Source organism: Lagopus leucura, unplaced genomic scaffold (genome assembly GCF_019238085.1).
Source record: "Lagopus leucura isolate 7727_CA_CO unplaced genomic scaffold, USGS_WTPT01 Super-Scaffold_100008, whole genome shotgun sequence".
NCBI classification, from domain to species: Eukaryota; Metazoa; Chordata; class Aves; order Galliformes; family Phasianidae; genus Lagopus; species Lagopus leucura.
The window spans coordinates 28,463,136-28,535,224 of record NW_024962265.1 but is presented as its reverse complement, the minus strand read 5'-3'; positions in this window follow the sequence as shown (position 1 = coordinate 28,535,224).

Here is a 72,089-nt window from a genome sequence, read left to right as displayed (position 1 = left end):
CAGTCCCTTTGAATACCAGCTTTACTCTCTAGCAAATGAACTGCTTCCTCAGATTTGATATCTGCAGACAATGTACCGCATCTTACTGTCCATGTTGTTAATGAAGATGTTGGACTTAACTGGCTTCCATGTTTATCCCTGAGTATGCCACTATTAACCAGACACCTGGAGGACTTTGTCCTGCTGCTCACCACACTTAGTTTGGCTGGTCGCTATCTACCTACTCAGCTCCACCTGTCTCGTAGTCCATTTCTTTTGTCCATATCTTACCAGTTTCATTGTACAGATACTGAAAATTTGCTAAAGTAAACAGTATGTCCTATTCTCTCCTTGTCTATTCAGCTAGCCTATATCACCACAAGTATACTTGAACTACTAATAAGAGAGGAAGTGGGGAACAACAGCAGTCTATGAGGAGGTTATGCAAGCAAACTTGCAGCTACAACCTCTGGGTCCCAGGGGAACAGGATAGGATGAGGAGCAACACATTTCTGCAGACCGCATATTAAAAAAAAAAAAAAAGAAAAAAAAGTTTGTCTTTCATGCATGTGCATTGCATCCTACTGAAGAAACCATTCTCTTCCTCACGAGCTGATAGTCTGGGTGTAAAATGTAGGCCACTCCCCTATGCTATGTCCTGCACCAGAACTGGGGTGGAGGCAAGGAGGCTGGAATGAGGCAGGGAAGCTGTAGTCTCTCTGACTGCCTCATCAGAGCCCTTTGGAACTCCTCTCTGCCGAAACATTTTGACAAAGGCAGAGGACCCAGCGCAGGGTAGTGGTGCTATTCCTTCTGCATATTCAGAGCTGAGCTCTGTCATTTCTTCTGCCACCTTCCTTACTACTTCTCATCCAAAGAGAAAAGGCTGTGTTCTGAAATTTCTGGTGCAGGATGTTCTCTGGAAGCTGCCTTCTGCCAATCCCATCCTCAAAACTGTAGCACTTGGGAACAGGCAAGAAGAAGAAAAGCTCAGTGCTGGATTAAATCCACTTTTGGCACGAGATAAAAGACAGTCTGTTTCTCTCTCTCTTGCACACACACATACACAGAGACGGGAGGAAAATCTCCCGGGGGCACCATCAATTACAGCTCTATCTCTTCTGGGCCGTCAGAGATAGTCACTGGCATGGGCCCTACTGGAGTATGAACCAAAAGGGATTTGCAAAAACAAATCCTCACGTGGTGTAGATACCTTGTACATCAGCATGGCCCACAGCAATTTGTAGAATGAGAAGAAGGCTAATATACGATGATACATAAACACAATGAATAGTTTTCTCTTAATTGAATTTCCTCTGGCCTTCTGTACTGAACTCACTGAAACAAAGACTTTGCTGTTTCATGCTGCTCATGAAGAGTTCAAGATTTTCAGAAATTTGACTCAGTCCCAATGGGGACAGACATAATCCTTAGACATAGCTGGATATATAAATGCAGATACGGAGCAGAAATTTTTTTAATGGTTTAACTTAGAAAGTCCAATATCCGACTGTGTATGGGCTCATTCACTTTGTTGCTGCTGGTGGCAGCTGTGAAACTAGACAGAGCATGGATAGCAGCATTGTGGAGGCATCAAACTGGAAGGTAACCTGAAAAAGTCACCAGGCCTTCCTTGGCAGAAGCAACTGCCTGCATTTTATCAGTTACAAATGGGGAACACAGCTAACACAGCTTGAGTGCAAATATTTGCAACCAATTCAGTATTCACTATTTGTTCTGTTATCAGGTAACCTGTGCTGAGTCATTGTGACAGCCACGTAGATTCAGACTAACATAGCTAACATGCACAATGAGGAGCTGTGCTGTGATCATGTAGGAAAATGCCGTATTGCTTTGTTCTGGATATAGAAAACATTGAGATAAACAGCAGGAACACGAGGGTTCAGTTTAATGTTGAAAGGCTAGGGGGAAACAAGCTGAGAGAGTCTGATGAGAGCACATTTCTTATTTGTTGTGATGTTACGCTCAGTTTATCTCACGCCTTTCTGAATTGGACTCATCTGGACTCATGCAGTGAATGAGTGAAGGGATAGTAGCAGACAAACCTGGGAGCCCAGGCCAGGGTAGCTGTCCTGGGGGATGGACCCTCACAGCCAGGAGAGCTGCTTTGGGCTGTTAGGAGCCCAGGAGGCCCCAACGTAAGCAGCAGAAGTGCAGTAATAAGTGAAAAGCTCAGATTAAATCTGCAGTGAAGACAGGTTGCGAGCATAGATTAGAAGCTTAAATTCTGCTCTACAGCTATAAAGATCTGGAGCAATCATTTGAGCCATGTCTGCCTGCAGTAATGGCGCCAATGGTTACCAAGCTCAATCTCTACCACATACAGCACCACAGCGTCTATAAGGGGCAGCTTTTGCCTGACGAATGTCAGCAGCTCTCAAGAGCAGAGGCAGCAGCGTTAGTGAAGGGAATGGGGCAGGATTGGGTCTTCCCCTTCCCAGCATAGGCCAAAGGTTTCAGCAGCTGTAGGGGAAGAGCAGCTGGGAAAACTGACAGCCTGCTTGGTGGGCTGTGGATGTGGGATGTGCTTGAGCAGCCATCTCAAACACAGGCCACACTGCACATCCTGGAGTCCTGTCACCAACCTCTGCCCTTCCTGCAGATATTAGCTAGTAATTAGCATAAATTCAAATTAAGTTTTAAGTTTAGGGTAATATGCACTTCACAACTCTCCTGGATGCAACAGCTCGGTGCATGTCTTTGTGTGTGACCACCGCAGAGTGTGGCAGAAGTTATTCAGTTCACAGGGGCTGTGGAAAAAAAAAAAGGCTAAGGTATGAGGAGAAGAACAGCAGAGGGGGGCTCTGTTCTTGTGCTGTTTGTTTTACTTCATTTTCCTAAATATTCTGGAGTATGTTGCAAAAAACTTTTCGCCATCTGTCTAACGGATATTAGTGAAGTGGGGACTGTGTTAAAAATAAAATGCCAGGTTGTCCTCTGCAGAAAGTTAATAAAAAAAAGGAAGTGAAAGACTGCTCATTATTTTTAATGACTCTGCTTTCCAGCAGAGAGCCTGTATCTCCCTGTCTTTACATTCTGCCTTATTTCAGTTCATTACAGCACATTAAACTGCTCAAGAGAATGACGGCTTTGTTCTAAAGCACGGAGTTTATCGGGAGGCCCCTGGCCCAGCCTGGCCAGGCTGTTAATCACAGCCCCCGTGCCAGGAGGAGGATGCCGAGAAGAGTCCCACAGCCTGTCTGCCTCTCAGCGAGCCCAGCCTGGTTACCTGTGCACTGCTGCTGCTCAACACCATGCACATCTCATCATCAGTGTTGATTAAGCGGTGCTTGATGACTGCCTGAACATTTTCTGAATGCATATGTCCACATTTGTCTCTCTTATGGCTCCATTTGACATGAACCTCTCATATCCTGTCAACTGATATTTGCTTTATTAACTTTAAAATATAGGATATGTTTGGCAGTCAAGAAGATGAAGATACATGAGTGTCCAATTCAGACCACAGCACCATGCAGGGCACCCGTGGCATTCAGCTGCATCTTCAGGCTCCTTGCAGGGAGCAGACAGCAGGTAGGAAAGCTAAAAGCAAAAGCTGCTTTTCCAGATTTGAGAAACGCTAGCTTTTCTCAATAGCCTTGCTTGCAAAAAATACATGCTGTGATTCTTTTAATCTGAAATTCTTCAGCTATGCTCTCTGCATAAATTGAGCTCTGTGTAACAACAGCCAGGTCTTTGCAACATCACATTTACAGTGGTTTGTACAGGAACATAAGGTATGCATTTTCTACGGCACAGAGGAATCGCTTAGAAGGGGTCCCCTACCAGACCCCAGCTCATTGCAGATTTGTTTGACAGCACATGGAGTTGTCATGCTTTGCTTTCTTTTCATGCTTACTGGTGGTTGCAGCCCTGGTACAATCAGGCACAGCCAGACTTGCATTTGGCATCTTATATATAATGCAAACCTAACAGTCCTATACGCAATGGAGGAGCATCTGTGTCGTTTGGAGCTGCAGCAGGGAATGTGGAGGCCTTGCCCAGCTGTGGTGATTGCTGGAGCAACTCCCTGCTCTTTCCGTAGGCACCCTGTGGCTGGTGCTCCGTCCTCAGCTGCTTCTCCTGGGGGCACATTTGTTCGTGGCAGTTTGTAATGACAAAGGCCTTCCAGCTCAAGTGGTTCTCCATTGGGAAAATGGCTTTCAAGAGCAGCCTGGTCAAGGGGATCGAGTTGGATGGGATGGTAAGGAGATAGTATCGATCCTTTAAATTTTAAGCATGGCAGGCTGGCTGATATTTTTAATTTGCTTACCTTTTAACACAAGAGTGATTTATACTCACAAGCCACATTTTTTTTTCTGCCTGTCTTAATCTACAAAATGAAAACCGTGACCAGAAGTGTATCCCCCTTGTCTAAACACTGGCATACTGGTGTTTAGAAGAAAGGGCTCCACCATGACTCTTCCCAACTGCCTGCAGAGTGAAAGGAGTGCTTTGGCCAGGAGGAAAAATTAGCTCATTCCTGTGTGAAAATACTGCATGGAGTGAAACAGAGCTTTTTTTTTGTTTTTTTTTGGGGGGGGGAAGAAGACAGATGAGGGGCTGTTTGTTTTCCAGCTCTATCAGACACTAAACTTGGCAGTACCCCTACAAGGCACTACAAAGCACCCTTCTGGCTTAGTCAGTAAGTTAACAACAGAAACATTTGATAGATGCCTACTGGCAAGCTAATTAGAAGAGAAGTGATTTGCTGGATTGCAGGAAAAACAAAAGGAGAGGAAAATGTTCAGGCAGATCATTTAAGGTCCTCATCCTGGGAGAGAGGGAGTAACTGGTTTCATTTCCCAGAGGCTAATCCTGCTCTAATTGACTTATTATTAGACTCCAAAGGAAAACAGTCCATGTGGCCATGACAACATGCCCAGGGAATGCATGACTGGCTGCTGGGGGGAAGACACATGGGGAGACAATAGGTTGCTGTGTAAGAAGTGGCACAGAATCACATTTGTCACATGCAGATCTGGGCGGCACGCTAGCCCTAACTGGGCACACTGGTTAACGTTACACTGTGGAAGCGGAGTATTAAGGACAACCTCATGATTCATTTTGACTCAGTGGTTTCAAACACGTTGGTCTTCCATGAGAAAAAGCACAACCTCTTCCTAAACACAGACCAGACAACCATGGATCACATTATGAGAGCAGACTACGTGGTAAGCTGTAAGTTACTTGTGAAACACAAAACACAGATTTATGTGTTTACAAACCAAACTCAATATACAAATATACTGGCATTGCTAGAGGCAGTCTTATGGACATGGTATTACAGAGCTCCAAGAAGATGCTTCAAACTACTGTACGTCTGGGAGCTGAGCAAAGTCTTAAGAGATTTGCATTTTTCTAATTGAGAAAATCTCCGATGCTTTCCATTAACACTTTGAAAATTATTTTGAGTCCCTTCTTTGCATAATTCAAATGCATAGCTATAAAATGCAGAGCTCAAATTTGGGCTAAATTGCACTGTGGAAACCATGCTCAGTTTTGATCATTTCATTTGACATGGACTTTTTTTGTTAGAAATGCACAGAAAACATACCATTAGAAAAATAAGAACTACTACAACATACCTAAAGGATACTTCATTACTCAGATAAACTTTAAAATAAGCAGACATCACTGCGTGCTAAATTGCAATAAAATGCCAATGGAATTATGTATTTCTTCCATAACAGGTTAGATGATCTCATCTCATGTGTGTTATTATTGGGAATACCAAATTTCTTCAAGGAAGTGCAGAAGAAACAGTAATGTTCAGGTATGGTTAGCTAATGTAAATATATTGTAACTTAAAGAAATCAAGCACAAAGATAAAAATTCAGCAAAAAATACAACTATTTCAAAAAATTCCTTCTACCTCTCAGTTTAAATTTAATCTAAGATGTATTTTTCTTCCTGAAATCAGTGGAAATGCTTTTTCTTCGGAAAGACTTGAAAGGAATAAGCGAGTTTTGAAAAAAAAAAAAAGACTGAGAGTCTCATCAAATAATTAATTACAAGCTGTATCTTGGCAAGAAAGGTGTAAAACTTTGGTACCATCTGTTGAACCAGGTTTTTTGAGATTTGGGCCAGGCTTTTTAGGTGTTCTCTTTATTTCATTGTTTCCAAGGGGAAACTGGTGAAAAAGAGCAGCCTAAAATTAGGAGACCGGAAGTATTTGAACACTGCTGGGGTACATGTATGTGGACGCAGTGGGCACAGCTTGTAAAGCAAAAGCTTGCTATAAAGGAAGGAGCCAAGGCACATGGCTCATTGTCTGCCACAGATGTCTGCAGCTTCTCCTGGGTTACAGCTACGGGGAGGCAAAAAGTTAGAAATTCCTTGCTGAATTCAGCACGTTGCAGACAGTGGAAGAGACATGCCACCCAGATGAGGGCAGAGGCTCCTTTTGCTCCACTGCTTCAATGTGGGAGCACTTCTGGAAACGCCTGGGGTTGTGCTTGGTGACTGCTGGGTCAAATGCTCAACCTGTCGGAAAGGAAGGGGGAGGAAGAGGGGTGCAGTTCTAACAGCTTTTCCAGAAGCATGTTTTTTTCTATCCTACAGATATAGACATACACCTCTACATTTTGCTGACGTATTCTAAAGTTAGAAAATGTAAGAAATTCCAAAAATCCTTTAAAACTTTGGTCTTACGACAGACTTTTTCACTGGAAGAACCAGCTGCTGTACCATACCGTAAAATAAAATAAAAAAAAGAAAATAAAAAATAAACACAGGTGGTAGCAGTAAGGAAAAAAGCTCAAGGAGAAATTGGTGCATTTCTCACTTATTAGGACATTTCCTTGATTTTAAGCATAATTTATTCTGTTTCAGCTGCACGGTTTCTGCACACTTCCTTTGAAACATCTGTAATTCTTTCTGGCATAGATCTGAGGCAATGCAGTGCAGCCTCATCTGGGAAGAATATCATAGGAGAGTGAAAATACACCATAGCTGTAAAGAAAATAAAATAATAAGCTAGAATTCGAGGGCTTGAGTGAAAAAATTGATTTGATCAGGAGCAGGCGAATCTCATCTCCCAGAGACTCAGGTAACATCAGCGAGGACACTGATAGCAGCCTTCTGATGCACAAGCAGTTCTGGGAGGCCCATCCTCACTCCAGTCTGAGACTCAGCAAGCCTGGGTGCTGGTGGACTTGTTGTTTGTGGATGACTGACATTTTAACTCAGTTACACGTTTGAGTCATGAAGCTTCCTCAGTGAAATCCACCTCAGAGAAAGAAAATGTGACTGAGGAGTCAATTATTTGTAGACTAATAAGGCGAAGTCCTGAAACATGCTTTCTGCAGAGCTTTCTATGGGCTCTCTCCCGCCTTGAGGCACCACAAGCAGGTACCCTTTCTCACAAACCTTGTAAGAATTCAGTAGCTTTATACATTTCATTAGCTCATGTGAAGTGCAGGTAGCAGGTGCAAGGACATCCTCCTGGGCAGACGCACAGAGGGCATGATCTCAGAAACTTCGATTGTTTATGACATTTTAAGTTGAAAATTAAATGGAACAATCTACAGTTTTAGCCAAAAATGGATGTATTTCCTTTTTCCAGTTTAGTAGCTATGGGTTTCTGCATAGTGAATTGAAGTGTTACACAGATCTCTTGTTCAACACGCCACCAGATGGGAGGTCCACTGCTTTGGGACAAGTGACTTGACCCACCTTGTTCATAGCTTCTCCTCTGTGAATCAAGGGCTAGATATGAACTCGCTACCACTGGAAAGAGCAACATATATGAATACTTTTTAATGAAGTAAATATAGCCACCACAGTTGCCATGTGAGGCCCACAAAGAGGTATAGGATTCTTCCTTAGTAGAGTACTCACTTCAGTACAAACACAGAGTCATTCTTCGATCATTTCACTCACTCTTGGAGTTCAGCAAAGGATTAACACTGAACAGAGACTACAGATAGATCTACTACGTCCTATACAACACAGAGTGGGATCCCACATGCCAACAAGCTCATGGGTCTATGTGGTACAATGCTATGCCCTGCTGAGATACTCACTGAGGTCTCAGAGTGTCATGGCCACATCAGCATAGCATCCTGTCTGGCCTAATTAAAGAAACTGAACTCATTAGGCCAGGCAAAGTGCCATATTAATTAGAAGGTATAGATGCATTCCTAATATCTAGACTTGTTAGCATTGTAGCATAGCCCTTGGATTACATGTTACCCAGCTAAATCAGAGCCTTTCTTCTGTGTAATCGTCATTTTGGCACTGCTCACAAGCACTGACTTCACATGGGCTTTAATGCTGTAGTGTTTTATTTTTCTTTAATACTAACCAGAACTTAACATTCATCTCCTTGTTTTGTGGGCACAGTTCCTGAAATAAGATTAATTTTGTCTCAAGGGGTCACTTTCCAGTAGCAAACCAAAAGCTGTGTGAGAGATTGGAGATGAGGCAAGGAGAAAGAAAATCAGGCTGTGTTGCAGAACTTCAAGATAGAAATTTGCAGGGATCTTTATGAGGAAATGCACAAACCTACAGCTTAGAAATTTCACGTTTGAAGAGACCTCCACATTTATCTGACTGAAAGAAGCTGGAGATTTCCCTGTTTGTTCCCATGTTGGCCAGGGGCCACCTGTCCACAGGGATGGCAGTCACACAGGGCTCAGATAAAGGGCTTTGCTAAGCTTTGGGATGGCTGTTCTTTCTAGAATCATAGAATCACAAGGTTGGAAACGACCTACAAGATCATCTACTCCAACCGTCTCCTCATCACCATTGCCACCACAAGCACTAAATTGTATAACGCAGCACGTCATCCAGATGCCTCTTGAACACTGCCAGGGACGGCGACTCCACCACCTCTCTGGGCAGCCATTCCAGTGCCTGACCACTCTCTGAGAGAAAAAGTTCTTCCTTGTTGTCTAATTCTAATAGTTCTAATTTCATAAAGGTCTTGCTAAAATGAATGAAGAGATGAATAAGCAAATAAAGTCTCCCACTAACACACAACAAAATGCGGACATACAGGTCATTACATGGACCCACTTCCCAACGAATCCTATCCGACAGCCTTTTTTGTGAGCTTGTTCACCCCACCCTGCAGCCACCTGATAGCAGCTGGTTTTGCTGACCCAAGATGACAGCACAGGTACAATAACCACAGGTGAACTCAACCTCCTAAAGGTAATTCTTTTTGTGGTCTCCATTTACCACTTCCATTCTCATCACCTAGAATATTCCGAAAGGATAGATATAATTATTTTCCTAAATTATTCTAGAGGGACTCTAAGAATGTTAATATTTATGAGTTAATATCTGGGAAATCAGACTTCTTCATACCACAGTGTAGCCGTTTTGAAGATCTTGATTCAAGGAGAAGGGAGAATCCCAAGGTTCAAGCATCTGAGGAAAAAAAAAGAGAATATTTTATTAGCTATGATCTTTCTGATCAAAGCAATACCAAAAGCATTTGTGTCTGAAGATAAAACAATGAAGAGTGTGGAGTGGGCAGAAAATTAACACTCATTCTGTGCTACATATGCCTGTACTTCTGAATTCCCTCCCCACGAAAAAAGAGCATCAGAGGGTTTCAATCTGCAAACACGTGCACACAACTCCATTTATCAGGCTGTGAACATCTTTATTTTATTCCATTTCAATTTGTAAATAAATGCAAATTGACAGATAAAGCAACATTCACAGAAAAGTGTTTTACTCGAGAGCAGACAAGAGGGGGCACTCCTGCATTTCCTACATTGCAATTTTTGATTTGCAATGGTTGGTTGGTAGGAAGTTTATCTTAGATGGTTCTTGCTGAAAAAGATTGCAGAAAAAAAATAATATAACAACGTAGAAGCAGAAAAAATGTCAGATTGAGAAAAACAAAATATGAGGGTGTGTGGGTGATGATGTCTTGCATCAGGCTGAGATGTTTGACTGCAAATCTGTTTAGGAGGGAGGAAAAGGTGTTGCAGCAGCAGAGGTGGAAATAGACTCTCCTTAGGGTGAAAGAAAGGCTGAATCATAAGTATAATCCACAGCAATGAGCTGAATTTGGCCTCAGGCCTCTTGCAAGATTTTTAATTCTCAGGGTAATGAAAAAGAGCTGGACAGGGGCTGAGAACAGCTGAAAGAGATACAGCCTGAAGGGTAGTCCTCATTTTACTAATGAAACAGTTTGGGCTGCCTACACAGGGTCACTCAGGAAAGCTAAATAAATCAATCAACTGAAGGTGTGAAGTCAATTTATATAAGTTACAGCATATTAAAACTCTGTGTGAATAGTTTCATTCAGGGTAAATAGCTTTAGATTATTGCAGCTTAAATTTCTAGATTAACAGAAACAAAATATGTTTTGATAGCAAAGTAAAACAAGATGGAGAGAGAATAAACATCCAGTTAGTAAATTAGTCCTACAATCACGGCCTTTGTTTTTAGTAGCAGAAAATCCAAAGCTACTCAGATAGAAAAATAAAGTTTATCGTGCATTATACATATCATGCAGCAACCTTAGATGCAAAACCTTTAAGAAACAGAAAGCAATAGGGCACTGAAGTACAAAACTCACAGTGTTGGCTGTACCATTCTGAGACCCTGCACTGCCAGCTTTCTTTGGGGGCACCCCAAATGGATTTGAACCATATTCCTAGTGCATACTGCAGAGTTAATTAGCTCCCGTGTAACTTGTAACTAACACAATTTAACTGAATTACTGGAGAGTGGTACTACCAGGAACACAGTTCTTTTATTAAACACTACATTTACCTGCTAAGTTAAGTAAAACATCTGTCAGTCAAGAGCTCTGCGTCCCTTCTCTCTCCTTAGCATTTCATCAGGCTCTGCTCAAATTTTCTTTTTGCACTGGTAAAGTAAGTCATGCTTGTGGCTTTTCTGTTGTTTGTAGGCTTTCCTCATTGCAGTCATCATCACCCCAGGCTCTTCAAGAGGTTTGCTCTGCTATGCAATTGAAGAACTTTCCATCCTAAAACTGAATTAAGAAAAAATAAGGTAACTGGCTGTAATCAGCATGTGTTTGTGGACAAGGAGCACACATTCTTCACTGGAAAAGCTGTTCAGCAGAATCTCAAGATGCATGGTCCTAGTTAAAGTCAATGCGAATTCTTTGTGTAAAACATTATCTATGCATGGCTGACTAGATACCCTGCATAAAACTAAGATATTACTAAGATCACTTTTTAGAAGTGCAATCAGCAGATAAAACGCACCATCTTATGAAGGTTTTACATTGCCTTTTGAACAACCTGTTAAGAAATGTATTGCTTTTCCTTATTTCAACCTTTCTAATAAACTGGCAGGAAGAAACAGCATTTGAAATTTATTGGTGAGCATAAAGTTTTTAAAAATATTTGCATGTTGCAGCAGTGCACTTGCTCCCAGATTCTGAAAAATATTTACCCAATTCAAGACAACTGTCTGGAAAAATGAAGGCTGCAACATACTAGGCAATCAGGAGACTCTGGAAAAAAGAAATAGCATTAACTGAGACATATCTAAGGCCTTAGAAATGTTTGCAGCCTACAGGAAGGACATGTGTGGGATTTGTTCCAGACAATAAGTTCTCTTAGGTCCTCTCTCCAACAACAGCAATGTTTTTCTTTTCTCATCCCCAAAGCACCCTTTCCTTCAGCTGTCCTTTTGGTCTTCAAGGCACCATTCTCGTCTTCTAACCCTCTAACACCCGAGCTGCACAGTCACTGGCAGAAGCCCTTTGGTTTACCCACAGTCTTTCGGTATAAGGTTGAAAAGCCATCAGAAGCACTGATGCAGCACAGCGTTTGCTAGTTGCTAAAAACAGCCTCCCTTGTGAGCTGAAAAAGGGGACGCTCCTTTTGTGCAAGATTTGTATACTAAATCTCTGAATACACACACACAACCATTGGGGGAAAGAACTACAGTGACCCAATCTTACAAGGTTCTGTGAGTGACCTATTTTCAGGCAGAGCTTAGCATCATTCAACTCCTTCCAGTATCAGACAATACAAGAGTCTCCTATGAGGTTGAATGAACCCTCCCCTCACGCTTTTATATAACCCTAAAAATTAAGATAGGAAAAAAAATTAAAAGAGGAGTAGAGGGAAATAATCTAACTCTTGAGAATAAGACAAATATCTTGAACTTACACATACATTTGCTCATAAACAATATTATTAATACTACATGCAACGTTTTAAAAGCTATTAGAAACAGCAAACTGAGAAGGGTGAGAGCAAAATACTCTATCTCCTTAAGCAGCAGCTGAAACAGGCTCTAAATTAATCAGGAGTCTTAGAAACTCTAATAAGAAGGGGCTGATGAGAAACAGCTGCACCCAATCCCTATAAAAACCTTCAAAAAGAAGGGAATTAAGTGATAATGTCAGTGGAAGGGAATATCATCATAGGATGGTCTCCTGCTGCTACAAAATGCTCATACAAAACCAAGTACTTTTCCAATGGGAAATAATTGTTATGGATCTCAGTCCTGTTTTCAGATCTTGGACTTGATTTCAATCTTCCAGTGTGGTGATGTAGCAGCCATTTAGGAAAACTAAATTTTAGCAAGCTTTTGAGTCAAATAATCTAGTTCTAATGTTTATTCAAAGTGGTATTCAAAACATCTACTCTGCTCCCACCATAGGCAGTTGTGTGAGAAGTATGCGTGACTGGAGTGGCTTTGTGAAGAAGGGGAATAGGAGGAGAAAAATAAAATACATGCACACCATTAACTGTTAAGGGTCCTTGATACCATGGAGTCAATGAAGTGAATATTCAGTTTAGTACTTGTGAAAGTGAATGTCTGTGGCAGGGAGGTGAGGTATAAGTAAGTCAGCGCTTCACAGAAAAACGGTTATGATTGTTCGTACAGGGAGACTGGTGAAATAGCAGTAGAGGATGCTAACAGGTTTTAGTATTAATTTGATGAAAATTAATTTATTTTATTGTAGTTAATAGCCCAACAAAATGATGCTGTACAAAACCTGTAATTTATGGAAGGAAGGAAAAAATGACTTTTGCATGATTGTCTCAAATGTATGCTTTATTTTTTGACAGAAAAGCAGTCCGTCTACCAGTGGCTACCCTTGCTCCATGCGTTGGCACTTCCAAGCATTCTCTAACAAGGCTGTACATGTAGGCTGCAGCACCTGCACACACGGTTCCTGATCTCCACAGGTTTACAAGCAGCTTTTTCTGCATCACTTTGAAGAATTTGGGCAATGCTGACAGTCCGTCACTATGAAATCTCTTTTGTTGGAGGGACAGTTGCAAAGCTGATTACAGATTTAAGACTTGGATACTGAGGTGTGCACTGTGCTTCCAAAATGGATTTTGGTGACTTAATGAAAATGTTTGCAGAGTGAATTTTCAACTTATTTTTTCCCTGGAACAAATGCTTCATTTTTGTCCTCTGCAACTTCCATGTTTTTAGGATTGTCTTAATGCTTGCAGCTGCAGTGGAGACTTAATGAATGAAGATTTCAGGGCTCCCTATGGAAACACTGTATTACCTTATTGCTGCTGCTACTCCTCTAACCCAATTCCCCTCAATAGGAAATGACTGCTCAGAAGTTGTGATGTATGAACTGTAACACAGTCATCCAACATTCCTATAGAAAGCTTAGATTATTCTCTCTGAGCTAACTGTGTGATAAATGTTGATCTCACATTCATTTATCCATGCAGCAAATTCAGGCTGGAGCAGTAAGATTTTGGGTTCTAAATGTGTGAAGAGAACAGGGAAAATAGGAGCATTGCAGAGGGGCCACCAGGCAGGTTCTCACCCCTGGGAGGAGGTATTTCAATAGCCTCTGCACTCAGACTCAGCTCCCTGTGCTTCCTGGTTTGTGCAATCCCTGAGTCTGTCATTTCCCAGCATAGCTGAAAGTCAATTCCTGAAAAAAGATTGGATAATTCAAATGTATTTAGTAACGATGAGCCATTCTGAATTCTCTAGGAGTCATAAACATGTTTGTTTTATCAAGATAGGGTAGGGTTTGTAGTGCGATAGAATGATGAAAACAGCCTGGATTAACAACTCTTCTCATCTCCTGCTCTGACAGCCCCTTTCTCAAAGCACCAATATTACCCACTTAGAAAATGGATTTATGCCAACGTTTAAAGCACTTCTTTTTCTTTCAGCACACCAGATGGTACTAAAAATTCAAAATATTTCCTACAACAGCTGTATCTTCGACAACAAAGTTAATATAAGGAGAAATACCATTGCTGTGTGTAGGCCGTAATGGCCAGATTATTCAGTTTTAAGTCTAATGTAGAAAAGCATTCTATAGGTAAAAAAAATACATCTGATAAACTCATATTGCATTGATCATGTGACTCTGTCTGGGTTTTCAAAACCAGATGCAAAATTTAGTGCCTTTATAATGTAACAGCTGGTCTGATAAGAATGCAAAATACACCTTTCCCTAGAGCTATAATAAATGTGTTAACACTTTCTTACAACCAGCCCTTTCCTACAACTCATCATTTTCATGCCCCAAGCTCTGTCTTTATGTATTTGATGACATAAATCTTGTAAGCAGGTTTTGACCAGAAGCTAACTTCCCTTACTCTGATATCTGGACAACAAAATTTGTTTTTTCCTTGGTGTTTGAAGTGGGGAAGGAGGGGGAATGTTTTCGATTTAGGCAAAACAAACAAAAAAATGCAAATAACATGCTTGCTATTTCCATCTCTTTAACATGAATGTGTGCAGTAGGGTTTTTTAATGATCTGTTTGTTAGATCATTAGATCATAGATATAAGGCAAGAAGCTCTCAAAATTTTAGTATTTTCAACAGCTTTGGCATGCCCTGAGCAATGAGCAAAAAGGACAGGAAGCATGAAAACAAAGCTCATGCCAAGTAATCTGCCCATCAAAAGGGTGCAATCTTCAAGCAATGTAATGAACATGATTTTGTTATCTCTATACTTTTCTGCATATACGTGAACTTTCTTGATTCAAGCATATGAATATCTGCAAAAAAATCAGTTATGTAACAGTGCTGTGAAGAAAAAAATGACCATCGGCTTTATCTGGAGCAAGGTTGGGCAATCTAGTGGCTACTGGCACTGGACTCCAAGTAAGATGAGGCAACTTCATGTCCCTTCTGTCACAGTTGTGAGACACCTCAGCACAGATCTTTACATCTGCAAGTTTTCTAAGGGACGTGGGGGATCTATCATGGAAATGGATGCTAAAAGCCCAGCACCTCAGCTCTGGATGCCCATTTCCTGGTCAGACATTGCCTGTGGCAGGTGAACATCATCTTCTCCACATCTGTTTGTTTGGCTCTCTGCTGCCAAGCACAGACCCCTGCTTCCCCACTGGTGCTTGCCCTGCACAAATCATTCTTCTCATTTTCCAGCAATGCAATTCTCACCTTCATTTGTGGGATTCCCTTCCCTCCTGTACTCTGTTCCTCACTGTCCACTTGCACGAGGCATCTGGCATCAAAATGATGCTGTTGGCCTGGCACTGTCATATTTGGACATGATGAGTGAGGTATTATTAATTGTGGATATATCACTACAGCTATTTTTAACCATCTTCCTTTTGCACAGCTGCAATGTTGTCATATTAGTTCAGTATACTTGAAAATTAACATTCATGAAACAAAGAATGAAGGGCTATGATTTTAAAAACTCTTGAGATTCGTTAATATTTTTAAAAGTGAGACATTATTTTGTACATTTTTTGTACATTTTGTACATTTGTACATTGTACATTATTTTGACATTTTGTGTGCTTTCTTTAGAAATTTGCATTCCCTGCACTCAACTACATTACAGATACAAGGTGAGAGTGAAGGATCATAAATCAGATGGAGGTGGAGAAAAAGGACAGTTCACATTACTCAGGGCTCCCTGCATGTTCCTCCTCAGGCCTACATACTGCTCTGTGACCTTGCAAGAACAAGACCACAGTGGGAAGCTGGGCAATAGTCATGCTCTATGTCTTACAAAGACATTTCATTAAAATGATGTGAAGATAGTACTGATGATAGCTATTTTTTGTTAAAGATGAGTGCTCCCATTGCAACTTTTTATTATTTTTGCCGTTCAAAAAATATACTGACAAAACTAAGGTTCAGAGAAGCATCAGGAAAATGTATGCGACATCAGCAAATATGAACAGATTTTTTTTTACTGAACTTAAGGCTCTAAATACCACAAGGATGATGATTTTGCCTCTTCTCAAGTACAGTGTGTCCCCACAGCTGCACACTTGATGTCAGGTTGACTTCTATGCACTGGTGAACACCTAAGCAGGGTCCTAAGTGGAACAGGTGCCTCTGATTTACACTGAAGTCTGAGCTGACCCTAGAGGTTTGCAGTCCTCCTTGTTTTTCTTCCCCTGTGGTGTCACGCAGACAACCAAGGGCCAATCCACTGTGAGGACCCCTTTTAACTCTAGTGAAGTAATTTTAAAGCTATATTTAGAAAAAAAAGTCTCTAAAGAGCCTATTGCATTGTGAAACCAGAAAATCTCCCTTGATTTTTGAGGGGAGAAAATGAACAGTCTCTAAGCACTGCAAACTAGGCAGGGTTTTCTGAGTGCTGATAGCTTATTTTGCATTTGACCATGATTCACTTTATAGTTGCTTATTTCCATTTGCAAGAGCCCATCTTTCTCTCACCCAAATCCCTATTGGTGACACACATCCACAGTTCACTGGAAGCTAAAGGGAGGGTTACAGCTTAGCTACTGATTTGGAGACAAATCACCTGTTAAACCTCCAAACCCTGAGGCTGCTGCTTTCTGTTGTTGTGCCTGCAGAGTAGAGCATCAGCAGAGGGCCAGCCTGTGTTAAAACTTCAGCAGATAATAGCTAACAGGAAAAATTACCTCCAGAACAATTTTCAGATGTATCCATTTCATTCCAGTGCAAAGCCACAGAGGTTAAAATGGAAACTACCAGTGTTTTAACTAATCAATTTGATTTTGCACGAGAATGAAGGATAGCTGAGAGCAGATTGAGAGAAGCACTGAGAACTTACTGTTAGCCATCTTTTTTGTTAAGACTTCATTCCTACCTGCATTCTCACTTTGACAAAAACACAGTGAATTGGGTGATGCATTGGGCAAAGACTTTGGACACAGGCCTGGGCCAGAGAAAGTGTTTGATGATATTCATGGAAACCAAATTCTTCATTAAAACTACTTCCTCCTTCAACACTGGCTCTGCTAGCTGAAGTAGGAACACTGTGCGCTTGAGTGATTCCTAGAAGCCCATCTGCGGTTTCCAAGCCTGTCCCTGTAAGTCTCTTTCTCAGCTGCAGCATATACATAATCACTATGGCTAACTGATTATTCTGGGAGCATGTGTGATTCCCAACCTGTCACATTTTTGAGGTTTGAAATGTTGACATATAGCTCCAAGCTGAACACTTTCAGCTGCAGGATAAAGCACGTAAAGGAAAATAGAGTGAGTTTGGTACACCTGTTCTCCATCCATCCACCGAGAACACACTTTAAAAACTTGAGACAAATTCACCATAGGTTCTCAGAGGTAAAAGGCAATGAATGAAGTCACTCCACAATATTTTATTACTGCTGAGGTTGAAGGAAAGCTGACACCAGGAAAGGTTTCACAGACATCCAGGAAAGTGCTCAGGAAGTAGCAAACACCTCCCATACACTTTTAGTGCACTACTAGCAAAGCTCTGCACATTTAATAGCTTGCTCTTCATCAAAAAGATTTATGATGCTTGATAACAGAACAGTACTGCCAGGAGACTATTCTGCAGGAGTGCTATCCTTGTGGTGGCAAGCAGCGACATTACTAGAATAAATGATCTCACTCCCTCACTGCAGTAAATGGTTGTAATCTTTCTGCCCAGTCTGTTTACTGAAAGAGAATGGGGCTGCAGATAGCACAGAGGAGTGCAGGGACTACAGAACCCATCTCCTTCTTCTGCGATGGATGGAGGCTCCAGCTTTACCTGGAAATTCACCTTTCTGTTTTGTCCTGAGGAGCTCATGGTCTCCATCATTCTGCTCTCCTCAGTCTCTTCAGGTCCAGCGCTGGGGCTTTCTTTGATGCTCCTGAAGTGCTTTTGCATTCCTCTAAGTCCCATATCTTGGAAAATATTGGCTCTTTGAGGGGATATACAAGTCTACTTCCTGTGTAATCCTTTCCATCCATTTCTGTGCAGCAGCCCACAGCCTTGTCACTCCTGGGACACCACCAGAGTGCAGCATGTCCCTCCACCACACCCTGTGCTGTGGGCATGGGCAGAGCTGCCCTCAAGTGCCTCTTGGCTCTCCTGCCATCTCTTTTGGCTCAGAGGGGTAGCAGGCTGTGGGCTGTGCTGCACACTCACAGCTTGCATGGAGTTACCTGCAGACACTATGGGAAAATCAGTGAAGAAGTCGGCTTTGTTTGTAAGTAGGAGTAAACGAGACATTTCATATCATGGTGGGTTACAGTTGGCTTCTCCCCACACACATATGCTGCCCTCAGAGCAGCATTTTGAATTCATAAATTTACCCTTGGGTTTTTATGTGAATTTGGTAATTAGATTTGAAATCCATTTTTGCAAAATGAGAGAACAACAGATGTCATCAGACAACCAGAGGAACCTCTGAGGTGTGAAATGCAGATAGCACCATGTCTGTTGGCCTTGAATTGCTAGTTTTCTCTTACTCCTGAATACGTTCTTGCTTTTACTGTTCACTCTGTCACACTAGGCTCCATTTACCTTGTACTCACTGTACCCAAAGCCAGGATTTATCCCTAGCAGCTAAAGAACACAAAATTTCTTTCTCTGCATAGCCAGAGCTATGTCAAAAAAGCTGTCTATAGAAGATAATGTGAGCTGGGAGAGAAGTGAGGTATTTGCATGGGCAGTTAAGTTCAGTTCTAGGATGAAATATCTTTACAAAAGTACTGAAAAATGGCTGTGACAGTACTGTGGTCATTTGTACAGGGTGAAAAGAACATTTTCCTGGCAACTGGCTGAAAAAACAAAAAACAGAGAAGCAGCATCATTGGCTACATACCAGTGGCCTCCCCTGATGGGAATATACCTGGGAAAGGAACTTTCAAGTTACAGCACATCTTTGCACATCATAGTCAGAGCAGTAGTTCAACACGAATGGTACCTCACTTTCCCCAATAACAGGGTAAGAAAACATGACAGAGGGTCACACTCTCCATCACAACTTGTCAGCATTTATTCCATACTCTTCTGTTTGTCTCATGTACCAATATACACAGTCTGCTTTTATTAAATCGCCTATTTATCCTAGGATCTCCTTTTTTTATCACATTTCCTGAAAAATCTTTGTGCCTTGTGCCTCAGTAGTTACAACACTGTCTTCAGCTCCCCACAGTGACCTTGGCATGCCCTTACTGTTGCTGCGGTGGTTGCACAAGTGATGGATATTTACAGGTCAGACTGTGCGAGGATTTGGGAGACAGAGTCTATTCTTATCTCTGTCACTTGGCTTAGTGGGTCACCTTGGAGGAGTATCTTCCCTGTTGTTTAAGTCTCCTTGTATGTAGGAAGAGATATTTAATATTTCTGGAAGAAAAGTGATTAGTTAAGCTGTAATACAGTTCCCTTGCTAGTTATCTGTTAGACTGCTGCCTGCTGAGTTTTAGTTTATCTCTTAGGTCCTAGTAGAGGCTTGGTATTTGAAGTAAAATGACATTTGAAGTAATGTGAAGTGATGGCACCCTGACTCTCCAAAGGACTTCAGCATAGTCCTACCTGGTGGTAGACAGCACAGAATCACAGAATCACAGAATTGCAGGGGTTGGAAGGGACCTCCAGAGATCATCGAGTCCAACCCCCCTGCCAAAGCAGGTTCCCTACACCAGGTCACACAGGTAGGCATCCAGGCAGGTCTTGAACATCTCCAGAGAAGGAGACTCCACCACCTCCCTGGGCAGCCTGTTCCAGTGCTCCGTCACCTCACTGTAAAGAAGTTCTTGCGCACATTTGTGCAGAACTTCCTATGCTGCAGTTTCCAGCCGTTTCCCCTTGTCCTGTCTCCATTCACCACTGAAAAGAGTCCGGCCTCGCCATTCTGCCCCCCATACCTTAGATATTTACAGACCTGGATCAGGTCCCTTCTCAGTCTTCTTTTCTCAAGGCTGAACAGACCCAGTTCACTCAGCCTTTCTTCATAGGAGAGATGCTCCAGGCCCTTCACCATCTTTGTGGCCCTCTGCTGGACTCTTTCCAAGAGATCCCTGTCATTTTTGTACAGAAGGAAGTAAGGTCTCAGTAAAACAACACTTGGGGACTGCACATTTTTCATCTTTCTAAATTCTTCTTTGGAAGATCCTCCAAACACCTGCAAGAGCAACACACGTGATGCCTCTACTCTCTGGAGCATGAATTGTGCTCATGGTGAGTGCATGTTCAGAATAGCCATATAAGGTATATGTAAGAAGTCCAGCGTTTCTGGGATACCCCAGCATAATCTTTTATGTGTTGCATCTACCAGCTGTAACAGCATTTTGCCTGGGACTTCTGGAAATCTTGCAACTCTATGAGCATTTTTTATCCTTCTCCTTGTCTTTGTACTATCAGATGATTTTAAAGGACACACAAAAAAAATTTTCTATCTCCTGGTAAAGCTTCTGGATAAGGAAAAAAAAAAAAAAAAGAGGAAATGTCTGGGAAAATCCAGAGATGTTCTGTTGAATACCAAAATGAAGTTCCTCTTGACTTCCCTTACCTATTCCTTCTCCCTAGACTTGGCATGATTTTGTCCCTGCAGCACATAAACGCTCTTCTCCTGCCTGGAACCCCCTCCTCTCCAGCTGGATTTCTGTTTCTTCAGGTGATGGTGCAGAGAATAGAAGTCCTCTATGAAGGCATGTGCCTTTGTTCCTCCTTTTTGCCCAAAGCCTTCTCCCTCTTCAAACTGCTGCTCTATCACCTCTGCCCCTTTGTTCTCCTGCTTAGGGATTTTCCACTCCTCACCTTCCTGCTGATAAAGTTAATCAAACTAATTTTCCCACTCAGTCACCTCCCTTATCACAGTCACTGTTTGGCCAGAGCCCAGTGGATGTGGTTTATGAGCTCTATCCTTTGTTCTGTAGCTGTTTCTGGCCAGAGTGGGTGATATGTCTCAGAGTCTATGTCAGCTCCTGGCTGATTCATAATACTTCGAGACGGCTAATAAATACATTTCAGGCCATTTTGGGAAATAACTAGAATTCATAAATTCAAATAACTTAATCATCAGGAAAAGATCCAGGTCTTGTGGTTTTGGTTGATCTGTGTTGTGTTTTTCTTTCTTTGAAACTCTTGTGCATAGCTGCCCATATCCAAGTGACAATTGTCACTTGCTTCAGCTTCAGTGTTGATGATGGGAAAGTTAGAGGCCACAGTTTGCTCTGCCTTATCCTTTTTTTGGTTTTGTGTTGCACTGTAGATATTTTAAAGAGGCAGAATGGGAATGCAGATCAGCTGGAAACTGTCTCTGTCACCTCCAGCAGTTATTTAGGTCAATCTGCTCCCCTGGGCCCCTATGTGTGGTGGAAGAGCGTATGCTAGGTGAGATATCTGTGAGGTGTGGGGGAGAGCACATGGCCCTTCAGCACCCAGCAACCAGGGAGGTGAGACAGTGGACACAGACAATGTGCTTAACCCCAGATTGTCTCTGATTTGGGGAGGTGACTCCTGCCCAGAGAGTCAGAAAGATTTTCAGTCTCTCCCTAATGCTTTCACTGTGCCAGCACCAATCTTACAAGTAATACTGAGGGTAGTATGCAAGAGGGCCAACAGCAGCATTTTGAGTTGTTTGCCAGCTAATCAGGCAGGTAGACAAGGAACTCCCAATGCTCGGTTGGTTTTGTGCCAATATGTTTATCCAAACTTTCCCTGTGGGGCTCCCCACAACACTAATTGTCAGCATTAGAGACCTCTGAGGAGGTTCTTGCAGCTTGGTGATAGAAAAATCCCACTTCCAAAGGGATTCCTCTCTGCACATCACTCCTGGTACTGGGGGACATTTCACAGACTATTGCATGGGGTCAAAAAATAAAGCAAATTCTGTTCCTTCTTACAAAAAACTTTTTTTTTTTTTTTTTTTTTTTTTTTTTTTTTGATTCTGCTGGATTTGGGCAACAAGTATAAAGGATCAAAGGGCAGATCCTGCTCTGACCTCATATGTCCCATCCCCATGACAGCTCCTGGCCACACAACTGCGTGTCTCTGGCACAAGTTCTGAACCTTGCTGGAGCCTTCTGTGAGCTGATAAAATGACATAAAGGAGGCAAGGAGACAGAGATGTGAATGGTTGTGTGCAGTTTCAGTGAAGCTCTTTAGCTCAAAAGGATGCCTAACGGGTACATGAAGAGGAATGCAATACTGGGCCATGGATAAGCCTCCTGCTATCTCCCTGCAGTCAGCTCTTTGCTAACTCTGAGACATGTGTGGACATCTCATCCTTCCAACATCAAGCTTCACTGCTCTGGGCAAATCTTTGTGAACCAGTCCTTTTCCTAGGAATCTGACAAAGAAAATGCCACACTGGGGATTTCGTGTAGCCCAAAGACTAGGTACTTAATAAAAATAGGATATCAATTTATGATCTGTCTAGTGAAAAGATGGTTGATACAATGTTAGCTTTTGATATGCAAAAGTGCTTTTGAAACCTCAGCTTGGGTGGCCCAGAAAGTGTTGTCATTTCACTGTCAATAGACAATTCATTCATAGTATGCACATGTATATGAAATTTCCTTTGGCAACAGTGCTAGAACGATGCATTCTTCAGGCTCCCCCCAGCACCAAACCCTCAGATCACTTCAATGATCTTGTTGTGGATGCACAAGTAGTACATTCAGCCTAACGAAGGTGCATGGTGACAGGGACAGGGCAGGGATAGGGACAGGAAGGGATAACCTTCCTCACTAGCACTAATATTGGGGAAAAAAATGAAAATAAAACTTGAGTTTGAAGAGAGATTTGAATGACTAAACTTTCTATGGCATACAACAACGCCTTCTAAACAAGCACTATGATGATTATAAGATACAAATTATCAGTAATTCTACCTTGGTGTTAAATGCAATTTCTAGGAAGATGAACTGTAAGGACCTAAATTCCAGTTTATGGGAGATACAAGAAAGAGAAGGCTGCTGCTGCTGAGGCTCAGTGTGGTGTTAGTAGCATCTCTCTATATTTGGAAAGCCCCAGTATTTCCATAAATAGTATTTTACTAGTATGATAATGAGAATGATGGAATTTCAGAGGGATTTCCACTGATCTCATATCATAATGCTCAAACTGTGTCTTCTCCATTTGTTTCAGTATTTTCTGCTATTTTGATTTAATTTAACCTGATTTTCTGCAGAGCCAAAAAAATTTCCCACTCATTTCTTTTGGACTGATTTGCTCATGGAGCACATTTGTTTCCATTTCAATTATGACCCTGTTAAAATGCAAACATTTTCAGTGTTTTAAAAATCTGCTTTGAACAGCATAGCATTCTTAAATTAACACTGGCTAACTATGCACTTTTCATGTTATTCCACTGATAATTTAGAGCACTGAGTTTGATTCATTGTGAAAGTGTTACTAGTGAATTCCTGTATCACCTGCCATTTTGCTAGACAGTTCACCTCCTTGTTCAAAGAGCATTTATGTCCTCATTTTCATCAACAAATGTGTTTCCTTTTCAGACTGGCTTGTTGGACAGCTTGTACACTGCCTGGTATTGTCTCTGTTAACACACTTCCATGGTTGCCCTGTGGATTGGCCCCAGAAGAGACTCATCACTCACTGCAGTGTGGGGTTCTTGGTGCAGAGCCATGATGCTGTTAGCTGGTCAGTGCCACATGCTGATGTCCCCATTCAGAAGGTAGAGGCCTTGCTCAGGAGAGCTAGTGAACAGAGCTGGAAAAAAGGAGGGGGAGTGATGCCCCAGGTAGATAACTGTCAACTATTGATCCCACTGGAGCATCTATACCTTATTATCCTGCCCTTGCTTTACAGGCATTACCAGATAACCTCCAGCAGTTGGATCAAGTGACCTCCAGATGTCCCTTTCAAACTCAACCATTGCATGACACAGGCAGGGAGCACAGATGAGAGGAACTGTCCCCTAATCTGCATTCAGTAATATCTCTGGCCACATCAGTAATGTTCCAATAATCCTAGTTGGCCCCAAGGTAGCAGTAGTATCAGGTGTTTCCAGCTCTAGATCAGGTTAGGAGCAGTGTCTGGTCATGGAGGGGCTATCTGTTTCATGCAGCAGGTTGCTATTCTGGGAGATTTGATGGTGCATGTAAATACAGGCTTCTAAACTGCACACTGCAGTGTCTTGCCTGGATACAAGAATGTGGTTTCCCAAATTGTGGAAAACCACCAGGGCCAAAAAGCTTGAGGGAGAGCTGATTGGATATGCAATACAGTGCAACATAAATGTTGTGACCCCATGTCACAGTGCAGCAAGGTATTGATTGGGCATTTTGGGGGGATTGAGAAGCTTTTCTCAGGTTTGTGATAGACTTCTTTAGTTTCTACTGATCTCTACTTTGTGGGTCTCCTGACCTTTATGTCAGCTTTAATAAAAAAAAAATAATCAGAAGTACCAAACCTTAGATTCCAGTGTCACTGCTCACCATTTGCAAATGCTCAGGTGTGGAGCTGACACTTATAGTGGTGGATATGTCTTACTGTCAGAACAGTGCTATTTCCAAACTGCCCAACACAGCTAATGGCATTACAAGCTCCCTTAGGGTTGAGGGCCAGATACATAAGCTGATGAAGAAAAACAAAAAGGATTTGTTTTGCACTGAGGCAGAACAGACACACAGACATGTCGGTCATATGGTGACATTACTGCATCTCAGACTGGGTGGTGGCCAGTTTAGACTTGAAGCTGGTACCAGTGAAGAGATTAATGAATTGCAGTAGCTTTCTTAGTCCTCCCTTCTTCTGGCAGCATGCAGCCAGGTCCTCTTCCTGATGGTATGAAAGAGAAGCCAATCCAAATCAAAAGTTTCTCTTTTTACTCATTAATCTTCAACTGCAAAACTCCAATGGGAAACGTGCAACAAAGCAGAACCCAAATACTGTAGGAAAGGAAAAGCAACTCTTCAAAAGCAATCCAAAAAGGGAGTTACTTCAAAAGGGAACCCTGGAGTGAGAAGTACTTCAAAAGGGGCAATCTTCCCTGGGGAGTCTGTTGCAAATTATCTTAAAGTAGGTCCTACCATCAAACAGATGTAATTAGTTTTATTCCTACTGCTACTGTCATGAAATCTTGTTCATTCAAAAATACCCTGAACATTTCTTATGGTGGAAGAGCACTTGCTGAAGGAAACATGAGACTTTAGTTTAGTCATTGCCAAAATCTCAGCATCCCACAACTGTGGGCAACAGACTGCAAGAAGCACCTGCTTGTCAAATCTAATCAGTGCTCAAAAAGGTATTTCAGAGCAGATCTGTCCAGTAGTATACATCTTGGGTTTGATTTTGCAGCAAAAGCAAGTGTAATTTTCCTGCCTCTCACATATTTTCATACAGTTCATGCAGTCTGATTCAAGCCCTCTAAAACTACAGGTAATTTTTCTCCAGCTACTTCTTTGTCTCTAAGGATAAGTTAATCCAAATGCCAGGAGCTGCAAGTACTGTCAATTAAATTTCCTATTATCATAGTCAGTGTAATTATAATAATGACTATGTGCTCTAATCCTCCCATTTTTTCTCTTTATATCTTTCTTATCATTTTCCTCCTTCTCTTTACACTGGCCTCTTCCTCTTCCATTTACTGCTTTCCAGGTGTTTGTTATGACAAGGGTGCTGACTCTTCCCACTTCTCCCAGCTGCTGCATCTTCCATCTGGCCCTGCCACTGCCACTAATGCTAATTTTAAAATGTCTGGTTTTTTTAATAGTTCAAACACTGTTCTCTTTAGAGAAACTAACAGGGTGTAGAGGGTTGTACCAGTAATGTAGGTCAACTATAAACAACAGCTTAAGTGAACTGAGGTATATCAGGATAATTAAGTTTCAAAGTGCCCACAACCTAACCTGAGGAAACTTCCCTTGGTTCTCAGCTCTTTGCTTCCTCAATATCCTCCCAAATCCCTAGATGTGAGTTAGCTTCTCATTCACTTGAGAACCCATTAGTATCTTTGGATTAATTAAAATTAATGTCATTTGAAAACACACCCATGTCTACTCAGGGTCATTATTCCAATACACCTAAATAGATACACGAAAAAAGAATGAATATGTGCTATAGTGGTGTTAGATATCGTGCACATCACTTGAAAACTCATTCACACTGACATCTAGGAAGATTACTCCTTTTCTTCTCTTTCACTAATTAATCATTCACCTTATTCAGTAGTTTAACTTCAATAGAAAACTTGCTTGAATGCTTGAATGTCCCTGAGTAGCATCTGTACTCTTGCCCTAACTTGGGTAAAGGTGTTCCTTCTTCCCTGCCTTCTGTTTCTTGTCCTTCCTGGTTAGGCTATTTTGTATATGTTGGAGAAAGAGGAAAATATGAAATCAGATGATATTGGTTTTAGGTTCTTCACCAGAAAACAACATTTAATGCCCCAGCCTGAACTTTCAGCAACACTTTTTATCCTTCTGCAGACATACTATTATATTGTGTTTTCAGTTCCTAATTCCCATAATTCCCGTTGAACAACTTTACTTCATCTCCTTTACTGGCTGTGAGATTAACCTTGTCTTCAAAGACAATTAATACATCAAAGTAATTTTTATGTATAAAGAAGATATACTTCCCAGTCTCTGTAGAGCTTTCAAATGCACCAGTTTTCTTGATTTCAGCAGCCTGTCCTGCTAGACATACAGAGAAAGAGCTTGTGTGAATGTAGGGAACATTGAAGTATGGTGGCAGAAAGTACGCTATGGGACATCTTAGACCTGCTGCTTGCTGACCTCCTACTGTCATTAAGTCACATTTCCTCAAGTGAAAAACATTACTCGGCCTAAATGCAAAATGTTAGAGTGTATTCTGCGTATTATGAATATCTTAAGTTCTTCAATATTAATACTGTTGTGGTTGAGACATGTTTTGAAATTTGTCTCTTAGCAACATCAGAGATATTTACAGTAAATCACATCTGAATTGGCATGAAAGAACACCTGACTTCAGAATGTAACGTACACACAACTTGTGTTTACAAGGCAATGCATTACAAACTAACACCTTGGTGATAGAAACTTATGGAACATCCATATGTACTGTTGGCATTTGTAAGGTGATGAAAAGGAGTTTCTGATATCTGAGCTGCTTTTACTCTGGTATTTGAAAAAAATGAAATAAAAAATTTTAAAAATCTCCAATAAAACTAAACCTGGAATTTATAACAGTTGATTTATGTGAAAAACAGAAGCCAAACCATGCTCTTTATTAAAATAAAGTTCAAGCTCTGAAATCATTAAAAATAATTGTGTATTTTAGTAGATACTGTGACCATTGTAGAGGAGCCTAACAAAGCAGTGGACCCTGAGGCCACTATTCTGAGCTAGAAAGAAAGTTAAGACAAAGTTGTTCTTGTTTTAAACCAGGAAGGAAATGAGTTTACAGGGAATAGATATTCCATTTCTCCTAATTTCTTTATCACATCTCAAGCAGAGATAGAACAGAGAAAAACTGTTTCTTAGGTACGGATGACCTGTTGGTAACATCAAATGTTATTGTTGTTTCACATTATTCTACTTCTTTGCATGTGGGATAAACTGCTCCTGAGTATTTTATTCTATAGTCATATAGAATCAGTGTTTTGTAGTTCAAAGAAAGGGAAGAATTCATACTGCAAACATCACATTAAGCTAATTGGGAAAATTAAATCATTAATTAAAAGTAAACAGTGTCACTAATTCAAGATCCATGTTAAAGCTGGTCTTTATATTGCAGCTAACAATCTCAGATATTAGAAAACTAGACGTTCCTACTGGAAAAAAAGAGCAAAATTGTGTTTTGAGCTAGCTCCTCAAAAGGTAGAACCTACAGATGAATTTAGACTCAGGCTCCTAACAGGAGCTGAGCAATTTAGGACCAGAACCAGAATACAGGCTTGCAAGCTGAGTGTGGAGAAGTTGTCTTTGATAGCCTCTTCTGGGGAAGCACTTGGGAGGACAGTGAGTCTCGGGTCCCATCTCTGACCACAGACTGAGGGAAAAACATCCTTTCACCAGAGTGCAGCTTTCAAACGTGCAGCCTCTCCTGGAGTTTGGTGGTCTTGCCAAGTCCTTCTCATAACGCATAACCAGAAAGGATTTTCTCTCTCACTGTCTCCTTTTCCAAAATTTAAAATTTCATTCTTATCACAGCTCAAGTTCAAATCTCCATTTTCACTAAATTTTCTCCACTGCCTTTTCTTCCTATCTCCTAACTGCTAGGCTATAGCAATGTAGCTTATACTCCCTCTTCCACAGGTCATTTTGCATAAATTAATCCCATGTTCATTATAACTACTTGGGTTCACAGCATATAAGAAACTGTAGCAGGAAGGACAGCTCTTTTCAGAGTAGACAGGCAAGTTTTTGTGTCTGGTGCTTCAGGTGAGTACTCTGACCACTCACATATGGGGAAAGGGGAGCAGTTCTTCATTCTGGGAACATACTCAGAGGTGATCAGCAATCCAGTACAGGAAGTTCACATGGCATATCTCAAACTGGCCTGAGGAAGGGGAGGGAACCCACCTGGCTCCTCAACTTTGTCACATCTTTAGTCACTTTCTTTGTGTGAATCAGCAAGAAATTCAGACTCTCTTTGGTTTGTTGGTAAAAAGTGGACACTTACACTTTTGATGGCACCAAATAAGAGGTCAGCAGCCAACAGGAAAACTTGGAAATCCCATTTTTTAGATTGAAAAGTACCTAAGTAACAGGCAGTGAGGTGTTGCCAACTGGATGGTATCTGACCATCAGGCAGTGCCTATTTCCATGAGATTTTTCCCAGTACAGCCAATCTCCTGGAATGAGGGACAACATCACCCTCCAAGAAATAACAGCCTTTCTTTCCAAAAAAATTGAGAATGTTTTCTAATCCATCAAAATGAAAACAGCAAATGTTTCTTGTCTTATTTCCTGTACAAGTCAGAGACTTCCATCTTTATTTTTCTACATTTTCTTGGTGTGCAGCTGTCACTGTGGTTCATTATCTTGTCAGAGGCATCTGCAATTTGGTGGCTAGTGCTTAAATATTTTCAGCTGTTTGCATCCCATGGTAGAATATTTTGGTGAGTAAGAAACAGAAATAGGATGGAGTTGCAGAGGGGCTGAAAAATGGTCAAGTTTGGCAATAAACCAAAAGACAGCCATGATGCAACAAATTTAATTCCAGCAGATCAGAGACTACAGTGCCTGTAAGAGCACAGGAATGGATGTACACCTCCAGAAAAGGCAGCAAACGTGTACCATACTTACTTTTGATGTAAGTAAAACAGAATTTAAAATTGATTTTTGATTTTACTCATTCTATGCAGATCATTCTACTTGCACGATCATAGGCCGTTGCAGTGCCACACCTGCTGAACAACATCAGCCATTCTGTCTGAGGCCCATGTTAAGTTCAGCTTTGTACAGGTGCTTGGGCTGGGGCAAGGAACAGGCAAACTGCACCTGCTGCATGGGGATAAGGCATGTGGGCCTGTTTTCTCTGTCTGTCAGCTCCTGATGGGGCCATCTGAAAAGGTATTGGGAAGAGATGGCCTTGACTGTGGAGAGGGCAGTGGGAATGCTAGACCAGGAGACCAGCACATGCTGCGGCTTTTCAGGATTGACAGGGGAGACCTTGCAGATACAGCATCTCTGTGATTTAGTGATGTTCCAGGGTTAAGAGGGCTGGTAGACACACAGTGCCTCCTGGGCCTCCCATCTGGGTGACAGCATCCATTATGCTGGAGCAGGCACATAAAGCATAGGCTGACACATAGATTAATGGTGATTGCCAAGTCTGGACTCCGCTGCATCGCCAAATATACAGCTTTCTTTTAGGATGACATTGTTTCAAACATCTGGCCAGAGGGGAACACGCAGTAAATTTCTCACAAGCAGAAGGGGAAAAGTGTTAGATTATGTCTGACAAATAAACAAACCAAAGAAAACCTGTTCCACCTCAGTTAGAGAGCAACAATTGCCTGGATTATCACTGTCAGCACTTGAGTAGATTTATTACTTCTTATCAGCAGCTAGTTAAAAAAAACTGCCAAGACAGTATGAAAACAGGGAGAAAAGTCCTCCAGATTACAGTCTGTTGTTGATGCCCACCAGTCAATCTGACTTGCTCAGCAATCATGCATGCTACAGCTGTCAATAGGAATGAGCTATGCTACGTATGCAGCTGTAGCTGCGGCAGGTGGGAAGGTCACTCTTAGCAGAAGATTTTAAAGGAGAGGTTAGTAGTGAATTTGGGAACATGTAGCTGCTTAGCTTTCATAATCGAGGAATCTGAGGTAAATTGATTAGACAAATACTAAAAAAAAGGCTGTTTGATACACTTAAATATAAGGAGCAAGGTCTTCATGTAGCCAGCAGATAGATTGCAAAAATGATTCCATTCTGACCTGAAACATGCAAACTGTAAGCAAAATCAGAATCTGCCTGAGATAACCCCATCTTCTAGTGGAGGCAGAATTGTTATAATAATAGTGCTTAGAGTGATGGCTGAACAGCAAAGTGAGATATCGATTGTAAAAAGCACCATGTAATGCTTAACAGTCTTTTCAGTCCATCTTGTTCTGTTTTCAGATATAGAATTCACATCTACCACCTGTTTTTAACTTGCATGCTTAGATATATGCAGATCACATTTAGAGTCTTCTACGACCCATCTATGTATTAAATTTGCAAAATGCATTTTAGTGATGACCTTAATACAGTCCTATCAAAGACTTGCAGAGAGTAAGAGACGGACAGATGAAGATGTTTTATGTTTGAAACAGAAATGCTACAATTTCCTTTACTTATAAGGAAGAGATCTATCCAAAAAGCAAGTGAACTGTGAAAAATAAGTCATACATAAAGAACGCACCTATATATTACATAGTTTTTTCCCTAGTGCATCTGGGAAGAAGGAATTGAAAAACTTTCCATTTTTCTGTTTTGTGAATTTTAGTATGCATAATATCTTAGAAGCTGTGTCTTTATAAATATAACTACTATAACACAGAGGATGAGGAGCTTAAAGATGGATGTGTTTTTAAAACTAAAGAAATGCTATACCTATGAAGAATTAAGTGGTTATTTCTATTATCTCTGATTTTGATTGAGTCTTTGGCGCTTCCTTCCTATCCTCACTTAGATCAGATCCTAAATCAGATTCGTGTAAAGTACACAAATAACTGAAATCTCAGGGTTAGAGTGACAACGCACAGATGGTTTAAAATTCTATGCTAAATTCACAGTCTGGATTTTTTTTATAAAAGTTATTTATTGCAAAATGTCCCTAGGTCTACACTAAGGTGCAATGTTCTACCAGCAATTGCTTTAACAGTTCTCCAACAAAAAAAAACCCAGGCTCTCACTTTATCTCTGGTTTGTGTTTTATTAACCCCATAAAGATACGTCACTCCTTGTCTGCATCCACTGTGCATGTAGAAGACTAATTACACAGCCTGCAACGTTTACTCCATACACAATAGATACATTTCATCTGAAAGCAAAAGGAAAACAACAACAACCAAGATATGGCAATTTTCTTCACACATGACTGTTTTCCCTACAGAATTTAAAGAAGTCTTCTTGCAAGAGACATTGACAATGATCTGTTCTTTTTCTATCAACAAGAGGAATCTAAATGTGAATCACTGAATTGCACTCTCTTTTGCTTCTGCAGATCCCACTGGCTCACACCAAAGCCCACCTAACAGCCAGCTGAGCAGAGACAACTTCCCCACAGCGTTTCATCGGCTTATCAGCACAGGGCAGAATGAATTAATTTTCAATTAATCCATATACTCAAACAAAAAACCCACCTTCTTTCAAAGCCATTCTCTGTGGCCTCCCATCCCGGAGCACATAGCAAAATCCCTCAGGGGAGAAGGGAGCAGCAAGGAGGTACACCTGCTGTTTTACACCATGCGGGTGTCCTCACTGCTTCTCCTCCATGGGGCTGCTGCCCAGCTGTTCCCATACCCATCACTGCTCACCTGGTGGAACAGTGTTGCCAGGAGGGCAGGTGAAGGGAACGCTAACATTAACGTGGTGATCTGTGCACATCTTGACTAGGGAATATCAGCTGAAAACAGCATGTTTATTGCATTGGAAGTTTCTTCATTACCTAGAAATGGTTCATAAGCTGGAGGCTTGTTGTCTGACATTAAAAGCAGCATCTCCACATAGCACATTGGTAGGAGCTCACAGTCAGTTTCACTAATTAGTTATTTTGTAATTGCTTTGGATAAAGTAATTTTACCCTCTTGAAATGCATGAACATCTTTAGCAAATTGTCTCAAAGTGCCATGTAATTATTCTATTTGTGATGGAGCTAAAGTGAAAAGTACTGCTTGCTGGTTTGCTCCCATATCAACAAGCAACTCAATGTTTTGTCAATGTTCGACATGAAAGCTGCAGAAAGGCGACCAGTATGCAGACTTCTGTAAACCTGAAATGCAACAAGGTCCAGCAACAGCTCGAAAGAAACTTCAGCCTTATCAAAGTGCTGAGTAAACAGGGACTGATGCAAGAACGTAAATCTAAACAGATCATGCGAGGCAGCATTCAACCTATCCTGCAGATGGGGAGCAAAGGCACAGAGCAATTAATGTCCTGATGCAGGAAAATACTTAAGAACATACGTGAATCCCACCAAAGTAATTAAGTTCAGCTCCTGGGGAATGATTTTAGTGAAGTGAGACCTGGGAAATTGCTCACAGTCACTCGTAATCTTCAGAGTGAGCCAACGGCTGATTCCAGTCTCCCCGTTTTGGTAACTGAAGCATGTCCCTGAACTGACCCGGGGAGCTTCTCAGCACCTGTTTCTGACCCAGAAACACTAAAGTAGCTGCACAAGTGAATGCAGAACACAGGAAAAGCTGGAGGTCAGAGATCCTCCTGGATTATCAGACAGGAACAGGTCATTTTCAGCTGTTTTGTTGGGTTGGTTTTTTTTCTTTCTGTTTTCCTTCTTTTTTTCTTCACTGTCTTTTTTAACTTTGCAACTTTAGCTCTTAAGGAGAAGGACTGACAATTGTATCCCTTACAGCCAGGAGAACAGTGGACATTTAGGCTAGGCTTCGTAGAATCATAGAACTGTTTGAGTTGGAAGGGACACTTTAGGGTCATCAAGTCCAATACCCCTGCAGTGAACAGGGACACCTACAGCTAGATCAGAGTGCTCAGAGCCCTGTCCAGCCCTTCAGTGTCTTTGAGAATGGGGGCATCCACCACTGAGTGCTTCACGTGTTGCCCTTTTCTTTAAAAGAGAGGCTGGTTTCGAAATAAAATGCACCATTTCAGAATGAAATATCATAATATTTATCTTGAAATAAAATGCTTTCCAATGAATCAGAATGGAAGTTTCTCTTCTCCCTAGACAGCATTTTTAGCATTTATTCTCCACCCAATCCTACACATCATCTCTCCTCTGCACTTTTACAGACTTTAAAAAGTAACAATTCAATCACACTGAATATCCTAAATATTTTCACTGGACAGCCATAAGAGAGGTGACTCATCTCTCTCAAAAACATTGTGTTAGATTCTGTCACAGCTTTAGTTTGGCCAAGGGAGAGGACCCAGAACGTTTTCTAGCAGGAATCACTCCAACAAGTGTTACCTCTTAAATCACTTCTTTGATCCTGCGCAAATACAGAAGATAAGTCATGATTGTTGAACTGGGATGCTATTACAGCATGTGCTGGGCCAATTGATTTGAGGCTGAGAGGAAACTATTTGTTTTTCTTGGTGCAGCTGTTTTCTCCCATCTGCAGTCGTTAGGACTTGGGGTATCTCAAAATAATCCTCATCTCTGAAAGAAGACCTCTGTGTTTTCAGTCAGGTGGACTGATGGCTACTGAGGTGCTTGCCAATTTGAAAGTTGACTGTCACACGTGTGCAAAGCATCTGTTCTTTAGGCTGGCTTTTGCCTCTCTCTGGTCATCGGTGTTGTGCTGTTCCATTTGGTTATGATCTGTTGCTAGGGTACATTTCCCTGCCTGGGAGCTGGCCGCCTCTTGCTGATGTCTGGCATGTGCTTCTCTTCCTTTTTGTTCTTGTAACCGTTATGCAGGAAATACCTATTAGCTTGTTATCATCTTGTGTTGAGCAGAGTCCTGGTGTGCAGACACTGAGGGGCTGCAGCGCAGTTGTTTCTGCTCACACACATCATCCTCTAAGCTGTGCACAAAGCATGTGTTTTCTTGTTACACGGAGCACAAGTGTAATCAGTACCACATCACGTGATTTCACTTCCTTTGATTAGGGTTGCAGGGAGCTTACCTCCTCCTGCTAGTGAGATCCACATGTTCATTCTTCCCAGGCTGCCTTACAAAACCTTGCTATAAGTACCTCTAGATTTCCAGCCTGAACACAATGCATCAACTTGCTTCTGTTTAAGGAGACACTGTGATTAAGTGAGCTCCGGCGCAGGTCCTGCCATGGATCCCCATTCTGCTGCCAGTAAGAGACTTGGTCTCCAAAGATAGCTATGGGTTCCAATGCCTAAGTAAGAGACACTTTGCACATGTAACTCCTTTCAATGTCAAGTCTGTGCTTTAAGAGTTTGCCAGCTGCCTTGTCCTATGAAACACACAGCTCCTGGCTAGCAAGGAGTTGCTGAAGGGCTGCAGAAAGGAGCCAAGAACAATGTGGGGTTCTACTGCAACTCCAGTCACGAGTGGTGGGCTGTCATTTAAAGGACTTGGACAGAAGGCTGAAACACCAACAGCTCCATGCTGTTGTACAGGAGACTTCTGATATTCATCCCTTTCATCACTGTGCAATTTGGATTTTAAAAGGCTTCTGCTGAATGGTTTAGTTTTAGGGCTCCAAGAGATCTTGTGTACGTTCGTTGCATTCAGCTCAGGCATGTGTTGAGCACACATTTGGAGAGATTAGGGGCTCAGGAGACTTTAGGGAAGGCATGATGGTGGAGAGAGCTGCTGCTGTCCTTACAGTAAGGTATACTACCTTCAGCCCTTTTCCTGCCTGCATCTGGAGCCAGAGAGAGCTTCCTGAATGTCTCTTTTGGAGAAACCAGCTTCTTCCTGGCCACTTTCCCAGATGCTCCTCAATAAAAGAGGAAATGGGAGCATGATCTGGACAGCGCATAGCAGTAAATCTCATCATTTTGAGTGCTCAAAAGTCCTGGATGCAATGAGATGTAATGTTATTCTGGTGCAATATTATTCTACTTGTATGCATCTGCATCATAGATCTTCTCTGTTCCGGATCTTTAGGTTATATCTGAAGTCCTATTTATAGGCAGCTGTTAGAGCAGTTAGAATCACAGTGTGGGCCATGATTCAGCTGCCTTCCACCTCCAGGATACCTCACAGACAACTCACAGTTTGCCTGCAGGATATTTCTCCTGCTCCACACCTCACCCCAAAAGCCTCCAGTGGTTCATACCAAGGACTTCTGATGAGAACTGGTCTCCAGACTGCCCTGGAGCCTCTGGCAGACCTCTACAAGGAGGTGACTGGGCCAAAAACCAGCTGGCAACGCTCTTGGTACAATTCAGATAACTGTGTCCAAGAAGCTGTGAATGAACAAAGCATCTGATGAGCAAAAGGAGAGATAGGAGGATGAGGCTGCCTGTCGCCAGGAGGGATATTTGCTGAACTAACCTGCGCACCAGCATTTCAATAGATTCTTTTAAGAGGGAATGAATCATATGACAGCAGTTCATTTTTTTTGTGTGTGTTTTATTTTGATGAACAATGGAATGGGGTTAAACACTCAACATGAAATACAGACTCTGATAATGATGACAGACTTTATAGGGGCACAATTTACATTACTTAAATATGTCTTTTTATGCAATATAATTAGTCTTGCAATGGATGAGTGAAAGCTGGAAGGGTTCCAGGTTGTTGTCATGCAATAGCTGTAATTCAGTTATGTTTAACCAGGAAGAACAAATTTGAAATGCATAGCTTAACTGGAAAATACGGCCACAGATATTAGTGATCAGTGTTACTTTCGTGATCTGTTCTTAAATAATTCTAGAACTATCAGGACCTTCTGGAATTACCATTTTCAGATTTACCCTTCAACAAAGTGAGTGAAATCTCTGATGCTTTACAAAAGTGAGAATTGTGATTGCAGTTTCATTGTTATAAGACATTTTAAGTGGTAAGGAGATGCTATTTGAAAGGAACTTACTTAAAACCGTTCCAGGAAGCCAGCCAATGTATACAGCATTTGCTGAGAGTATGAAAGATTTATACAAGAATATTTCCTGGATGAAATATTAACAGCACAATGTCTCAAAAGCACAACTGCCAGGAATGCCAGAAGAGGAGGTGAGTGCCCTTACATACAGACGCACCATGAGAACAGACACAGAGCACCGACTGCATGGTTCTGCTTGTAACCAAGAGAGCTATAGGACAGCCTCAATACAGAGACTTTTACAGCACAGAAGAGTAAAATACAGATATGTTTCTGTTTAGCAGTCACTCAACATACACTTTGACAGTTGTTGTTACCTGAAAGATCCTTCTATTTTTATTGTAAATGTAGCATAGCATTGCTACTCCATGGTTAAATATAAAGTGCCTCTGGGCATGAATAACTTCAGTATTTTTTCACCATTTGTGCCACTGACCTTATTTGCTGGAGGTTTCTTCTCCTTAGTTTGCGATTGCTCAGTCTTATTCACTTTGTCCTCTCTGTTTCCCATTTTCCAACCCCTAATTCTTTCATCTCTTTTCTTGCCGCTGCAAGGGCCCATCCAAAGTCTGGCAATCCACGTGCAAATGTGTAGATGCATGAAACTTATCTTTGTGACTTAACATGTATGTAAGAATAATATTTCCTACTCATAGACTTGGCCCTTTCTAAATCAAAAACACTTTGTGTTTGGAATGGTGACTGTAGTCATTATAACACGATGTTGCTGCCAGGCACTGTAGAGAGGTACTACTGAAATAAGACAGCAAAAAAAAAAAAAAAACAAAAAACAAAAAACAACCCAAAACAACCCAAACAAGTGTGGAAGAGAAATAACAATACTGAATGAGAAAAGCTCAAAGTATGAGGGCTAGAGACAGATTAGAGGAAATGCTATCTTAGGTGTAAAGATTTACTCACACAGCAAGAGAGTAAAAGAGAATTAAATATTTCTGGAAGCATGTTTTCATCAAAAATCATGTGAAAGATATAACAAACAAACCAATCATTTAGAACCCCCCGCACCAATGAATTCTGGAGCAGCCCTGGGACTAATTAAGTACAAGAACTTTGGGTATCATCCTACTAAAATTTTGCAAGCAAAGTTTGTTTGCAAGCTAAGATTTCCTTAGTCAGATACAACTTCTGTTCTTGTTGCATTTTTACGGAAGTCTGAAGTTTTAAGATATGTTATTTGACACATGGATGATAAAGGGCCTGGAACATCTCCCCTGTGAGAAAAGGCTGGGTGACCTGGGTCTGTTCAGCCTCGAGGAAAGAAGACTCAGAGGGGATCTTATTAATGTTTACAAATATCCTAAGTGTGGGAGTCAAAGGGCCAACTTCTTTTCAGCGGTCTGTGGGGACAGAACAAGGGCAGATGGCCATAAACTGGAGCATAGGAAATTCTACACCAATATGCAAAGGAAATTCTTCACAGTGAGGGTGACAGAGAACAAGAACAGGCTGCCCAGAGGGGTCATGGATACTCCTTCTCTGAAGATATTCAATACCTGTCTGGATGCCCATCTTTGCAGCCTGCTGTAGGAGGCCTTCTTTGCAGGGGGGTTGGACTTGATGATCTCTGGAGGTCCCTTCCAAGCCCTACAATTCTGTGATTCCGTGATTATTGAATTAAAAAAAAAAAATTTCAAAGCACTTCAACAACACGTTGTATGCTCCATCTGGGACAAAGAGAAGCAGTGTTACCTGTTCAGGAAATAAGAAAAAACACGTTTCTTTTTTTTTTTTTTTTTTTTTTTTTAAAGTAATATTTGGTTGTTGTAAGACACAATTTGGTAGTATAGGACACTTCATTAATTGACTTAAAATTGCATACATAAAGTTTGATTATTTGGCACCTCTGTTTCTGAATACAGAATATTGTACCAAGGAACTATGGTGTGTCAGCTCGCTGCTGCAAACTCCTTCCCTAAAATATTCCACTCATTTCACCAGGGCCTCTATGCAGCTGTATGGGACCAGTGATTTTGCAAGAACTTTTGGAAACTGATTTTTCAGGTTGAAATAAGTACATGAGCTTTGGCATCACGTACATCTGAAAGCATGCTCCAACAAACTGTCTCGTGTGAGCTGCCAAAGATGCAATGCAGATGTTAAGAAACAAGTTAATGAGCATAATACTTATTCCACAAAATGAGCTACGATCATCTGAATGATCCTCTGTGCAAAAAAATCCCAAACACCCTGTATTTGTGCAGCTTCTGGTGAAGCATGAATATCCATTCCTATTGGTTAAAATCTGGCTTTGGAATATGCCGAAACAATCATTTCAGAAAATGCTGAGCAAGGTCTAATTGCAGTTTTGTGGAAGGCTACTCCTGCTACAAGGCTGAGTTCCCTGAAAATCTCACTGCAGACCACCAAGAGGAACAATATATTTTATTGGACCAAAGACTACATAAGATGGGGAAAATCTCATCCAATTGGGAGTTTTTTCAACTATCACACATTGCAAAAGTGCAATTCACACTTTACCAAAACAATTGGGCAGTGTGACAGTTCCTGGGTATTTTGAAGTCAGAGGTGAAGCATGAGTGGAATAATTTCTTCATTTCACAGAAGAGCTCAGGAAAATTGATGCTCTGTAATTCCATGCAATGATGCAGGTGGAAATAAAATCTCAAAGAAAAAGAATATCTGATATTCAGAATAACTGGTGCAAATGATTCAGATGGTTATAATCGACACTGTAATAACAAAATTGGCACCAGACACCTTCCCAAAATCTGTTATCCAGATTTACAAGGAGGTTGATAATATACTTCTAGCTAGATAACATCTAGAGGTTTCGTTGCAGAATGAAAGAAAACTTGAAGGCCCAAATTTCTTCTTGGCAGATAGCAGAGTTCAAGAGTCCACTGGATATCGATTGTATGTTTCAAGATGTCAGGAAGGATCAGGGCTGCAAGCAGAGACTTCTCAAAATGAGAGCTAATTGCATTCATGGCAGAGTTTTTGTGTCATATGCTGCCTGTATCATTCAACCTGAAAGAGTAAAAAAATAATCAAATCTTTGGTTAACTCTTAAAAATTGCATATTTCATTTCAAGAAGTTTTATTAACAAGTTAGAAGGGAAATGACTTTCAACCAATGTTCAAACAGACAAATAAAAACAGTACACTTATTCCTCTTTGATGTGATAGTCAACTGTTTGCAAAATTTCATATTCCTGATATAAGCAGTAACTTTGAAATTATTTTGATTAATTTGATCGTGGCTTTCATGGACACATTATAGACATCATAAAGGTTTAGACTCAATATGAAAGGAACTTAACACTTTTCAGAGAACTTGGGAGAGATAATAATATAAAGAGAACATTATTGTTTTTCAGAGTATGCTATTTTGGAAATTGGATACAATGATCCAAACTGGATTCTCAAGAGGTCCTGTACTTGTGTCATTTGTACTTATCTGCTGTTTCAACTCAGTAAATTATTTTGCACAGTAGATCTGAAAGTGACCTAATCTCTGCATAAAACCTAATGAAAAAAAGGATGCAGTTTAGTTGCACTGAAAAAAAGTATAACAAAACTCTGACTTGTCTTCTAATCAACCCCAAAGGAGCTAATACCTTCTGAGTGAATTTTATACAGACAAAAAAAAAAAATCTATGTATCTATATACCATGTCTATATATACTCAGCCAATGTTTTTTGTTGTTTTTTTTTTCTCAGAATAACTCCAGAGGAATTTTTAGAAACTAAAATTAGGTCAGTATTCCTGCAGCTTCTTACGAAGCTCTTGCAGAAAGGAAATCTTTTTATCTGCAGTCAAATGCAGTACTGCTGTAGCGGTGCTGAAGTAATTTGGGGTTTTGGCCATTGTAATGGTCAGTCATGATACGCAAACAGGAACTGCTGTAGCGCTCCATGAGCAATCATCTGGTTAAGTTAATAACACAGGTGACTAAATGATTCCTATACAGAACACAATGTGGTTTGAATTTTCACTTTTGGCAAACTAGGCATATTTGTAAATCCTTTCTTAAGTCTATACATACTGTAAACAAGAAGTCTACACTTAACTGGGATATCCTTTATAAATCCTCTAATAGAATTGCAATTAAATCAAGAAAAAGAGTTAGTAGGTCCTTTGCCCAAATCAGGGTTTTATGCTGGCTACGTAAATTCTGCATTTTGCTTTGTAAGCTGAAGTATTCCCATTCCCCATAAGTATTACAGTGCTATCGTTTCTAACAATTATCTCATTCTGCTTTCTCCTTTATTTTCCCAAGGGTTTTTTTCCCCCTTTAGCGAAGTCTAATTTGGCCAGATCCACCTACGTGTGCTCAGCTTTCAAATGATTCATTTCAGATGTTCCTTCTGCTTACATCCAGGCAGCATTTGTTTCCATCATTCTCCATATGTCAACAGGTTATTCTGAGGCAGGCTCTCTTCCCGTTTTATCAGTGAGGTTAGCTGTGTTTTCCACAAAAGGACTCTGGGTATAGAAAAGAACATACAATGTTTTTTAGAGAATAAAAATCACCAAAGCTTTCATCTGTCCCTGATTCATAATTCTTGCATAAATAACAGATGGAAATATTCCCTGTTTTTCTTGATACCTGACTGGTCATTTGTTTTGCATATTTTTTTTTCTCATTAGGCAACAAGATTGCCTTTGATTCCTCATGTTAATTTTAAGCCTGATGTTATGTCAAATTTGAAGTCCAAATAAAGACACATATTAATTATGTGGGCTTTTATTTCTGTTATTGTGCAGATTTTTCTTGAAGATACTTTCTTCTCTCAGCTTTATGTACTCCCTCTGCAGTAATTCATCTCTTCCCATTTTTAGGGGGCTACTGTTCAACTTTTTCTTTTTTGACAAGTGAGGAAAAGCATGCGGCTCCTACTTTCCTTAGAGGTATTTCAAATATTTTTCTCTTACATATAGATCATCATGATTTTAAAATATTTGTTCTTTCCAACATACTGCTCCCTTTCAGTCTGCCTATTAATGCCTCACAAGAAACACAAAGCAGGGTGGGAGAAGCTGTAGTCCATGGCAGCTCCCGCCGCTGACCTGCTGCATTCTCCTGTCAATCTGCTATAGCTCTTCTGCATAACAGAGTTTGCAGGGTTCCAGGATGTTGTTTGTGTGATTTCTCTCTCATTAAACAGATCAGTTCATTCTCAGAATGAAAACCATTTGGTATTTCTGAACACATCATAGAAATTTTTATTTTAATTGGCATCTACTGCAGTTTAAAAGGGCTGTGAGCTGCATTGTTCCAAATCTTCCATGCAAACACAGCAGTGTTTCCAATCCAGTCACATTCCTTATTTCATTTTCAAGTCTTACTCTAAGAAGTATCTGTTTTGCAGATATAACAAGTAAGAAGCAGGCTTTGGGTCATGCCTGGAGTGAGCATGGAGCAGATGGGCAGACAATACCAGGCCCATGGCCAACCAGACAAAGGATCAATGCAGATTCTCATAGTCTAGCCTGTGTTTCAGGCTGCACTGGGAAATCTCTTCTGTGATTCTGTTCCCTGCAACTGATTATTAAAAACTGCACTCCTATTAAATGTTGTTAGTTATGTATCCAATAGGTGGCAGATTGCTTCATAAGAGCAAAATTTACCTGAATAGGTGATGCACTGAGCATGATTTTTTAGAAATTGCAAAATGAAGCTTAACTCATTCTTTTTGGAACTAGATCCGATCTAATCAAATGTCATTTAAATTGTAGAGTAATGCAAAGGAAAATAATTTTGTACCTCATGTTACATATTCATCTGAGCTTCACCACAAATGTGTAGGCTTTATGCATTTGATAAGTTTATTGAAAGATGAGAAATAGTATCTTTCAACAGGAAAATCCCAAGCAAGTATAAGGGCATGTTCATTTACATTAAATGTGGAAAGCAGAACAAGATTTCTGAGCTTAGCTTTGTGAGCTAAGTTTGTTGGGATTTATTTGGAGGTTGGAACTAGATGATCTTTAAGGTCCCCTCCAAGTCATTCTATGAGCTTGTGATTTGTGTGATTGGGATCTAGATATGCTGCCAACCATTCCTCTCTGAAAACAGTCCTCTGCTGCCTTTAGACTGCTTGCAGCAGTCTGCAGAGAGGATCAGCTGGGGCAGACTTCTGTGATCTTTCAGGATTGAGGTGAACCCCAGAAAAGACAGTCTGAAGATACAGCACAGTACAAGCAGTCAGGGGAGGGGAAGGTCTCAGAGCACCACGTCTGCCTTCCCTCTGGATCTAGAGGATGAAGTACTGTTGTCTGATTGCAACAGCAAATAGTTCTCCCCATCACACCTGCTCTGCTGTGTTTCTTGTTGTTCTGGCAACATATCATCATGTTTCTACCAGTTCTTTCTTTGACCCAATGCCACACAGCAGATGAGGTGAGAGACTACACCAGCATCCATCCACAGCACGATCTACATATGAATGACCTGTACAGATGCTTAGATTGCAATTTTTTATCCTAGCTGTCTTAATGAAAAGCAGGAATTACCAGTTGATTGTAAGAGACCAGGACCTGTGGAGCCCAATGGGGTTGTTCCTCCACAACCTGAATGCAGAATGTAGCTCCTTCCTGGTGCTGCTACAGCAGTATCAAAGAAAACCCACATGTGATGGAAGCTGTGTGCTGTTTCCACCTGCAGGTGATGTTACAGCCCTGTAATGCTAATGAAAGGCCACCTATACTGTCAAAATATAATTAAAATGTAAACTAATCTCAGTACAAAAAGGAAAGCACAGCCTGCCTTTATCAGCCCTAGTCATGACTCACTGCTCTGTCGTATAATAAACCTGAAGAAATAGGCAGTTGGAGCCCAACCCACACAGCTTCACTCTAAATTAACAGTGACGGCAGCTGTGGAGAAGTATCTTGCAGGAGCCTCTAGAAACTTTTGTTATCAGATACTCGACAAAATTAGTTTTTCCAAAAGAAATTTCAATTCATTTCTTGTTAAAATAGTAGCAGTAAACATGCATAGCTAAAGAACTCTACATTTGTAAATGATTGGTATACTTACCACAAAGCCCCATAGAAAGTTTGATGTATGGTTAGCATATGCTGCATTGAATGGGAATACAGCTCAACTACTCTAAAGCTGGCATCAGATTTCTTGTGCTAAGCGAATTTAACATGTAACACTATCTTGAATGAGATTCAAACCATAATGAGTTGGAATTGTATTTTGTACTATGTTCTTGAAAGAAATTTCACTATTTCTACTGCAGCAGAATGGATCATTAAAAGGGGAGAAGCTGAGATAACTTCAGTGACACACACCGCAAACTACATGAGATAATTGTCCAGAGGCAATTTTGATCAAAATCTGTCTTTTTATTTCATTCCTTCCCCTCCACAGCATTGTTAAAGTTCTTTTCAGGGATTGCAGCATGCTCTCTATTTTTATCTGCATTTTACAAAGCCTCCCCAGCTGCAGACAGGTGGCTGGAGGAATTCAGGAGGAGCGCGGGTGCCGCACCAAGATGATCTTTGTAGTGAACCTGCACTCATTTGCAGCATGGCACCAGCTCACCCAGTTATGTGCAGCTTTCATCTTTGCTGTGCACTGCTAACATGGAAATTACTTCTTGCAAAAGGGACTGCATCTGTATGAATTACCGTGCTGCTAGATTTAAAATTCTATATGTTAAGGTATATTTATCTGTACAGGGCATGGTAACTGGCTAGGGAAATTAAATCACCAGCCCAACAACACAAAATTAGATCTTATTTAAAGGTTTATGCTCTTAATCCATTTTGGATTAAAGGTGATGATCTGAAATAGTTGTATAATGTAGCCATTAATTTCTGCATGTATTAGGCTCCAGCTTGGCAAGGCAGTCAAGGATGTGTCTCATTTCAGTACAGTCATTCTTGAGCTTGAACTTAAACTTTTGCTTACTCAAGAATTTTAGTGTGAAGTTGAAGAAATAGCTGTTGAATTTGGAATAATATCCTGATGTGCCTCTGCTGTATACCAATCCTTTTATAGTCAAACTTTACAAGAAAAATGCATTCATCTTCCTCATATGGAACTGTGTTACAAATGGTGAGGAAAACAAAACTTCAGAAGCTGTTAAAAAGCCATAAATGTCCTTATACAAAATGATATTCTCCTGAAGAGTTTCCAGGGAAGTTCTGTAAGGGTAAAGCAGATCAGTGAGTACTCATGTCAGTGAGCATAAGCAAGAGCATCAAGGCAATGGTCCACATGGAGATAACTGCAACAGGAACCTCTCAAAGCTGTCCTGAGGTGATATTGTGAAAAAAATGCATGCAAATCTTTTCTACTAAAATAGCTCACAAAAATAGCTAGTCATTAGTGTGTAGGGCTGTTCCTCAAAAGGGCTCCTGAAAATCTGTGAACTGCATTCTCTTTGAATGAAGCTAACTCAAGTAGCAGAACAAAGTTGCAGGGTAAGGAACACTGGTCAGAAGGAAAGAATTCCCTCCCTGATATTACAATTCATACAGCAAATTCTTCTGAGCATGTTTGAGATTCTGGATTAAATTCATGTACTGCCTGGGAAGATTCATAGAAGTTCACTCTTACCTTTATTCTTGATTGAACAACCCCAGCTATAGGAAATTCTTTAAATGTCTCTGACCCTGTAATTTTAACATCATAGCCACAAACAAGCAACAACAAAAGTATCTTCCTCTTCCTAAGACCTTTATGGGTCACGCAAGAATGGGAAGAATGTCATTTGCAATAGACAGATTTTTCAGAAGTTAGCAGGTAATTGTGAGAAGTGGGACGACGAGATACTGGCCTTTATACCACAATGCAGTCCTTTGATAGAGGCAACTAAAGAGCAATGGAGAAATTCTAGCAACTTGCTGCTGAAACACCAAACAACAACAACAAAAAAAATAGCCTGGAAAACACCTGAACAGTGTTTTTATCTACTAGATCCATCCGTGTCTCTGGTCAGTACACTCTGAACACACAGAGACAAGACAGTGGCTGCGGTCACATACTGTAAGCCCAACTTACATTTCCCAGTTGCTGCTCTCTGTCTGCTCTTCTTAAGTTAGGAGGTGCTTAGCCATGTGGATTTCATTGCCTTTCCTCCTCATCCTTTTTACGCTTGTTGCAGATCTCAACCCAGGGGATGAGTATCATAGAGCCCAAGCTTGAAAACAAAACAATTTCCATTTGTGTGCCTTGGTTTCTGCTCAAGGCCGGTATATTTCTTGATGCAGTGTTTGCAGCATGAATCGCATCTGTTTCTTTACGTCTGGTACTTAATACATTATAGATGATTCCTATACATGCACTGCAGGCTGCAGTAGCATATGCCTAAAATATGATTTTTAAGAAGATGAAGTATTTCAGGAAATCTGATGTTGGATTTGTGTGAGGTCGGTGAGCAGGCCAAGTCAAGCAAGCTTCTGTCCAAATTTTTATTCCATTGCTTTACTGCCAGATTTTCAACCTTGCTTCATTCAGTTGGCTATTTTTGAACCTGAAATTTTTAGAAAGCACAAACAGCTACATGAAAATAAACCCTATGGTCACTCACAGTTGTTTATGGTGAAATGTAGTCCACTAAATCTATAGAACTTCACAACTGATCTTGAAATACCTAGGATTTATCTGGAACCCCATGAGAACATAATAGAGTATTCTGTTTTTAAAGCTGATAGGGGATGCTGTAAACCTGGCTGTTTGAAGGTGACTCCATTTCAAATATGGTGAGAACATACAGGACACCATCTCAAATTCAGTGTCACTAACAACTTGTTGACTAAAGATTAAAGTCTGTTCCAAAGCACCAAGCGAAAGAAATAGCATCATGAAAGAGGTGATGAAACTATGAACTGCAGCTTAACTGAACAGAAGTTAAATTTTACTTTCAACTCTCCTACCATTCACACGACAAATATAAATTCTAACGTTCTTCCCTCTATTTCCACAACTTGTGTCATTGTGCTGCTCTGAAGATTTTTGAATAAAAAAAAAAGTTCTTCAGTATTAAAACTTTAAAAAGCAAAGAATTTGTTTTTATGACATTTCATATCTTTGATTTCTATCCACTCCTCCCATAAAACATTCATGTTTTATTATTACATTCAGAAAGATAGTACAAAGAAAAGAAGTCTGTAATTTTGCATGAGTATTCCTTAAATTCACCTAATACTGGGGGGCTGTTTCCAATTTCTTTGAATAAACTCAAATTTTATTTGTATTTTTCGGAATTTGACTATCTAATAACAGCACATTTCTTCTATAATGCATGTGTTGGATACTTTGCTCTCTGAACAATATTAATAGACAGAGGTGGTCTGCAACTTGTTTTCTGGATGTTTATTTTTTAAAAAATATATTTTCTAGATTTATTTTCTGTTTGTGAATTCTATTTTGAAAGTTCCCTCCCCTTTATTTTTTTTTACAAGAAGTTATTGTCCCTTAGATGTACCTACACAAATACATGTGTATTCTGACCTATAAGCTGGTTTCTGCAGCAGTGATCCTAGAGCTGTAGTTTTAATGAGAATTCCATCACTAAAAATCTTCACATCATTAGTGTTTAAACTCTGTGTTTAAATGTGTCCAAAGCCCAGGGACACTTTTCTGCTGGGCAAGAAAGCTGAAGAAGAATTTGCAGAGTCAATGACTTAATTATAAAGAACTGTTAAAAAAAGAAGTATAAACTGCTAAGAAATTACAGACTGTAGTGGAAAGTGAGACTCTAATAAGCACTGCTTCACGTTGGCCACTAAAACTTTTAGAAACAATTGTGGATATGCTCTGCCTAAGACATTTTTTTTCAATTATTCTTGCTTTGTCCTGGAATGCTTCTTCCTATTAAGTTGCTGATCCCCATCAGAGAGGACTGCATGTTACAGGATCAAAACCCACAAGAATCAACTTCCCTGCCTTTCTTCCCTTACCAACATAATTTTTATGAAGCTTATAAATTATCTTCCAATCTATGATCTAAAATAAATACAAGCCTTTTATTTCTCTATCCAGTGACTATTGCTTAGCTAGCTCTCCAGATCTTGGCAGATTTTGAGGTTCTCATTTGGTTAATCTAAGTAATTTCTGATACTATAAACTGTTGTAAAAAAATGTCAGCAAGTTGCAAAGCTCCACTTGACTTAAGATAATTGCACCTGATGTTGTATAAACCTTACATTTATTATTAATACAATAGATATGGGGAAACATCTTATGAATTATAAGCAGATTACGAACACTCTTTCAGTAAGAAAGTCTGGAAGTTCTGTTTAAAAGAGAATGTATTCTAGCAGTCAGTAAAATAAATTCAAGAATAAGCAATGAACTGAAAGCCAGATCCTAATCCTTTTAATTCAATTGCATAGATAATCCAGTTCCCTGAAAAGATTATTTCAACATGAAAATGGAAACCAGAACAGTGAAAACCAAGGGAAAATCTATGGCTGAGCAAAAGTGAACCACACTTATTGTCATGTTCAACAAAGGCTGTTCATAAGACGTTTTTCTTTACCACTTTTCAGCAGCACCAAGAAGCTCCCCACAGAAAATTTCAAGCACATGCTTGAAATTTCAATTTCAACTCACATGCTAGGGAAATGTGGTCAGAGGGGGAGATACCCCAAAATAGCAGCAGGAGTGGGGGATCATGCAGACTGTCACTTGAGCCCCAGTCCTCCAAGCGTAATTTCTTTCCTTTGGAGTTAGAGCAGTGGGGAAAAGCACAGAAGAACATGGAGGTGGTACTGCTTCACAGGCAAATATCTAGAAATGATAAATATAATGACCTAGAAAGTATATGCAAACAACTGAAATTAGAAGATATTCATGCAGGAACAGTGCTGACAGGATGGCCTCCTTGCTTCTAAGAGGCAAAAGTCCTTAGTGTTGTAGACATTTTCTTCTGTTATTTAACAAAACCATCACCTTCCTGGAAAGCACCTTTTGGACGACATGCAAATTAGAAAGCACTTGCATAGTCCAAGTGCAGCTTATCTGGGTAAATTACGTCTGTACCGTATTCATCAGTCTCGTAAACCAAACTATCCTTCCACTATTTGATGTGTATTTGTCGAAGCAAGTGTGTGCCTTTAGGATTTTACTGGTTTAAATAAGCAGTATAATCTTGTTTACCAAACACAGCCACCCAAGCCCTTCTGGATGAGCACAGCCATGCTGGCAAAAGCTCTACTTGGTGTAGTGTAGCTTTATTTCCATTTTGTCCTTTTGCAGACACCAGCTGCATCTTTGCATGCTGTGCAACCATGGCCATGGGATGGTGAAGAAGTGCAAGTGGATGAAGTCCACTCACATCCAGTATTAGGAAATTTGTGTGGTTGCTCACTGTTCAGCAGCTCAAGGAGCTTCACATAGCTCAGGCTGCACTAAGCAGAGCACACATGGTAATCACTTATTTGGTATCCTTCTGCCATGACTTCAGCTCACTGTACAATTTCAAACTGGAGCTTAGTATCAATTTACCATGAATCTTACAGTTGAGCCTCTGCTGTTTATAAATTTTCCACCGGTGAAATTAAAGTTCTCCTGACTTAAACTTCTTCAACTTTATTAAAAGACGGCATTTTAGAATTTCTTGGCTGCCTCCTAGTTTCCTGACTTGAATTCCCAGGCAGATTTCATGTTGTCAGCTGCTGTCCACAATTCTAAGTGAAGGAGGAAAAAGGCAACTTTTTTGTTGGTGGCTTGAAGGATCCTTTCTCTTCTGAGATGTCTCATACCTCTTTCACTGTCCTCTCTTCCTGTGAACAATGCTTCTTCTAACACATTTTGGGACATCTTATTCTTTACTGCCACCAGAATACTTTTTTATTATTTTGGTGCCTTCTGTCAAAGCTTGCTGCTCCTCTTTTAACATCAACGTCCCGTTAGTGGGTGATTTCTGATCCGGTCAGCATTGCTGCTTTGAAATTTTTTGGCAACTAAGATGTGAATTAACCATTCCAAGTTGGAGTCTTCAACGCTTCAGAAAATCTCAAAGCCACACACCAATAATGGACTCTTTCATGAAATATGCTTGCAGTTGTCCTCCAGGATCCCACAGAGTTCAGGTGAGTTCAAGCCAAAACCATATCCCTATGCAGAGCATCTTCAGTGGTATTAGTGCTTTTTTCCTCTATCTGCAGATGTGGGAATGTCAAGTACTGATTTACCATGGGCCTCAGGAGCCTCTAAGCTACCTCCCATTAGTACTGGCCTCTACATTCAGATGTCCATGCAGCAACCTCTCTTAGTTTTAGCCAGCACTGGATTTATCCATAGGGTATCCTAGTTTGCAGGTTGATGCATTTGTTCTTGCTTTTATCGCATTTCAACACGTCTGAGGAATCGCTGTGGCCTTTGATTTCCAGTTCAGTAATCTGACCTGAATTCTTCTGTTGTGTTTCCTGGAAAAACCCATGTTCTCTGTAATGCTCTGGCAGATGTTGAGCTCAGACCTCCTGGAGTGATTTCTGTGACCTTGATCATGCTTCTTGAATTGTTCAGAGAAGAATGTAATATTTCATGTTCATATCTGTGCATATTAACAGCAGAGCAAAACAGAGAAACCTGGAGACTGGAGAGCAGCACATTGTAATCATAACCTGTGAGCTCTCTCAGAGTTGACTTCAGGAGATAAACAGAGATATTTACAAAGCATGCTAATTCAAACAAATATGGTTTTACTGAAGGGGCTCAGTGGGCCTGTAACTGTTGTTGCAGGAAGCATGCAAACTCTGGGTCATGCAATACAGACACACCTTGGCAGGCTCTTCCTCCCCTGCACAGCCAGGAGCTGTTGTTGGCTCTGAAGTCCACCCTGAGTTGTTGAGCATGGCCCCCAAAGTATGAGCTGTGATTCTGCAGCTTCCACATGGCTAGAAATATTTCACAGCATTTGGCTGTGAAAGGTGTTTTAAAAGAGGCGAACACATTGCAAGACTCTTCACTCTACTGAATTTTAGGCACCTAATGTAATTGTCTGCTAGGTTTTGAGGGCTTTTCTTATGAACATGGAGGAACAGGTTGGGTGCAATTCAAAATTCTTAAATGAGTCTCAGAAATTTACTTTATGGGAGCCCTTCCCCAGTGGCTAGGGCTGGGGCAAATTAGGGCCATATCTAATCTGAGTTAGGTGGTTTACACGTATCCTCTAACATACAAACAAATGCCACAAAAAGAAATTTCAATTGGATGCTTTCAAGCTCAGTTGAAATTTAGCTAGAGAAAAGGCTTCTAGACATTGTCCTCAAGCCAATTAGCTGAGAGAGCTGAAACTCAAAGAGATGTAGCCTGAACAGATGATTCCTCCATGTATTGCAGACAGAAGCAATTAGTCTAACATTTATAAGTGAAAAAATGTGCTACAAGCACCATGAATTCTTTTTTTTTTTTTTCCCATATAATTGTCTAATTACATTTTCCATCCTGGAATTGACCTTGTTTTGCATCTTCATTTTAGACTTTAAAGTGCTTTACCACTGCTTGTTGATTTGCAGGGGGTTATTTAATGAGGGGAGAAGCAAAATGCCAACTGAACGAAAAGCTTTGTGTCAGAAAATTGTAAAATCACCTGGAAAGCCAGATACATCTCTCAAGCTTTTACAAAACCAGTTGGTTCTCTGAATAAATTTAATTGTTGATCTTAGCTAAAGAATTCTATTGTGTTAGAATAGGTTACATGCTGTTGCCACGTAAATTATTTGGCTGGCATTACTGAGTTTGTCTAACTGGATTGCAAATTTCTTGTTAATGCAGTGTTGGAAAATCATGTGAAATTAACATCTTCTGAGACCAAGTCAGTATTTACCTACATTTAGAAGATGCAGCTGCCGTGGTGATAGAAGAGCTATGTGGAAGCCAGGGTTGCCTAATTTCCACATCCCCCTTGCAGTCACAGGGTGCCTCTATGACAGGTATGTACCCCATGCCCTTGGGAGGCTCTCTGGATAGAACCTTGGTAGAGCCAAGTAGGTGGTCTCTTGACCTGCAGGGGCTTGGCTACGAGAGAGCAGAATGAGCCAGAGCCCCTCAAGATGGCAGTGCTCCCAGTGCATATGGCACCCTTTTCTTCCTAAACAAGACAGGGTTTTGTGCACAGTGAAGCCAGACAGGGATAATGATATTCCTGCCCATCAAATCTAGTTGCCCAGCTTATCCAAATTAAACTAGATGTCCCAAGTCTTTGTTATACCTTCCTTGGAAAATATCCAAGTTCTCCAAGAGACCAGGACTCACACTGATTGCCAAGGAAGGCCATCAACAGAGTTCATGGTGTGAACCATGACTGCGAACCAGCTCCAGCCATCTATGAGGGTCACTAGGTACCATCCAGTGCCAAAACAACAAAAAAACCAACAGGCTTTGCTCCAAAGAGCTTTAACTGATAGCTTTCTCTGGGATGCAACTAGCTACTTTTCAGAGCACTAGAATTGTTTCAAAGAAGAAAAGTGTCCATTATTTGCTGGCTATACCTCGTGCAACAGGAATAAAGACAAATGCCTCAACATGTTGGATTTAAGTTCTTGACTGGCAAGATGTTAAGTCTGCCCCAAAGTGAACACAGAGATGCAAGTGTGTGGCCTTTCACAGAGCTGGCTGAACCTGCCACAGAGAGAGGAGACCTTCCTCATTATCTTCTGAGTTCTTAATCTCTTACATTTCCTGGAAACAACTCCATGGTATGTATATAGCTGCTGCAGTCAGAAGACAGGGAACACATGGGACATTGAAACATGACTTAGGTATTAGAGTAGCCCCAGTGTCACTCTTCTAAACCAAAGCAGAAAACTTGGAAGATATATCTGAATCCTGCACTGATGCCATCACCCAGAGATCTTGTTACTGGAACATCTGGACATGAGCTATGGAGCTAATATGAAGTTCTCCACTTCCAGTGGAGAAGGGAGGTGCTTTGATCCTTTGGCCCTGTGAGGTCTGAAACATCCACCTGAGATTATTCTTACAAGATGTAGGTAGTACAGCAAATTAAATAGTAAAATAGTAAATGTATAAAGTACAGCAAATTAAAAAGTTTGCAGTCAGAATGCCTCCTTTGACTGACCCAATGTTAAGCAACGATGGAGACTGAGGGTCAGTAGGGACTGATAAGAGCAGCCCAACAGAGGAACTCCTATCTGCCAGAAGTTGCAGGGCTTCTGTAGGCAGAAATCTGAGTCTGGTCTCTGACTTCAGAGCAAACACTGCACACTGTCAATTAGCCATGTAATTCCAATATATGAGGCACGTGTTTGTTTTATTTGTGGACACATGTGGCATAGCAAACCAATAGTTAATACTGAATATTTTTTTACTTTTTTTTTTTTTTAATACTCTAATTGGAGTTAGTATTTACCCATTTAAGAACAAATTCAAATGATTCCCACTCCCTTTTAAGGAGCATGCAAGCATTTTCTTGTTTTTCTAGTTTAAAATAACAACAGGATCAGAGATGAAATCTGACAGACATCACATTAATCATCCAAGTTTCAGACTATCCACCTGCTGAAATGACTCCAGATAGATGTGTATATACTGAAAGTAAAGGGAGAGAAAAAAGAAAGAGAGAAGGCAAAGATGAACAGATAAAAGAAAGATCTGAAAGTGTAGAACTGGATAAACACCACAGGCAGGACTGCAAAACTCATATGCTGAATAAAGCTTTTCAGTGTAATTAATCCTGTAGGTACTAGCAGATCTAATGACTGAACAAAACATTTGTTACAGTGTGAATGAGAAGATCTGTCTGGCCAATACTCAAATGAGAAGTTCTTATCAGCAAAAGAGATTAAAGATTTTTTAAAGGTAACCTTAGAGTACTTTTAACATTTAATTGTGTCCAAAACAAAACAATTATGAACATTAGTTTTTCCAGTGTTTTCACTGTTAAGGAAGAAAGCTTTAGAGGTTTCTAAAATCCAATGTATAAACGACTGTTCTTGTCAAGTAAGATTTTTTTTTTTTTTTCCAGAAGGAAGAAGACAAAAGTCTGTATACAAAATAACCTCCACATTATTATGCTCTTGATCAGAAAAAGGAAAGGGTAATTTTAGACATCTCTGTATTTGGCAGTTTTACAAGATCTAAAGTAGTCTAAGAACTATCTTGTTTGAGTAGATCTATATCTGATATGTAATTACACTTCCCAAGGACAAAACCATCCAAGTCAAAACATGGATCATCAAAAGTCGTGCAACAGCTAAGCTTCCTCTGAAATTAAAAACATAGCACTACTAGAAGAACATCAATAAAATGGAGAGTGTCAAGCAATCTTCCTCTTTTCCAGTTTCTTTCAGTTAGCTTCATGATTTAGTACACTTTCCTTCCAAGTCTGGAAAGCACTCCTTTAGTGTAATTCCAGGTATCTTCTGTTTTAACTGAGATATGTTGTAACAAAATGTACATAATGTTGGCATACTCCAATTACAACAGCATTAAAAAGAAAAATTAAGCTCTCCATTTTTAACTGAGAACAGGTGGAAGTAATAATGTGAAAATAAACACCAAACACCAACTTTAAATTGAAATACTATGCTGGGATGTAAGATATAACTTTTTAAATCCTATCTATCTATGCACTCAAATTACTAAATTCTAACCTGTGATTAATCATGACATTATCCAAGCCTTTTCTCTTTGAACTTCCAATTAACAGAGTAAAAAAAAATCTATATTGATAATACTGCAAATTGACACATGCTGAAGCAGAGAGTGGAATTGAGCCTACCTCATCCATACTTTAGACATGCCATGTCAGGGTTACTGGAGGCAAGGAAAGGGACCACTCATTTCATGTAAATTTGACTTGTGCAAGGAGAGAACCTCATAAAAATATACTGCACCATATTGAGCTCTTTCCATTTCCCTGAGTTTAGAAGAGCTCATGAACTCCTCAAGGGACATTCTGTCCTTCCAAGCTATTTTCTTCACCCGATGAACCCTCAGCAATTTTTTGATGTTTCTGTCTTTCATATACCAAGTCTTTGTGAGCAGCGTCCCCAGGGGTCTGTCTTGGGACCGATGCTCTTTAACATCTTTATCAATGACATCGATGACGGAATCGAGTGCACCCTCAGCAAGTTTGTTGATGACACCAAGCTGAGTGGTGCAGTTGACACGGTGGAAGGAAGGGATGCCATTCAGAGGGGCCTTGACAGGCTGGGAAGGTGGGCCCTGGTGAACCTGATGAGGTTCAACACGGCAAAGTGCAGCCTTTCAGTACCTAGAGGGAGCCTACAAACAGGAGGGGAATCAACTCTTTGAAAGGGTAGATAACAGCAGGACAAGGGGAAATGGTTGTAATTTGAGGGAGGGAAGATTTAGGTTGGATGTCAGGGGGAAGTTCTTTACAGAGAGAGTGGTGAGGTGCTGGAACAGGCTGCCCAGAGAGGCTGTGGATGCCCCGTCCCTGGAGATGTTCAAGGCCAGGTTGGATGGGGCCCTGGGCAGCCTGGTCTGGTATTAAATGGGGAGGCTGGTGGCCCTGCATCTGGCAGAAGGGTTGAATATTCATGATCCTTGAGGTCCCTTCCAACCCTGGCCATTCTGTGATTCTGTTACTTTTTTTTTCAGAAGGTCTTTGTAAGCATAAAATAGCTGCAGGATAACACAAGATAGCTAACAGAGCAGCCCAGAGGCCCTGTGCTCTGCATAAGGACAGGAGTCAAATACACCTGCACTCTTGGCCAATGCTCCCAGCACCAGAGCAGAAGGTGCCCTGGGAGAGCACCCACCCCTTATGTTTCCTAAGGAGGATCCGCAAGCATGCATGACACCAAAGGAAAAGTCCACAGGAAACCTCCATTGCCTGAGAGGTGCCTGTTTGGAACCAGACCACAATGGCACACACACTGGTTGATAGAGGATGCACTGGGAAGACCTAAACACGATGATTAAATCAGAACAGCTATCTCCAGTATAGTCACACAACTGCTAGTTAGAAAGGGCCTGAGCCTGGGGAAACTACCTGGCAGGTCAAGCATTTGCTCAGAATTTGGGAGTGGGACAACCAGACCTATGTCAAAACTGTTTGAGATGGGAGTTGTGCAATGGCAGTCTCATGTAGAACAAAAAAAATATGTCAGAGATGAATTCAATGTGTTTAACACCCCCATATATATTATAACTTTTGCAATTAAAATGCGTCGTCTCTTTTGCCCCTGATATTCTGCTCTTCCCCCACAGGAGGACAGCCCTGATGGCACCAGGGATCGCTGCACAGCGACGGATGGAAAAACTGTAATTAATCACTGTGCTGCAGATCGGAGAGGGGAATTTTCTCTTTCAGTTGTGTGAATCACTGGCTCTCACAGCCTTAATAAATTCCTTTTAGAAGATTTTTTTCAAGCCCATATTCAGGAAGAAATCTTTTTTTTTCTTGCACTGTTTACCATCCTGAAAGTGTTAAAATCACCAAAGTGTCGTTTTGACTTCCCCAGGCTGCAGCTATCAAAATTCAGTGATTCTCTTTATTATTCCAACCACAAAGATCAAGGACTTTCAACAGTATCAAGTTAGATTATTTTCTCATTTCTTTCTTACTTCAGAAGCTTTGTTATAAGCATTACTGAATTTTTCACTTCAACCACTCTATAAACTAGTCTCACCTGAATAAGTTTCAAGCCTTCCTAAATTTATGGTTTTCATTGCATTTTTATTTGAATCTCAGCTATTGTTTGTGTCGGTTGAAATGTTTTGTTTCTCTTCATTTAGTTCTTACATTTTCAGTTGTCACAGAAAGAATATTTATGGCTGAATCAGCAAAAGTTTCTGTTCTAGGAGAATGTTAGTCTAGGCATAATGTATGTGGAAAACAACAGGAGGCACAGTGCTTATCCTCTGTCTCGCTCAAAATAATTCCTTCTGTAGAGATAGCTATACTACAGTAGTGGTGTTCCCACCCAGCTAAAAGCTGAGGAAGAAAAGAATCTGGAAAGGGAAGGAATAGCAGTGCTATCCTTCTGTTTGCAAAAGTTCACCTCCAGAATTGGACAGACATGGGAAAGGAGGAGTGCAGTATTTTTGCTTAGTATGAGGACGTCTTTGATTTTGTCCTTCTGGGAAAAAAAGCTAATATGCAAAAGGAATTCTGCTTGCCTCACTGCTGCCAGCTCTTGTGACTTTATGTGAGACCTGTGATATTAGCTGTTTTACCTGTAGTTTCAACTTCTTGGAACATGTGTGGGTGAGATTTACAAGTAGGGTAAAGCTACCTTTCCAGCTCTTTCGCTAAAAGACAGAGAAGAAAGAAGCAAAACACAAGTAATTTCTAAAGGCTGGAGAGCTCAGAGGCAAATAAAACATGCACCATGACTTTCAGAAATATTATAATCATAATGCCAATTACAAGAATTTTGAACCAGACTGATGATTTTAACTCGTCTCACAGCACTCCTAATCAATCGCCTTTTTAAAACATTTATAATGTTACGGTACTTTTCTTTCAACTCTCCCAGACTACCTGAGCATATTAGACTGTGCCATAGCACTGGTGAGGCAATACTTTGAATTCTGCGTTCAGTTTTGGGCCCCTCACTCTATGAATATTGAGTTGCTCAAGTATGTGCAGAGATGAGCAAAGAAACTGGTGGAGGCACTAGAAGAGAAGTGCTATAAGGGGTGAATACAGGAACTGGGGTTGTTTAATCTGGAGAAAGGGATGCTGAGTGGAGACTTCATCACTCTCTACAACTACCTGACAGGAGGCTGCAGCAAGGAGGGTGTCAGTCTTTTCAGGTGACAAATGATAAGACATGAGGCAACGGCCTCAAGTTGCACCAGAGGAGGTTAAGATTGGATCAGAAAGAATTCTTCGTGGAAAAGGTGGTTAGGCATTAGAACAGGCTTCCTAGAAACATGGTGGAGTCCATGTCCCTGGAAGTATTTAAGAGATGTGTGGATGTGATGCATAAAGGCATAGTTTAGTAGTAGACTTATGATGCTAAGTAAATGGTTGGACTTGATTATCTTGAAGGTCCTTTCCAACCTAAATTATTCTCTGATTTTATGTGAGATACTGATCCCAAAAAGCCATTGCACAGATAAGCCTGTTCACATTTGTAAACAACTACAACTAAAAAAGTACTATAGAAATGCCAGTCGTACTGCTGACCGTTTAAGTATTTATAATTTCATCTCTACTCAATTAGTGTTACCATAGTATTATTTCTGTGAAAGTACCATGGCAACTTTATATACTTACCAGTGCTAATTATATACATGTGAATGTTGACTACCGCATTACTAACAGACTTAGTGAGATTTGTAAGGACTTCAACAGCATAAAAAAACACTGTATGAGTAAAGATAAAATAAGAATTCTATGAGAGTGAAAATACTAAGTAGCTTCTAAAATCCTTGTTTTTATTTAGTTCTGTGTGCTGTGCGTGAGCTACTGAAAAAAGAGCTAACAAACCCATCAATGTCTTTCACTAAATCATTAAAGATAAATCTTATCGCCTACATCCCCCCAAAAATGCGTCCTGTGTCTTCACTTAACACTTCAAAGCATGTATGTAAAGAGCAAGTTTATAAAGGAAGGCCAAGTCTTCCTGAAGAATGCTCAAGATAAATGGCAACGAAGTTTGTTCAGGAATTTTATTCATGTTGGAGAAGTGCCAGCTGCACTCATAATTAATATCTGAAAAAGTAATTGTACTTGCCAAAAAACAATTTCAAGACAGATGCTTCAGTTCCTTTTTAAAATGCAAGATCAAAATATGTATCATCAGTTACTTTATTTTGAAACATTATGAACTCTGCCCAAGATCAAATTCACGACACAGTCACACAAGATGAAATTGGAGAACAGATTGTGGCGCTTCATTTATATTGATAAGATTAGGCTGTTTTTCTATCACTGACATTAAAAAAGAAAGAGAAGAAAAATGACATGGGAAAAGATTATTCATATCATGTTTAAAGGGGGAAGAATCTTTCACAGGAAGAGAAGTCTCCAACAAATATTATTGATTCCAAAGACCCTTTACTTCCTACTAATTCCATGTAAGATTCTCCATGGTTGGGAGCATTATAACACTCTGTTGCTGTACGTTTCACCGGAGGAAAGTAGAATCAGTGATCAGTGCTGAAGGGCTAGGGCAAGGCTAAGAAGCTGATATACCAAGATCTGAAGTAGGTAAAGACCATGACTGTACCTGCTGCCAGATAAAATTTGCTTCAGCAGCAGTCAAAGGAAAACAATGAAGAACAGGGTGATCCTGTTTTGTATCACCAATCCAGTTTTGTATTGCTAAGCTTAGCATTAATTTTTGTTTTGTGTCTCTCTGACAAGTATTACAAAAAGCTTTATAGAGTTTCATAATATGCGATTAGACTTTCCCCCACCCAGCCAGTTAACTAAGTACTGTTTCACTTTTTAAAGATAAAACATGATGTATAATATATGACTGGGAATCAATGGCCATATCTTCTGTACATATACAGTTGGATATCAGCCAGATATACCAGACACAGGTCTGGTTCCCAGAGAGTATTTGCCTTAAGGACTGGTATCTGAAGAAGTGTTATGGCAGCCTGCTGTCTTTGTTTTCTCTCTCTTGCATGTTTCTGCTCTGAGGTGGCTCTTAATACTTCTTGGAACAAATTTTCTACAGCTGTTTCCTGATATCTACTTTGGGTACCCGATTTTTTATTGCCATTCTTTGGACACTGAGATAAATAGTCTAATAGTCCCTGAACAATGCTGCAGTCACTGCAGCACTAAAGATAGCTTGATACATACTTCTGTAGAAACTGCCTCCCACGAAGCACTGCGGTCTCAGCAGATGTGAGTGTAAGAGTGCAGTTATACAGAAAAAATCAATTCGCTTTTTCCTCAGCCAATATAAAATACATACAGGTCATTGTTTCATCCAACTTAGGTAGTTCCTACATCTTCTGATACAACTGTACTGAAATCAGAATGCCTCAGACTGCTAGTGAAAAAAGATTTGTGTCGGGCAGCATGGAACAGCATCAGCATCTTTATTACAGAAAAAAAATATAGAAAAATTAAGTACTTGTAAAATTTATGAACAAATTGTCCTCTGAAGTTGTATTTCTCCTTATAGGAAGCAAATCTTATTGCTGAGACTGCAAAGGAGAAGTGAGAGGGAGCAAGTTGATACTGCATGACACCTGAAATGTCTTGGTGGGGCATGAAGATTGAAAATCAGTACAACCTAAATATTGGAGCAAGTTTAGTAGTTTATCCAGCAGAATCGAATAGGTGTTAGCTGTTTAATCTAGTGGGAAAAAAAGCTGTCATCATAAGATTCAGTGCCTAGAAGATGAATGTTGACAAAATTCAGTCTAGAAATAAGATTCTGAACTTTAAATGATTAACTACTAGAATGATGTGTGTAGGGGTGAGTAAATCCCTTCCATCCATTTTCCTAAATGACAGAATTTCAAACAGGAGTTCCAAGTGAAGTACGGAAATTAGTGAGTACATTTTTCTGAAAAGTGACACGTCATGGAAAGGGCCATATCAGCCCATCAGCACCACACCTTCAGGTCATCAGATTCTCTACATTTGCTACATAATTGGGTATACTCCAGAGATCTGCATGGCTGCTGCAAAGCCATAGGCATCCTCTCATATTTTCACATCATACATCACCGTCTTTTCACAGTACATCTTCTGAAGGTGCAACAACAACAGATGACCCGATTTCACTGGGCCTCTCTTGGTTCTTGAGCTCAGCAAGGCATCTTCCTTTTGCTTAGAGAGGGTCATCAGTGACTCATGGTCTTTTCCATTTTGTCTTTCTGAAACTACAGTCTGAAATATCATTCTTTCACTTTGTGAGTATGGATTTGATAAACCCCAAGATTCAAAAATGAAAAGCAAGGACTGTAAATTAGGCATCATTACCCAAAAAGAAAAAAAGAAGAAAAAAAAAAGGGGGGGCTTACAATAAAAGAAAAGGGGTCTAAATTTGTACACAGACTTTCACTATTTAGTGTGTAGCTCCATTCTTACCTAAATTCTCGGTTTTCAACCTGTGCATGCCGTCACTTTCAAGTAATTAATCAGCAGTGCTCCCAGAGACCTCAAAGCTTATTTACATTTTTTTTTTAATCTATATCTAATCCATTTTTCTGTGACAGCTTTGAGGTAGATTCTTGTAGTTTGTGCTAGGAATTTTAAACTCACCAAAAGGCTTGCATAGGCCGGAGTCAGACAAAAGATGACAAAGCTCTGTTATTGGGAAGTGATAACGCTCAAGAGATTCTATTATGTATCTGTCACTCCTGGTAAGCAGAAGCATCAGATTCTTGCATATATGGATTAACTTTCAGTCAGCAGAGATAAAAGACTGTTGGCGTTGTTACTTTCGCTAAATCCTTTCACACTGGGGATTTTTCTAATTTTCTGTGGCTAAGCAGTACACACTTGGAAAGGGAAGAATGCTGATGTGAGTGAAAAAACACAAGTTACCTTTTCCTAGTCAGAAAGCAAAACACTCCTGCAGCTACATCAGAGATCATTGCAAGGACACTGCCAAGTGCCACTTATCCTTCACTGATGAAAGCCTGCCTCCTTCAGAGCTTTTGGAAAAGGCAGATTTCATGAAAGGCTGCATCAAGCTTTAACAGCTATGCTAGATTTTGCCCAATGAGGATGATTAAGAGCTTTGCCTTTTGAAAAAAAAAAAAAAAAAAAAGAAAAAGAAAGAAAGAGCACGGCAAATTGGAGAATGGGTACACTGGGGGGGAGCTCAGGGCTTCTGAGCTGAGGCACCAGCGTCAGCAGTGACACTCAAGGCAGCCCCCATGGACCCAGTAGCTGCAAAGCAGTGCCCGTAGATGGGCACTGCCGTTCCCACAGGCCTGCTGGTGGGTCAGAGAGTGGTCCTGTGGGGTGAGGCCAGGTCTCATCTCCCTAGGGGCTGTCCCTCCCTGGCAGACAGCAGAGAGCTGGACAGCATGTAGGCTGTCATTCCAAAAGCTCTCCAAAAGGCAGTGGTAAGGTGCAAGAGGCTAACAGAAAATAATACATTGCTTGTTTCAGTGCAAGAGATACAGAATGTCAATTGTAACTGAAGGACATGGGGATGCTAAGTGGTAAATTCAAACTGGACAAATGCGACGGTTGGCATTCACTCACAACCTCAGGCTGTTGCAGATACCAGCACATTACAAAAGCTCACAAATTAGATGACTTCATGGATGAAAAATCCATCTTGCACTGATAAAAACAAATAAAATACTGCTGGCTCAGGAAGCACCTGCACCACAAATCACTAAAGCTGGGAGTCTGTTCCAAGGTAATTTCACTGTATGCTTATCCTGTTTTTATGCTTTTTCTTAAGCATCTTCTATTTGACACTCTTGGATGCAGGCTCTTGGACCCTTGATCTGATCCAGCTTATGGTTGCTCTTGTAGTCCCACAATCTTCAGAGAGTCTTGCCCAAAGCTATGATGTTTGTGTAAAATTTGAGCAAACAGTTAATTTGTTTCACTATCCAACTCACATTCTTAGCTTTCTTCTTGACTCACCATAATATGAAGCTCTGCAAAATAACAGCAGAACATGGCCAGAGGTGAGAGGTTGGGGTCCAAAGCTGTCAGCTTGATTCCTATTCCTTTGGGAGGTAGAGAGGCTTGAAAAAGAGTCTCCCTATGAGGACACATCATCCTATGACAGCCTCTTTCTGGGCCAGAGATTGCTCCTTGCCAGCCTGATTTGTCAGTTCAGTTGCAGCCTGTGAGTCTGTGCATAATTCCTGATTGAAAAGCAGAAGTTTGAGAGCCCATTGACAGAAAAAGGAGCCTTTCCTTCAGTTTGATGGGGTTTGGACCAGATCTGCTGCACCTACACTTGTAGGTGTTCAGAGCTACAGAAGTCCTACATGAACACAAGTATCTTTCAGTTCTGTGAGGAGCAAAGACACCAACCTGAAACACATAGTGACGTGGGACATTTTAGCAAATTACTTGTAGGCTAATGCCTAAAAGATGCCAAAAATCAATTAATTGTAAGGGAAGCAAGTGCTAGGATACCAAAAGTTGGAGTTTAAAAAAATTACTCTTTTCTGTTTTCTTGTCAAGGGAATGCAGTGCTGGAGTTGATAACACTCAGAGGCACCAAATTCACTACTTGCTGTTGCTTAATGTTTGCAAGTAACAGCCCTACAAGCTGCAGCTGACACTAATGGATTTCATACACCAGAACCGTATGAAAGTCTTACAGCCATCGCAGTTCCTCTATGGTATCATGTTACGACAGCATTACTACACCAGTATTCCAGTACAAAATTAATTTGATGCAGATGTACTGGTCTCTTATGTCCCCATATCTATTGAAGTATGTTAGCAGAAAAGACATGTGGGTACAGTCATATTCAGGTCTTCAAAGATTCCCCAAATGGTCCAAACACACACAACGCCCAGAAACATTCCGCTTGTAAACTATTGACTGAAAAATGCCTAAACCATTGTAAATAACTCTTGGCAGAGAAACTGAAAAAGATCCAAACTTCTTTTTTGAAGTTTGGTGCTACCTAGATTTTATGTAGGTATGTAAAACGTCATGGAACAGGTAACAAATTTTGGGATGGTGAAGACCTAAATAACAGTAGGTTGCGACAGCATTGCACCAAACAGCTTTACTTCATGATATTCAAAAATCCTCAGGCACAATGTAGGCACAGGAAAATATTTCATAGTGCTCTTTGCTCTCCTTCATTCAGTATATTCACTTTTCAGTATTTAAAGTAGGCTTGGTGTTATGGGGATAGAGCATATCATCAGTTCAAGTGAGGGGGGATGCTTCATTTTCAGTACTACTGTGGGTAAGAACTGTCTACTTCAGAGGGCACTGTGGGGCTTAATTAATGTTTACCGTGCCTCAGGAGTTTTACCCACATAAAAGGTATAATAAGAACTATACCTAATTAACTTCCTACTAAAAAGCAAAGTTTCATGAAGTTTTAAAGCAAAACAGTGGGTGAATTTGTAAACTTCATTTATCTGAATCCCTGGAGTAGGAAAAGTTAGTGGGGTAAGTGGTAAAAATCTTCAATTAATTTTCCTCCACCTGTGGGATTTAATTAAGACGTTAGCAAAAACCTGCAAGTTTCCTGTGGGTATTTCTTTTTTAATTTTCAGTTTCATTGAGACAAGTCTTGCAGCATAGAACAGAATTTTTTTAAGCCACAAAGAGACTTATTCAAAAATAGATGTTAGTTTATTAGAACTGAAGTGGTCACGGATCAAATTATCTAGACAAAATTCAAGTTACATGCAGCACTTTTTATCCATTTGCATTCTTTATTTTCCTTGCTTTGAATTTCTTTAAAAAAAAACTGCTTAGGAACTCATAATATGTCTCATTGGCATAATTCAGCCCCATGTGGAGATATCTGATCTACCTGTGAAAGAGCTAACTCAAGTGTTGGAAGTGGCATAGTCTGCTAGCTCAGAATTATATTGGAGTTAATTAGTCCTGGGGAGAAGCAGAATATATTAACTTCAGCAGAGCGCAATGTAACATAGCAATACCCTTCCTTCAGTAGATATATTCTCAGAGGATATATTTCAAGCTGAAAAGTAGGAAACTATTAAAAGGACCCACAGCACTAAATGCCTTATACTTCACCAAAAAGAAATGCTTGCCTTTGCAGTCATAGTGCATTTATGCTCATGCACAGTACTCTAGCCCATGACCACACATACTCAAAATCTTGTATTAATGTATTACTGATTCAGGTTTTCCCTCAACCTGTCAAACAAACCGCTATGGAGATAACTGAAGAGCTGCAAAAGTCCCATTGCCTTCAGGACTGATCACCACGTGGCATGTGGAAGTAAAAGGTTGTAATGTAGAAGGCATCAGAGTGGATGGGCTCCAGCAGTGTGAGGAAGCAGCAACTGAACATGGATTGATAGCATATGAAAACAGAGCTGTTGTTGAGAAAATTTCATTCTCAATATTTCATTCTTCATCCTGGAGAGTGTGCATGAACTTTAGAAGCTAAAAGACTTGTCTCAAAACCCTATCAGGACAGGCACAGGGCTATGTGCAGTACTTAGTGTGACTCCTGCCTCCTGATTGTTCTTGTTCCCTCCCTGCACTTGCCCAGCTTTCTAGCTTCTCTGTATCTCCCAAGAATTCACTCAGTGCTCTGTGCTTGTGACCTTGGTGACCCTGAAAAGATCTGCTGGCCTCGAGGGAAACACTGGTGGTGACCAGCATTGCTTGCAGTCCCATGAGAGGAGCCTGGTGAACGGGACTTGAAGCCATACAACGATAAGCACTCGAGCTCCCCAGCAGAACCCTGCTAATTCAGACAATTGAGTACACCTATGGCAGTTAATGCTTAAGGCTAAGTTTTTCGAAAAAGTTAAGGAATTAAACACCCAGCTGCCATATACTTTCTCAGTCTAAGTGCTTTTCTGGACTGGGGCCAGAGTGCTAATCAACTTGCAGACCTCAACTCGTAATGAGGAACTTAAATCCTAACTGCTCCAGTGTGCTGCTTCCCTTCTTATTTGACTTGGGCCAAGAGCGTGCAATAACATCTCTGGTTTTGGAATACTAAGGCTTCACAAGTGTTATTTTACATCCTTTTGGACAATGTTTTTGTCTGATGTGCAGCACAGCCTGCAAGAATATATCCTCTAACATGTGGAATTCAAAAAAAAAATGGGGTAATATCTGTCTAAAACAACATCTGCCTAGCATTAAAACTGAAGAATTGGAACCATTTGTTTGATGAGCCACGTAACAAAGATGAAACTTCATTCTTAGAATATCAATGGAGAACTTCTTTTTTTTTTTTTTTTTTTTAATGAAATGACAGATTTTAACAAAAAAATATGTCCAGCAGCATATATAAGCCTCTAGGCAGCTTATAAAATGTTTATAAAAATGAAGTAGAGACTCATTAGAAGTCTTTGCGGGTAGAATGCAAATAGCCTAAGATTTATATGCTCTTTAGAAATATACAGGTGCTCTCAATGAAAAGAACCAACAGAAAACTTGAGGGCATTTATGCAAACTACGTATTTCCCACCACATAATAGGATTTTTGTCCTCATATTTTATTCACAAATAATTTGAGGCCACAAATAATTGGAGATTTTGCTGTAGCAATCCCTAAGGCAATGCAAAGCAGTCTGTCAGAGGTGTTATACACAGATTTTTGCAAGGCCTCCTCCCCAGTGACCAAGCAACCAATAAATTTATGTAAGGACCCTTCATGCCAACGTGGCAAAACTGATCTCTCTCAAATCATACCAGCTTGGATAGAATTCAACAGAGGAGATGATGTGAGCAAAAAATTTTAAGAAAAATAAACACAATATGTCAGAGAGGCCCCCAGTACTGCATACTGTTGTCAAACTTGACAGAGTTTTTGGAGAGGTCATGCAAGCTGACTGTGGATAATGGTACAACTGAAGGAGATGGAGCTTCCCATGATTCATCTAGGCTGCTGGTAGATAGAAGTATGACAGAAGGGAACAGATAAAATTTGTCCACAAAATGGTATCATTGACAAATGGAAGTGTCATTATTTTCTTCCAGAAAACATTAAAAAAGGCCACCCACTACACAACCCATTTGGACACAAATCTTGAAGGAAATAATTGGTGCTGTTTTACCACAGTCATTGCACTACAGCAGTCACATGAGGCTCTTTGGTTCAATGTAAAATTTCAAAACCAAGTTCTCCTCTGAAGATTCAATGCATATTTTCTTTGCTTTCCTGTTAGTGCTCAATCCAGTATGATCTTTCGTGCTTCCCTCAGCTGGCTCAAAGCATAACTTCACATTCAGCTGACCAGCTGTCACATAGAAATAGTTTTTTTTGGAGACCTTATTAATTTGTCATTAGTTCTTTGTTTATCCTATTAGCAAAGTAAACATAATTTGAACAGTAAAGATTAATTTTTATTAGTGGCTTGGAAAAAAAAAAGACTCTATTTTGGACAATAATGAACCCAGGTCTGTTTGTTTCTCAGTTATTCAGTACATATTTAAATGCCTTACTACAATGTCTCCCATTATAACTGGGCAACTAAAGCATGTCTGTTAGAAACCAAACAATGCTTATTTATGACTCACCTCTAGGATTTTTTGCTTCCATTGTTCTCATTTTATTTTGTACAATTAAAATACAAAAGACAAATGACTATCCATAGCTTTCGGCACGTTACCAATTATTTAACAAACAAGGCCAACACAACAGAGCTCACGTAAATCAAAATTAAATTAACTTAGCCGTTAGTAATTCAAAGCATATTCTGTCCCATTTGTTCCCTCAATTCTTCCCCCAGTAGGAAATAGACAGTCTTTGCAGTACGCTTTAAAGGTCAAAAGATTGTGTTTGAAACTTTTCATCTCTTTAAATTGAGGGGCCTTGCACTTGCATCCATCCCTCTGGTGGCACCAGGAATGGTAATGTCAGCAAAATGTGAAAGGAACGGTAAAGCAGAACTTAACAACACCTTGCAATCCAGACAAGGAGCCAACCAGTAACCAAAAATCACAGGACAGGGATCTTTCATGCTTGCAGAAAAATGCTGTTACAGAAGCCCAGCCAGCTGATTGCTGGCTCAGCAGAGCCAGTCAAAAAAAATGGTGGCGGCTCTGTTAGTGGAAATAAAATCACACCATCAGTAAGGGTGTAGGTTTGGTTTTTTTTCATTTTGGCCAGTGAATAAAATAAAATCAAACACAGTCTCCCAATATGAAATTCAGAACTCAAGCAAAGCTGTTTTATTTTCATTTAGAACCCTGCCAACCAAAAAAAAACCCCAGAAGATTTCAAAAGCTCCATTGTATAAATTGTTTCACATAATTAAAAGGTCTTTCTGTCTTTTTTTAGTAGTCTTTATGAAAAGGAAAGTGGTGGACAAGACCAAGACAGCCCACAGCACCATTGTGCATCCTCCTCTGTATCACCTGGCATCCCGCAGAATGCCCAGCTCTGACACTGCAGGGTGCCCAGGAAGTGGAATGCTTGCACTGATCCTCATGTCACCATTTCATTTTGGATAAAATAGTTTAAAAAAGCCAGCAGAACAAGGCACAGACTCCTGATGTCTTACATCTTTTGGTGAGCACCAAAAGGTCACAGGCTCTGGAGCCATACCCTCCCAGTGAGTACTTGTGAAATGAACCTGCAGCAAGAGATTTTCTATGAGTTCCTTCCTTGCTGCTCACAGTCATTATGTCTATACACATCTCCCCAGAACCCTTTCTCCAGGGATGTGTTGTTGGACTAGGCTTTGTGCAGAGGTCACTCTGCAACACCTTGTGGTACGCACTGCAACTCATGTGGTACGCACTGCAGAAATCCCTTACACAGAGCATGGTGGTGGGGTCAGCTGCCATGCTGCCAGGCTGATGGGACTGATGCATTCAGATCTCCTTGGACAGAAGCTGTAGCAAAACCCAAGCCATGCACAGGCTGGATGAGCACTCTGATAGTGAGGGGCTGGGGAGGTTATCATCTCCACACTCTCACACTTAGCCCTGAGGAAACGAATCTCTATGCATGTACCACCTAGGAAAGAAAAACAGCTTAAACTGCTCTACAGATGTGGATTGAATTCAAGGATATTTTCAGGCCAGCAAAAATTGCATTTCTTAGTGAATAATCTATTTGTTGGTACTAAATGGACTAACCTTAATGGAGAGCCGGCTTTTTCCTGCTGCTGGAATAAACAATTCCACTTTCTCCCTGGGGCAGGAATCACACCCACATGCTTCCAGACTTCCTTCCTGAATTACCTCCTCAGACAGTGACCATCTCTGATGAGAGGGGCCACACCTGAGAGTGGTATCTGTAAACACGCTCAGGAACACCCACTCCCCTTTCACAGAGTGCCTCTTGTGCTCTGATCTCTACTGAATGACCTGCCATGGTCTGTGCCAGCTTCAGCTCACAGCCGTGGCTGCTGGTAGTGCTTCTAGACAAAATTCACAAGACTGAAAGAAACCATGATCTTCTGGAAACATCTTTCAGGAGAAATGCAAATCAGCTATCGTGATCACTTCGGTGTGTTTACTTTTTCATTTGAGAGAGAACAAATTTAGGGGTCCCACTACACTCTGATTACATTTTGCTTGTCTAAACTCAGCAAAAACTTTCTATCCTACCTGTCCTGTGTCTTCAGGTTTTTGTCTCACAAAATGTGCAACTACTCCCTTGCAAATAGGGATTTGGAGAATGAGTAAACGTGCATGTCCTTTCCTATTCCCCAAAGATATTGCAAGAACATTGTTTTGTTTGTAAAACACTGAGACCTGTAGGGGAAACAAATGGAAAGTGCAGAATCAGAGTGAGCCCTGTGGACTCCCTTTCCAGAAAATCTCCCTTTTCATGTTACTGAGGTGTCAGATTAGCAACACATAATCTCTTTGAGAACAGCTGAGAAGCAGCAGAGAAACCATAGCCCAGATTCTCCTTGCAAGTGTACAACACAGCCAACTTCAGTGGAGTACTGCTGATAACATCATCCTGCCATGGCAAGTCAGTGCCAACATGTCATCCCAGACAGGTAGAAAGATACGTGCTGCACATCACTCAGCATATGGATTTTCAGAGGGGAGAGAAAGAGTTTAGCTCTTCTCTGAAGTCAGTTTACGTTCATTGCTGTTTTAATTAAAGCAGGGTGTCATTTTCCCAGACCAAAGTGAATGAGAGATACAATGGTTTCAGTGAAAGCTGAGAATAACTTCTCTGTGATTCATTAGGAGGATGACAGAAGAATGAAAGGTTTAGTAGGCCTGCTTCTTACAATGCGTTTGCACATCCAAGAATGAAATGTTAAAACAGATTTAAGAGCCTATTGCTTGATAGAAAATTCTGTTCTCAAAAGCTTCTTCACAATGTTAGTTCACCAAATATTGTATGACTTCCCAGTTTTGGATGGAGTAAAGAAACAAAAAAATCTGTAAGTTCTCAAAATGGTCATTTGCTGTAAGGCTGTGACTACAGCTTTGGAAGGGATTTTTAATTATTATTTTTTTATTACAACAAAGAACAGCATTGAAATGGTGAATTTTCCCACAGAAACCAGCACTGTCTGGGCTTCATACTCAGTTTAATATCTGTAGCAGCATCTACAGCAATGTGTAGCCAAAGTTAAGACAACTTGTAAAAGAAAATTCAATTAAGTGTTTAATTTGGCACTTGTAAGTAAATTAAATGCCATGGCTATGCTTCAATGAAGTATATACAGGAATTGGCTCAGAAGACCTACTGTTAAACAGCCACCTTTGCCAGGTTTGGTGACTCAATATTACTTGTTTCCTGGCTAAGATTAACTTCTGACATTATGGATTTTTTTTTGCTTTGTTTTTCCACTGTAATCAGCGCAAATAAACAATTTCAAGGAAGCAATCATTCAGATCTTCCCTGGGCAAACCTACTTAAGAAAAGAGGCATTTTGCTATGGTGAGGGCTGAGTTTGGCACAGGGAATAAAATTTTCAGTAATAGATAACTCTATCAAAAAAAATAGATTGGAAATTATGGACATCCAAACTTTTAATATTTTATATCTGTACTTCATCTCATACTCCTCAAAGTTCAGTGAAGGGTTTGTTCAACACTAGTGGGCTGCATAACGAATAATACTAACCAATCACCTTTTGCACAAACTTGGATTTGTTTCTGTGTTGGTTTTTTCTGATAGCCAGGAAGCAGATTCTGCAAGACAGCTTCCTTTTGCCTCCCACCAGGAAATAATGGAATATTTCTATGTGTTAAAATTTGGCTGAAGGATTCTAAGAAGGTGGCCAGATAAGAAAGATTTCTTTCTCTCTTTTTTTCCAGTGGTTTTATTTCTAACTTTACCATGATGTGACTGGAAACTCATTTTAATAGCTTGTGAAAAAGATCACTAGGTCTACAACTACAGACAGTTTCCTGCTTAATACAGATTTTTTTTTTTTACAATTGAAGTCAAACCAGCCTCCCGAGGAAATTTTCCACCATATTATTCTTAAAAGCTTCAAGTTCTGCCTGTTAGTGCCTTCACTTGCAGGGAGCCTGACTGTCCTTGGCCCAGGATGTGTACAAAAAGAAAGACGTGCTTCTAGCAAGAAGACGTCTGGTTGGTTCTCACATCAAAATATCCAATCTCTCACATTTACAGCAGACATTGAACTGCTATTCCCGCAGTGAGGAACTATTAAGCACTGCTTACCCCATGACCAATAGCATAAAATATTCACAACAGGTTATTTTTCCACAGGGACGAGATTATTTGCATTAATGGACATAACAGAGAAAAAACTGCCCACACTTCAGCGTTTGAGAGCAGATTTTTATTTGCTGGTACAGATATTTCTATTTGGCCTAAGCTTAGTTCCAACATAAGGCTTCTGCTTTCTGCCTCACCTGTGTTCTTCTTTCTTTTCAGAGGAGATTACATCCCAGTTTCACAAGCAAAGGTCTCAGGATGTGATCGAGCTTTCCTGTCAAACAGTGAAAGCCTCCTTTTATGTATCCATAGCTCTTCTTTCTCTAAACTTGGCAGACTTCTCTTAAATCACCCCAGGAACTTTTTGGCTTAGCTAAGGAAAGGATGGGCGACTGCCACACTCTGCTCATCCTTAAACAGAAGGACCCAAGTTGTGAAATTGTCTAGTATAGCTCAAGCCTTTTTCTTCTGCTTACTCAACACAAGAGCTTGTGGTGGGTATCATTGCAACCATCATCCTCTGCCAGGGCAGCAGAGCCCCAAGATGCCCACACATTCATGAGCACCACAAAAACAAAAGTGCTCTGTTTGAAAGCATTTTACACTTTAGGAAAGTTCTGGGTGACTTTCATCACTTCCAGCTGAAGAGTTTGGAAATCAGATGCCTGACTTGGAGCAAAAGGCTTTAGCCCTATGTTTCCTTGACAGCCATTGAGAGAAATAGGTAACTTCTGGTGGCAAATCACGGCATGTAAAGAGAGATGTTTGAAAAAGATCACACAAATTGCCTTCCTTCCTTCAGCTAAGGAACCAAAGGCAACCTGGTTTAGATTTTGCAGAACATCTTGGAGATACTTCCAATTTTTTTTTTTTTTTAGAGGAATCCTCTGTGAATTTTCTGCATCATCTCAGAAAACACACATGAAAGTGATTAGTATATAAGGTCATGGGTAGATGTAATTGCAGCTGCACCGGGGTATGCTTACATGAGATGCAATTCTGGAAGCAAGCCTGGCAGCAACTCACATAATGAGGTGGCATCCCTAGCGCCTGCAACTGACCTAGGAAGGCCGAGCAGTGAGCTCGTGGCAGCCCTCTAAAGAGGTCTACCTCTACACAGACACACAGCAAGATGAGCTCTGACTCCTTCCTTTGTAGTTAATGTCTACATCTCTGTGGGAATCAGATATTTACATGCCTAATTTTCTGCTTGATAAGAGTCTGGCCAGAAACATATTTGTAAGTGTGAACATAACGAGAAGAAACATCACCTCGCTTATTGATCGATGTTGAGTATAACTTTTCTGGTATCCCATGTTCATGGCTTCAATGTGCAGTAAACTGCTTGATACTGCTGTCAGCAGTGCTTCTGTGCATATTGCATTATCCACTTGCTCAGGTGAGGGAGAGCACTGCTCATTGTCCATTTGCTTTGGGAAAGAAGTGAACTCAAGAAAAAGAAAAGATCAAGTTTACACTGAAAATTTACACAGGCTCTGCTCAGACTTCTGAAAAGAGGAAATTTGTAAACAATTGTCATTTCTAAGTTGCCAGTACATCCAGAATATCCATATACATAACCTTAACATTCTGTACCAGTCTGATATTTGCATTTTCCTATTTGTGCCTCATAAAAGTCTACCACTGCAAAAAATGGTGGTGTGTTCTTAACAGTAGACACAGATTCGTGG